The 65,684-nt window shown below is 64.0% G+C and overlaps 5 protein-coding genes and 1 non-coding gene across 6 annotated transcripts in view; 4 read left to right on the forward strand and 2 right to left on the reverse strand.

The window, feature by feature from the left end:
- Window positions 1-987: 987 nt before the first annotated feature.
- Window positions 988-2,463, reverse strand: INSL3 (insulin like 3). The gene is made up of 2 exons (XM_076001236.1): window positions 2,274-2,463; window positions 988-1,329 (listed from the first exon to the last, which is right to left on the reverse strand). The coding sequence occupies exons 1-2, from the start codon at window positions 2,461-2,463 to the stop codon at window positions 1,124-1,126; spliced, it is 396 nt and encodes a 131-aa protein (XP_075857351.1). The 3' UTR covers window positions 988-1,123.
- A 1,712-nt stretch (window positions 2,464-4,175) lies between these two features.
- Window positions 4,176-22,825, reverse strand: JAK3 (Janus kinase 3). The gene is made up of 23 exons (XM_076001523.1): window positions 22,096-22,825; window positions 21,201-21,324; window positions 20,824-20,935; window positions 20,533-20,678; window positions 19,895-20,189; window positions 18,667-18,789; window positions 18,439-18,596; window positions 17,657-17,768; window positions 16,626-16,812; window positions 15,584-15,711; window positions 15,241-15,372; window positions 14,336-14,420; window positions 13,521-13,648; window positions 12,718-12,850; window positions 12,484-12,635; window positions 11,768-11,918; window positions 10,328-10,467; window positions 9,505-9,694; window positions 8,606-8,730; window positions 8,286-8,458; window positions 7,410-7,527; window positions 7,071-7,181; window positions 4,176-5,450 (listed from the first exon to the last, which is right to left on the reverse strand). Exons 1-23 carry the CDS (start codon window positions 22,277-22,279, stop codon window positions 5,343-5,345), a joined length of 3,315 nt encoding a protein of 1,104 aa, XP_075857638.1. The 5' UTR covers window positions 22,280-22,825; the 3' UTR covers window positions 4,176-5,342.
- Window positions 22,826-34,139: 11,314 nt separating this feature from the next.
- Window positions 34,140-37,559, forward strand: RPL18A (ribosomal protein L18a). The gene is made up of 5 exons (XM_012735692.3): window positions 34,140-34,251; window positions 35,848-36,027; window positions 36,449-36,578; window positions 37,187-37,296; window positions 37,425-37,559. Exons 1-5 carry the CDS (start codon window positions 34,234-34,236, stop codon window positions 37,515-37,517), a joined length of 531 nt encoding a protein of 176 aa, XP_012591146.1. The 5' UTR covers window positions 34,140-34,233; the 3' UTR covers window positions 37,518-37,559.
- On the forward strand, window positions 36,954-37,086 carry LOC142870806 (small nucleolar RNA SNORA68). The gene has a single exon (XR_012919138.1). It is a non-coding gene; the product is annotated as a small nucleolar RNA SNORA68 (small nucleolar RNA).
- A 4,675-nt stretch (window positions 37,560-42,234) lies between the features above and the next one.
- Window positions 42,235-54,733, forward strand: SLC5A5 (solute carrier family 5 member 5). Its single transcript, XM_076001237.1, has 16 exons — window positions 42,235-42,879; window positions 43,665-43,730; window positions 44,479-44,530; window positions 44,617-44,684; window positions 45,379-45,533; window positions 46,037-46,177; window positions 46,259-46,388; window positions 48,488-48,576; window positions 49,144-49,256; window positions 49,372-49,442; window positions 49,643-49,729; window positions 49,811-50,001; window positions 50,832-50,843; window positions 51,861-51,985; window positions 52,622-52,737; window positions 54,103-54,733. Exons 1-16 carry the CDS (start codon window positions 42,523-42,525, stop codon window positions 54,262-54,264), a joined length of 1,935 nt encoding a protein of 644 aa, XP_075857352.1. The 5' UTR covers window positions 42,235-42,522; the 3' UTR covers window positions 54,265-54,733.
- Window positions 54,734-62,917: 8,184 nt separating this feature from the next.
- The window catches only part of CCDC124 (coiled-coil domain containing 124), an 8,756-nt gene continuing 5,989 nt past the window's right edge, over window positions 62,918-65,684 (forward strand). Inside the window, exon 1 of the mRNA XM_012735691.2 lies at window positions 62,918-62,967. The gene's annotated coding sequence lies outside the window, so the exon portion shown is untranslated. The remainder of the gene's footprint in view (window positions 62,968-65,684) is intronic.

Here is a 65,684-nt window from a genome sequence, read left to right on the forward strand (position 1 = left end):
GCCCGGGGGCGGGGGCAGTCCCGGCTCCCCTGCTGCGCGGACCGGGAGGTGCCCCCGCGGGGCCTCGCGTCCACCTGGACGTGAGCCGGAAGTAGTGTCTTTCCGGACGGGGCCGAGGTAGAGACCGAGGTTTTATCCCGGATCGGGGTGAGACCTAAACCCGGCCATGCCCGTCCCTGCAAGACACGGGAAGGGAGGCGCGATCACGGAACAGGCCACGAGGCCCACCGCAGGCAGAGACGGGAGTGAAGCGGCCACAGGCCGACGGTGGCCAGGAGAGAAGCCGGCACGGACCCTCCCTCCCACCTTGCCGACACCTCGGTCCGGACTCCCGGCCTCCAGAACCGCGGCAGGACTCACTCCCGTTGTCTCAAGCCGCCCAGCCTTTGGTCATCTGTGACAGCAGCCCTGGAAACCGCGGGGCTGGCTCACACACACGCACAGCCGGGTTCGCGGTACCAGGGGTCACATCCTACAATCCCCGAGTCGGGGTGAAGGGAGGGTGCGGTGAGGAACAGCCGGGGCCGGATGGACAAACGTCTGCTGCGACGGTCACTCGGACACACGTGTGTGTGTGTGTGTGTGTGTGCATCGTTCTAGGCCCTTGGTGGAGACCCAGGTTCAGGTCCTGCCGGTAGCCACGCCCTCTCCCCGGGCCTCAGTTTCCCCACTTTGTGCTAGGTTGGCATCAAGCTCCCGGAAGTGTTGGTGCGTTCGTGTTTGGGGGGGGGACAGGCTCACTCAAGGGCTGACCGAGGCTTGTCCCTTTTGCTAGAGAAAATGCAAGAAGCTGCTTTGGATTATTTATTTCCTGGGGGGTGGGGAGAAGCGAGGGGGGGCGTGACACGCGGGGTGGGGGGGAGTCTGGAGCGTTTCCTCTGCGCAGGGCAGCTGGGCGGGAGCCGGAAGCCTCCGGGCTGCGGTCGGGGCGCGTTTCATTCCCCAGTTGGCGCCACAGAGGGCTGGCGGGGCGCTGGCCTGGGGTAGGTGGTGAGCACCCCGCCCCAGGGGGTAATTAACAACGTCCCCCGCAGAGGTGGGACTTCCTGGCGCTGTGTGGCCTGGGGAGCTCAGGAGACCCGACCAGACCCCTCTGGGCCCCCCCAGGCTGCCTCAAGCGGGGTCAGTGGGGGCAGAGGGTCAGCAGGTCCTGCGGGCTGCAGCCACTGAGGCAGCAGCGACGAGCCGGGTTGGCGCTGGCCGCGCGGTGGCGGCGGTGCCGCGGGGAGGCCTGGGGCCGCGGTGGCAGGCCGGGTGCCGGCGCAGGGTCGCTGTGGGCCACCAGCCCCAGGAGCAGATGCCGCCTCTCCAGCCACTGCAGCAGGTCGCCTGCGGACAGAGCGGGACTCAGCGGGGACGGGGACCCCAGAGGACGCCCGTGCCGTGCGCGCGCACGCACGTCTGCGCGCTCACATCCCGCCGGGCCACCCACCAAACGCTCGCGGCTCGCTGCCCTGCCGCGCAAGTGTTTTTTTTTTTTAAATTAGCCGGGCGTGGTGGCGCGTGCCTGTAGTCCCAGCTACTCGGGAGGCCGAGGCGGGAGGATCGCTGGAACCCAGGAGTTCGAGACCAGCCTGAGCGAGAGCGAGACCCCGTCTCTACTATAAATAGACAGAAATTAATTGGCCAACTAAAAATAGATAGAAAAAATGAGCCGGGCGTGGTGGCGCATGCCTGTAGTCCCAGCTACTCGGGAGGCTGAGGCAGGAGGATTGCTCGAACCCAGAGATTCAAGGCTGCACTGAGGGACGATGGGGCCACGGCTCCTGAGCCTGGGTGACACAGCCAGTTCCCCTCTCAAAGACCCACAGCAATCAAGACGTGTATTTTAATGCAATACTTTTAAAGATCAAAATTAATACAAAAATTCTTGGAGATAAAAATATTGACCTTTTTTTTTTTTTGAGACAAGATCTTGCTCTGTCACCCAGGCTGGAGTGCCGTGGCGTCACCACAGCTCACTGCAGCCTCCAACTCCTGGGCTCAAGCGATCCTCCTGCCTCAGCCTCCCACAGTGCCCAGCCAAAATACTGGCATTTTCAATAACGACAGGATCCCGCCGTTCGCTTACGACGCGCTGCCTCCTCGCCTGCCTCGCCCTGTTTCTGGCGGGACAGGGGACCAGGACTCCGAGGACCGAGGACCGTCACGCGCTCTGTGCGCCCACAAGGGAGCCCGCCCGCCCGCCGGGGACGCGCACCCGCACGTGCGCGCGCACCTGCCCGCCCCGGCTCCCAGGGCGCGGCCCCCGCCCGCCCGCCGCCCCGACTCACGGTCGCCGCCGGCCACCGGCCTCCCGGCCTCGGGGGACCAGCGCGGGCCGCCGCACAGGCGCACGAGCGCGCGCACGAAGTGGTGGCCGCACAGCTTCTCCCGCGCGTCGGGGGCGCGCGTCGGGCCCAGCGCGCACGCCAGGCCGGCGCCCAGCAGCGCCAGCGCGCACGCGCACTCGCGGGGCCCCATGGCGCGGCAGTGCCCGGCCGGCGCGCGACCCCCTCTTATAAGCGCCGGGGCCCCCGCAGCTGGGGACCTTGGAATGGGACAGAGCGTTCCGCAGCCCTGCCCGGGGGGAGGGCCAAGGCTGGGGTCAGTGCTAGGGCCCCGCTCCCAGGGCCGGGGCCTTGGGCTTAGCTCCCCCCGCCCCGGAGGAGCACTGGGAGGGGAGTCTGAATTTATTTTTTTGTTTATTTCTTTTTTTAACTGCTTTAAAGAGGTGACATAGAGCCCGGCGTGTAGTCCCAGCACTCTGGGAGGCCGAGGTGGGAGGATCGTTTCAGCCCAGGAGTTTGAGACCAGCCTGGGCAAGAGAGAGACCCCATCTCTATAAAAAATAAAAATAAAAAAATTAGCCGGGTGTGGTGGCACCGGCCTGTAGCCCCAGCCGCTCGGGAGGCTGAGGCAGGAGGATCGCTTGAGCCCGGGAGTTGGAGGCTGCAGTGAGCTGTGATCGTGCCACTTGTACTGGGCAACAGAGAGAAACTGAGAAAGAAAAGAAAAAAGGGAGGGAGGGAGGAACAAAAAGGAAGAAAGAGAGAAAGAAAGAAAGAGACAGACAAGGGGAAGGAAGGGAGGGAGGGAGAGAGGGAAAGAAAAAGAAAGAAAGAAAAGAAAAGAAAAAAGAAAAGAGGGAGGGAGGGAAAGAAAGAGAAAGAAAGAAAAAAAGAAAAGGAAAGAAAGAAAGATGGGGAAGGAAGGAGGGAGGGAGGGAGAGAGGGAAAGAAAAAGAAAGAAAGAAAGAGAGAGAGAGAGAGAGAGAGAGAGGGAGGGAGGGAGGGAGGGAGGGAAAGAAAAAGGAAAGAAAAGGGTGAAATAGGTCAACTGAGAAACTGCAGCATCTGGTGGGGGCAGGAGTGGCCATCTTGGAGACCGGCGACACTTGGAGCCTCCTGTCCCCGTCTCTGCTCAAATCAGGGAACAGGCACCGCGAGGTCCCGAGGCCGAGGCAGCCACGCCAGGGCTGGGGTCCCCGGGAGGGCGGGCGCGGCCCCGGCTCAGCGGGCTTTGTTGCCTGACCGCCTGCCGGGCGACAGCTCAGTCATCCAGGGGAGACTTACAGCTCCGTTTTACCAAGGAGGGAAACTGAGGCTGAGAGAGGGGAGGACACTGGGCCCGAGGCAGGGAAGGCCTGGGACGGACCCCAGAGCAGCCCCTTCCCGCTTCCCACCATCGGGGGCCGTCCGGGGGGCTCCAAGGACAGGGCAGAGATCTCTGTCTCTCTGTGTCTCTGAGTTTCTCTCCCCCTTCGTCTCTCTCCGCTGCCCTCTGTCTCTGTCTGTCTGTCTGTCTGTCCCGGGCTGGCTCTCCACATCTTCCCAGCAGTCCTGGGGCGCGCGGGGCTGGGGCAGGGGCCGGCCTGGCCCCCGGTGATGTGGGTCCCCTCCCCCGGCCTGGCCTTGCCCTCTGACCCCCGAACAGCCTGTTCCTCCCACCCACCGAGAGCTGATCGTCATGGGTGCCCTGGGCTGGAGCCAAGGCCAGCAGCTGGGGCTGGGGGAGGTGGCCTGTCCTCCAGGGCCCGGCCGGGGCCCCGCCCAGCTGCCCTTCCCCCCCTACCCGGCCTGCCCCGGGACCCCCATGGGGCCCCCCAAGAGGTCTCAGCCTCCAGCCCTGACCCATCCCGCCCGGCTCGCAGACCCCAGGGTGCCAGCCGTCGCCCCAAGTCCAGCAAAGAACCGTCTTGTCCACTGAGTTTTTTTATTCAGCCAACAAACGCTCCCAGGGCCCCGTCTGTGCCCGCCCCCACCAAGCCCCCAGGTCAAGGCGGACGGAGCTGGACACACTCGCCCCCTCCGCCCAGGGTCAGAGTGGAGCCAGAGGGAAGGGCGGGGCTGGGATAGTGGTGGGAGGGCGGCAGGGATGTGACAGCTGGGGTTTTGAGAGATGAATAGGAGTTTCCCAGGGAGGCAAAAGGGGCAGAAAAGCTTGGCGGGCGGGGCGAGGAGGAGCAGGGGCGCTCTGCACAGCCAAGGGGCGCACTCTGCCCATCTCATGGGGGTGGTGGGGGGCCTTAGGGCCCAGAGAGGGAAAGCCAGGAGCCCAGCGGCTCGCGTGCAAGTGGCAAAGAAAGACTGGGCTCCAATGTCTAGGCTGTCAGCCTCCTTCCTCTGGGCCTCCTCCCCTGGAGATGCTATTCCCTCCGCCTGCAGCGCCTGCCATTCCGCCACTGTCTGCAGCGCCCCCGCCAGGCTCTGTGCCACCCCTCTGTGGCTCTCGGGGGAGGGGGTGGGGCGCAGGACAAAAAGGGCCCCATGGCCCAGGGTCCCCAGCAGGCACCTGGGCTCCCCCAGACAGCCAAGCCCCAAGCCCGCCTCTGCTCCCGTCCTTGGCTTCCTCCGGGGACAGGGAGAGAGAGAGAGAGAGGGCAAACGTCTGATGGCAGCTACTTAAAGCCACATTAATGTCCCTCTTGGCAATAAGACAGGAGACTCCAAGCCAGCTGCCTGTTGCCCCAGCTGCGTGGGAGGCTGAGGTGGGAGGACTGCCTGAGCCCGGGAGTTGGAGGCCAGACTGGGCAACAGAGTGAGACCCTGTCTCTTTTTTTAAAAAAAAAAAAGGAAAAGAAAAGAACTCAGGGCGTGGGACGACGGGAGGGGCTCGGCCAGGCCCTGGGTCTGGCATCTGCACAAACTGCAAAGGCCACCGGCTGCTCCTCGGGCCGGGGGAGCCCCCAAACGCGATGTCATCGGCCACACGGGGGTGTCCTTCGCGCAGGGGCCCCTCGGGGGGCCTGAGGCCAGAGAGGGGCTCTTCCCTGCCCGAGGCCACGCACGCACGCAGCCGGGTGGTCAGGCCCGGGTGCAGAGGTTGGCCCGCGGGACAGACCCGGGTCTCCCGCACGGCTGCTACCCGCGGCCCCCGCCCCACAGCGCCTCCAGCTGGGGGCCCAGGGCGCAGAATGGCGGCCGGTCCTGGGGGCCCGAGGCCCAGCACAGCTTCATGAGCTCGTGAACCTGCGGGGGGGGCAAACGGGGTCGTGCCCTGAGCCTTTGGAAGGATGTGACTCCCATCCCCAGGTTTTGAAACATAAGTGAGATTCCCCCCCACACACACACACACACCTCTGCTCCACAACCTCCCATGGCTCCCTGTGCGTCTTAGAACAAAATCCACACGATCGCAACCCTCCCCTCCATCGCTTCCCTCTGGCCACACCAGCCCAGCCCCGCCTCCCCTGGCACTGTGAGTTAAAGGCACCAAGTTCGTTCCCACCCCAGGGCTTTTATTTTTCTATTTATTTTATTTTATTTTTGAGACAGAGTCTCGCTCTGTTGCCCAGGCTAGAGTGAGTGCCGTGGTGTCAGCCTAGCTCACAGCAACCTCAGACTCCTGGGCTCAAGCGATCCTCCTGCCTCAGCCTCCCGAGTAGCTGGGACTACAGGCATGCGCCACCACGCCCGGCTAATTTATATATATATATATATCAGTTGGCCAATTAATTTCTTTCTATTTATAGTAGAGACAGGGTCTCGCTCTTGCTCAGGCTGGTTTTGAACTCCGTGACCTTGAGCAATCTGCCCGCCTCGGCCTCCCAGAGTGCTAGGATTACAGGCGTGAGCCACCGCGCCCGGCCTCCACCCCAGGGCCTTTGCACCTGCCACATCCTCCGCTGGGAGTGCCTCCTTCCGGCTTTATTCATGGGTGGGCTCCTCCTCCTCCTCCTCCAGGCACCCCCGCCCCCCGCCAGGCCCTGTTCGCCACCCCCTCCCCCTGCTCCTCTCATTCAAGGCACCTGCCGCTCCCAGAGTGTTCTCAGTAGCCACCGCTGCTTACGGGAGGAGGGGCTAGCAGCTCTTCTCTCCCCGGCTAGGCCGGGTCCCCAGCGCCCACCACGGGGCCCAGCGTCCGGCAACTGTCCGGGCACTGTGTGGGTTCAGTACGAATGACCGGCCGCGTGACAGACACTTCCACAAAAGTCACGGCGATCAGCCCCAAGCGTCACCACCACTTAAGGAGCGCCAGCTGTGTGCGGGGCTCCGAGCCGAGCCGCCATGGCATCGGCTGCTCTGATCTTCCCCCCCCTGTAAGGCAGTACGGTTCCCACTGTGGAAATGGGTAGACCGAGGCTGCCAGAGCGTCGCTGGCAAGCCACAGGAGGCAAGAGCGGCCAGGTCGGCCGGGCGCGGCGGCTCACGCCTGTCACCCCAGAACTCTGGGAGGCCGAGGCGGGAGGATCGCTCGAGGTCAGGAGTTCGAGACCAGCCTGAGCAAGAGCGAGACCCCGTCTCTACTAGAAATAGAAAGAAATTAATTGGCCAACTAATATATATAGAAAAAATTAGCCGGGCATGGTGGCGCATGCCTGTAGTCCCAGCTACTCGGGAGGCTGAGGCAGGAGGATCGCGTGAGCCCAGGAGTCTGAGGTTGCTGTGAGCGAGGCTGACGCCACGGCACTCACTCTAGCCCGGGCGACAGAGCGAGACTCTGCCTCAAAAAAACAAAAACAGCGGCCAGGTGGAGGCCAGCATCCCGTTCCGCCTCACACTGGCAGGCAAGAGGCCCAGAGGGTCCGGCTGGCTTGCCTGAGACCCGCGGATTGGGAAACTGAGGCTGCCCCTCCCCCCAGCGCTCACCTCCGCAGGGCAGGCGGGCGGCGCCGGCAGCCTCTGGCCCTCCTCCAGCAGTTCCAGGAGGCGACACAGGGCAGGGGCGTCGCGCTCACACCCCATCATCCGCAGGAACTCCTGGGGACCAAGGGACATGTCGCGCGGGGTGGGGGAGGGTCGGGGGCGCGGGCGGCGCGCCGTGGGGGGGGTCGGCATGGCGAAGGAGGGTCGCCCCACTGAAGCCCGCGCCGCCGGGACCGGGGACGCCAAGCTCAAGCGGGGCGCAGGCGCGGGCAGGTGGCGCGTGGCGCGAGGGGCCGGGCTGGGAGGGAGGCCCGCAGGGAGGCCGGTGGGGCCGGGACTCACGGCCGAGGGGCTGCAGCCCTTGTCGCTGTAGGTGAACAGCTCGTACAGGACGACGCCGAAGCTCCACACGTCGGACTGGCGCGAGAACACGTTGTCCGAGAGCGACTCGGGGGCGTACCTGGCGCGGGGCGGGCGGGCCTTGAGGCCGGGGCGGGGCAGGAGGGGCGGCCTCGGAACGGGCACCGGCGGCTGCGGGACGGTGGGTCCCGGCCCGGGGACTCGCTGCCCCAGCTGTGGGATGCGTGGGTTCTCCGACCCACCCTGTGACACGCCAGGAGGGGGCGGGGCCAGCGCTGGGGGCGGGGCCAGGGCAGGTGGATGGGGCGGGGCCAGGCCACTGGGTGGGGCTAGGCAGGGGGAGAGGCTGGAGCTCAGAAAGGGTGGGGCTAAGGATGAGGGCGGAGCTGGGGTGGAGCCAGGACAGGTGGAGGGGCGTGGCCAGACCTCTGGGCGGGGCTAGGCAGGGGAGAGGCTGGAGCTGAGAAAGGGCGGGGCTGATGAGGGTGGAGTGAGGACAGGTGGAGGGGCGTGGCCAGACTGCTGGGTGGGGCTAGGCAGGGGGAGAGGCTGGAGCTGAGAAGGGGTGGGGCTAAGGATGAGGGCGGAGCTGGGGCGGAGCCAGGACAGGTGGAGGGGCGTGGCCAGACTGCTGGGCGGGGCTTTGCAGGGGGAGAGGCTGGAGCTGAGAAGGGGTAGGGTTAAGGATGAGGGCAGAGCCGGGGTGGAGCCAGGACAGGTGGAGGGGCGAGGCCAGAATGCTGGGCGGGACTAGGCAAGATGGAGGGGAGGGGCGGGAGCAGGGATTGGGCGGGGCCATGGCTGGGGGCGGGGCCGATACGTGGGGGGGAGGGGCAGGGTCCCCGCGTGGGTCCCCACCAGAAGATGGGGCTCTGGCCGGGCTCGCGGACCACGTAGTAGTCTTTGTCGAGCGGCAGCAGCTTGGCCAGGCCGAAGTCGGCGATCTTGACGTGCACCTCGCTCTCCACCAGGATGTTGCGGGCGGCCAGGTCGCGGTGCACGCAGCGGCGGGAGCCCAGGTACTCCATGCCCTGCGTGCCGCGCGGGGTGAACATGCAGAGGGAGCCCGGGCATGGTCCGGCGGGGACCCCAAGCCTGACTTGGCATCTGAGCCCAGGCCCCCCCATCCCCAGCCCGGACCCGCCCTCCACCACTCCGCCCGCCACCGAGCCCCGCACCTTGCAGATCTGCGAGGCGTAGAGGAGCAGCCGGCCGGCGTCCAGGCGCGCGCGGTGCCGCTGCAGGAAGTCGCGCAGGCAGCCGCTGGGCAGGTACTCCATGACCAGCCGCAGGCTCTGGCGGCCTGCAGGGGCGGGAGGGGTCACCGCAGGGCCCAGCCCCGACTGCTCCCCTCCTTCTCACCCCCATTCGCCGCGGCACCTTGTGTGCCTGCAGACCTCAGCGTTGCTGTCTGTGAAATGGGAACCGGGACAATGACACTTCTTGCTGATAGCTTCTAAGCATCTTGCACAACATACACTGCCTCGTTTAAATACCACATGAACCCACTTCTCAGCTGGGGAAACCGAGGCTCAGAGAGGTTTAAACTGCCTGCTCAAGGCTGCCCAGCCGGTAAGAAGTGGAGTCAGAGGCCAGGGCGCGGCGGCTCACGCCTGTCACCCTAGCACTCTGGGAGGCCGAGGCAAGAGGATCGCTCAAGGTCGGGAGTTCGAAACCAGCCTGAGCAAGAGCGAGACCCCCGCCTCTACTATAAATAGGAAGAAATTAATTGGCCAACTAATATATATAGAAAAAAATCAGCCGGGCATGGTGGCGCATGCCTGTAGTCCCAGCTACTCAGGAGGCTGAGGCAGGAGGATCGCTGGAGCCCAGGAGTGTGAGGTTGCTGTGAGCGAGGCTGACGCCACGGCACTCACTCTAGCCCGGGCAACAGAGCGAGACTCTTGTCTCACAAATAAATAAATAAATAAAAGAAATGGAGTCAGGATTTGAACCCATGTCCCATGTGAATGTAGATAAACAGGTATGTGAACAGCCTCCCTGGTGGGCTCGGCCCACCCAAAACGGCACCGCGGGGGCGCGGAGGGGACGGGCCGGGCATCCGGGAGGCGCTCACCGGGGCCGTAGCTGACGCCGCGGTACTTGACGATGAAGTCGCTGTGCATGGCCCTGAGGATCTGGATCTCCCGCTGGAAGTCCCTCTGCTGGTCCGGCCCGCTGTGCTGCAGCTGCTTCACGGCCACCAGCGCGCCCGTGTTGTCCCCCAGCGGGTCGTAGCGGCACAGCTCCACGCTGCCGAAGTTGCCCTGGGCGGGGGCGGGGCCGGTGTCTGCGTGCCTGGGCGCCGCCCCGCCCACCCTGCCCCGGCCCAGGCCCGCCCCCACCCCGGCCCCGCCCCCGGCCCCGCCCCCACACAGGACCCGCCCCTGCCTGCCCCGGCCCCGCCCCACGGCCCCGCCCTGCCCCCACCCCGGCCCCGCCCCCGGCCCCGCCCCACGGCCCCGCCCTGCCCCCACCCCGGCCCCGCCCCCGGCCCCGCCCTGCCCCCACCCCGGCCCCGCCCTGTCCCCGGCCCGCCCCCGGCCCAGCCCCCACCCCGGCCCCGCCACCGGCCCCGCCACTGGCCCCGCCCCCGCCCCCGCCCCCGGCCCAGCCCCCACCCCGGCCCCGCCACTGGCCCCGCCCCCGCCCCCACCCCGGGCCCCGGCCCGCCCCGCCCCGGCCCCGCCCCGGCCCTGCCCCTGGCCCAGCCCCGCCCCCGGCCCCGCCCCCAGCCCAGGCCACGCCCCACCCCAGCCCCAGCCCCGGCCCTGCCCCGGCCTCGCCACTGGCCCCGCCCCCGGCCCCGCCCCCAGCCCAGGCCACGCCCCACCCCAGCCCCAGCCCCGGCCCTGCCCCGGCCTCGCCACTGGCCCCGCCCCCGGCCCCGCCCCCCTCACCTTGCCCAGCTGCGAGATGTACTTCAGGTGTCTCTCCTCGAAGATGGTGGGGTCCTGGCAGGCGTAGAGCTGGGCGCCACTCCACAGCCCGTCGCGGGGGCCCAGGGCACCAGGCGTGGGGTCTGAGAGGAGCTCGTAATCTGGGGGGGCGGGGGGAGGGGGAGGGGGTGAGCGGCCCGTCTCGTCCTGGGCCGGGCTCCTGAGCCCTGCTGTGCCGCCCGGATCGGCGCGCTCACCCTCTCTGTGCATTATGGCAGGGCCACTGCAAGTCAAAGGGCACCTCGTGGGGACGGGGAAGAGGTGCCCCGCTGGGCAAAGGCGGCCTGCTTGTGCAGTGCACACCCTGCGCAACTGCACATGGCCACGCCGTTTGAAGGACTTGGGGGACCCCATCTCCTGCGTCCCGCTGCTAGGGGGTGTGGTCCCATCACTGAGCTCAGGCCCGCGGTGGGACACGCCGGACGCCCCTACATCCCTGACGCGGGGAAACCTAGCTCGGGGCCCTCCACACTCTCTTATCTGCAGAGGACCCGACAGGGACCCAAGGCCCTGGGGTGGGCGGAGCCACAAAGTGAGAGGTTCCTGCGGGCGTGCACACCCTCGCGGAATAAGAACTAAACCCCAGGCTGGCCTCGGTGGCTCACACCTGCGATCCCAGCACTCTCGGAGGCCGAGGCAGGAGGATCGCTTGAGGCCAGGAGTACAAGGCCAGCCTGGGCAACAGAGCAAGACCCTTTCTTCTAGAAAAAAATGTGTAAATAAGCCGATGTGGTGACGCACGCCGGTAGTCGCAACTACTTGGGAGGCTGAGGCAGGAGGATCGCTTGAGCCCTGGAGTTTGAGGCTGCAGTGAGCTCTGATCATGCCACTGCGCTCTAGCCCGGGCGACAGAGCAAGACCCCGTCTCAGAAAATAAATAAATAAATAACAACAAGAGGCCGGGCGCGGCGGCTCACGCCTGTAATCCCAGCACTCTGGGAGGCCGAGGCGGGAGGATCGCTCGAGGTCAGGAGTTGGAGACCAGCCTGAGCAAGAGCGAGACCCCGTCTCTACTATAAATAGAAAGAAATTAATTGGCCAACTAAAATATATACAGAAAAATATTAGCCGGGCATGGTGGCGCATGCCTGTGGTCCCAGCTACTCGGGAGGCTGAGGCAGGAGGATCGCTTGAGCCCAGGAGTTGGAGGTTGCTGTGAGCGAGGCTGACGCCACGGCGCTCACTCTAGCCCGGGCAACAAACAACAAGTAGACACCATCCCGTTGGACCTCGAGCCGAGGGGCCTGTTTGCCACGCGTCTGTCGCAGCTCACGCGGGCTGCCACAGTCACCAGCCGCCCCCGTCCGCCCTGCCCGGCACTCGGGGTGGGTTCTGGGTGCAAAACACGCCGCTCCCGCCGGGCCGACATGCCCCGCCCGCCCGCCCGCCCGGCCCGGGCACCTGAAGTGCTGAGGCTGTTGAGGTCGCGGATGACGGCGCGGAAGGAGGGCCGGCGGCCCGGCTCGTAGGCCATGCACTGCGCGATCAGCAGCGCCAGCTCCGTCCACTTGGGCGCCGGCAGCTGCCGCCGCTGCTCGTAAAACTGCAGCTTCTGAGGGCGGGGGAGGGGCGGGTCACCTCCGCCCGCGCCCGGGGACCCCGCCAGACCGCCCGGCCTCCCCCGCGCCCCCGCCCGCGCCGGGGAGGCCCTAGCCAGACCGTCTGGCCAACCCCGCACCCCCGCCCGCACCCCCGCCTGCGCCCGGGGGACCCCACCAGACTGCCTGGCCTCCCCCGCACCCCCGCCCGCGCCCCCGCCCGCGCCCGCACCCCCGCCCGCGCCGGGGAGGCCCTCGCCAGACCGTCTGGCCTCCCCCGCACCCCCGCCCGCACCCCCGCCTGCGCCCGGGGGGACCCCACCAGACCGCCCGGCCTCCCCCGCACCCCGGCCCGCGCCCCCGCCCGCGCCGGGGGGGCCCTCGCCAGACCGTCTGGCCTCCCCCGCACCCCCGCCCGCACCCCCGCCCGCGCCCGGGGCCCCCGCCAGACCGCCCGGCCTCCCCCGCCCGCCCCCAGGGCCCCCGCCAGACCGCCCGGCCTCCCCCCGCACGCGCGCGCGCACGCGGCTCTGGCCACCCTTCCGCCCAGACCGAGGCCCCCGAGCCCCGAGCTCCGACCTGGGCGGGGTCCAGGGCGCAGACGGGCACCGGGGCCGCGCTGAACACCTCCCAGGCCGTGGCGCCGAAGCCCCACTTGTCGGCCTCCAGGCCCAGCGTCTGCGCGCCCTGCAGGCACTCGGGGGCCACCCAGGGGATCCTGTCGGCCAGCACTGCGGGCGCGGGCGCGGGGCCGTCAGAGATCCGCCCTGCGCCCCGTCGGCCCCTCCTCCGCCCTCGCCTCTGGGCACTGACTCTCCGGGCTGAGCACCGTGGGGCTGACCCCGGGGTCGCTCAGCTTGATGAAGGGGGGGCTCCCGTCCGCCCCCTCGCGAGCCAGGAGCACCTTGCGCGCCGAGACGTTGCCGTGGGGAAGGCCCTTGTCCTCCTAGGCGGGCCGGGCACAGGGAAAGGCCAAGGGGGGTTTGACGGATGAATAGTCTGCTTGGAAAACTCCTATGCATCCCTCAAAGCCCACCTGGCGCTGCTCAAACAACCTCCAGCACCCTCCCCAGACTCCTAGCACCCTGTCCCACCTCACGCCGACCTGCGTCCCTTCCCCGTCTCCCGCATCACCCCCACCCTTTGGACCCCCACTGCCAGTTGGGGCAAAGTCGGATCTCCGGGGCCTGGCATGCAAGGCCCTCCCTCGCTCTTTCCTGAAGCTTCTCTTCGACACCCCGGCCTTGGCCTCCACACACTGCCCAGCCCGCGGGCCTTCTTCCTCGGCCTGACACGCCCGCCTTCCTTTCTCTTCCTGATGAACTCCTATTCAACCATCAACGCCCCGGCTCCAGTGCTCCCTCTTTCAGGAAACCTTTCCGCTGTCCAGCTCGATCACCTGCTACTCCCTTGACGTGCACGAATGCCTGGCTGCCCCTTCTAGTGCTCTCACGCCCCTCGGCCTCCACACCTGCCCCTCCCTCCAGCCTAAAATGCCCTCCCCTCCTGCTCTTACCAAACTCCTAACCGTGCTACAGAGCCCACTCCTAATGACCCCTCGGCCCAGAGGACACCTTCCCTGCAAGCGGAGGGTGGAGGGGCGGAGGAGCACTCACCAGGTAGTTGAGGGCGTAGGCCAGCTGCTTGGTCACCTGCAGCTTCCAGCTGGCTGGCACCAGGTGGCCGCGCTTGCGCAGGTAGGTGTCTATGGCTCCCAGGTGCACGAACTCCTGCACCATGGTGCCTGGGCAGGGAGCGGCAGGGAGCGGCAGGGTTGGTCAGCGGCTCTGCCCCCTCCACCCTCCTCCTCCTCCTCCCCACCCCACCTGTCAGTTATCAGCCTGCAGCGCCTGCAAGGTGGGAGTCCCGCCTGCACCTCAGTCCCAGGCTCCTCCGCCTTCTCCTCTCCCCTGCGTCCTCTGCCCCAAATGTGCCTCTTCCTTCCCCCCCTGGTTCACACTTTTTTTTTTTTTGATACAAGAGTCTCTGTCGCCCCGGCTAGAGTGAGTGCCGTGGCGTCAGCCTCGCTCACAGCAACCTCAGACTCCTGGCCTCAAGCGATCCTCCTGCCTCAGCCTCCCAAGTAGCTGGGACTGCAGGCATGCGCCACCATGCCCGGCTAAATTTTTTCTTTATATGTTAGTTGGCCAATTAATGTCTTTCTATTTTTAGTAGAGACGGGGTCTCGCTCTTGCTCAGGCTGGTTTCGAACTCTTGACTGGCCGGGCAAGCGCTAGCGAGCCTCAGAGCAGCTGGGGCGGGCGCGGGCGGGGACCTGGAGTTGCCGCCGCCCGGGGAGTGATGAGTGAGGGACGTGAGGACAGGATGACGGACCGGGACACGCGCCCCATGGGGCTGGGCCGGGCACTGTGGGCGCCCCGGCGGGGAGGCTGAGAGCACAGGCGGGCGGGGCGGGGGGGGGGCGGCTCACTGTCTCCGGCCATGCACACGCCGTGGAGCAGCACGAGGTGCGGGTAGGACACTTGGCTCATCAAGCTCGCGGCCTCCAGGAACGACTGGGCAGGGCGGGAGGGAAGGAGGACACAGCGCCGTCAGCGCACCACGCCGCATCGCGGTTTTGTTTTTTTATAATTTTTTTTTTTTTTGAGACGGAGTCTCGCTTTGTTGCCCAGGCTAGAGTGAGTGCCGTGGCGTCAGCCTCGCTCACAGCAACCTCAGACTCCTGGGCTCAAGCGATCCTCCTGCCTCAGCCTCCCGAGTAGCTGGGACTACAGGCATGCGCCACCACGCCCGGCTAATTTTTAAAATTTTTTAGAGACGGGGTCTTGCTCAGGCTGCTCTCGAACTCCTGACCTGGAGCGATCCTCCCGCCTCGGCCTCCCAGAGTGCTGGGATGACAGGCGTGAGCCGCCGCGCCCGGCCCTTCACCATTTTCTCATGCGGAATGGAAGCCGCTCTCTGGCCCACCTCTGGTCTCTCACATATACGTGGGAGATTTGGGCGTGGACAAGGGCTGAGCCTTCCCGTGAGCGGTCCGACCCCTCCCGCGGTCTTCAGCCACAGTGCTGGCCTCTTCCCTGCCCCTCCCCCCCAGCCAGCCCGCCCGCCGGCCTCCCCCACTGGCCTCCCCCACGCTCCTCGCACCTGCCAGGCTCAGCCCTGCCCCAGGGCCTTTGCACTGGCCGGCCCGCTCACTGGCGTATTTCCTGTTGGCATCAAACCCCCCACCCCATCCTTTCACACTTCCGGCTCAGCCTGGTGGCGGCTGCGCGTCTGTTGCTTCCAGACTCTTGTATGTCTTTCAACTTTCTCTGCGTCCACGGCCCGCCTCCAGCCGGTCCTGCCCGGAAAGTTCCGGCCGCGGCGGCCGCTCACCTCCATGCAGTTCTTGTGCTTGGCGTCCAGTACCTTCAGCACTACCTCCGTGTCCCGGGCCTCGCCGTCCACGGCCTCCCGGCGACAGCCCCGGTAAATCTTGGTGAAGGACCCGTGGCCCAGGTTCTCATGCTGGTGGCCAAGGTGACATCAAGAGAGGCCGCTGTGGTGGCAGGGTGGGGGCGGGGGCGGCTCCCACAGCTTCCCAGGCCCCGGCCCAAGGGAGACGCAGGGAGGCGCTTGGGCCCATTTTACAGACGGGAAGACAGAGGCAAAGGAGGGCGGCCTGGAGACACACACACACGGACCCCGTCTCTGCGCCCGCACTGAGGGCCCCCCGTACCCACTGCAGGCTGTCCGCGGGGATCTTGTGGAACGTCATCTGGCTCAGCTGGCGCTGGGACTGCGGCTGAGTGGGGGCCGAGGTGGACGGGCTGCAGCCGCTCCGGACCACGATCAGGTTGGACTTTTCTGGCGCCAGAGCAAGACGGAGGTCAGAGGCCACAGGTCCCCAGGGGCCGGCCCACCCCTTGCCGTCGTTTGGGTGTCCCCACCCCTAGAAGCTGACGCCGAGGTGGGGACCCCAGGCCACGCGGTTCATTTGAAAGGAGACCCCAGGACGCCCCAACGGGCGTTAGGGACACGAGACCGGGAGGGAAGGGTCCCTGCAGGAGGCGCCAAGAAGCGGGTGGAACTGTGGCGCCACCGGGGCTCAGCGCGGGCGGGCCAGGGACGGTGGGACATTCCGGAGAACCCACATGTCGGAATCGTCTCAGGGGAGGGGTTTGTCTGAGAGTGAAATCCACCCGGATGAACGGGGCGAGATGCAGGCGGGAGCGCTGGTGACATGACTGAGACCCAGCCGCTCCTGGATCCAGCCATGCCTGCAGCCCACACTCCACCCCGTGAGCCAACACATCACCTTTCTTTTCTTTTCTTTTCTTTTTTTTTGAGACAGAGTCTCACTTTGCTGCCCAGGCTAGAGTGAGTGCCGTGGCGTCAGCCTCGCTCACAGCAACCTCCAACTCCTGGGTTCAAGCGATCCTCCTGCCTCAGCCTCCCGAGTAGCTGGGACCACAGGCATGTGCCACCATGCCCGGCTCATTTTATATATATATTAGTTGGCCAGTTAATTTCTTTCTATTTATGGTAGAGGCGGGGGTCTCGCTCTTGTTCAGGCTGGTCTCGAACTCCTGACCTTGAGCGATCCTCCCGCCTGGGCCTCCCAGAGTGCTAGGATGACAGGCGTGAGCCTCCGCACCAGCCAACCTTTCCTTTCCTAAGCCACCTTGACCTGCAGTTCCCGCCACTCGCCACCACGAGGGAGCTGTCGCCGCCATAGCGCGTCAGGGCCCCACACCCACTGCCTGCTGGGGGGGGCTCACCTTTGGGTCTGGGGGCGCAGCAGGCAGTGAGGGTCAGCGCCACCCCGTCGACGCGCAGCCCGCCCTCCCAGCAGGCGGCCAGGAGCTCCCGGAGGCTGCCGTGGGGCCGGCCAAGGTCGACCAGGGAGAAGGTCCCCGGGGGGTCTCGGCGGATGAGGCAGCCCTTGTAGTCAGGGCCCAGCGGGGTCTGCAGAGCCGAGCGGGCGTCCCTGAGCCCTGAGCGGCGCGGACGGCCCCCTCCCCTTCGCTCCCTTTTTTTCTTTCTTGAGACAGAGTCTCGCTCTGTTGCCCAGGCTAGAGTGAGTGCCGTGGTGTCAGCCTCGCTCACAGCAACCTCAGACTCCTGGGCTCAAGCGATCCTCCTGCCTCAGCCTCCCGAGTAGCTGGGACTACAGGCATGCGCCACCATGCCCGGCTCATTTTTTCCATATATTTTCAGTTGGCCAATTAATTTCTTTCTATTTATAGTAGAGATGGGATCTAGCTCTTGCTCAGGCTGGTCTCAAACTCCTGACCTTGAGCAATCCTCCCGCTTCAGCCTCCCAGGGTGCTGGGATGACAGGTGTGAGCCACCGCGCCCGGCCTTCACTCCCTTTCTAAAGCACCGAAAGTTCTTTCCAACCTCTGGGCCTTTGCACATGCCGTGCCCTTCCCAGGGAATATCTTTCCCCTCCCCTTCCTCCGGGAGCAAATGCTGACACAGCTTTCAGGCCTCAACTCCAATGTCACCTCCTCCAGGGAGCCCTCCCCCTCCGCCTTGGCGACGGCCTCCCCTCCGCCCTGACCACGCCCCCTCCACCCTGGCCACGCCCTACCCTCCACCCTGGCCACACCCTCCCACTCCGCCCTGGCCACGCCCTCCCGCTCCGCCCTGGCCACGCCCTCCCGCTCCGCCCCGGCCACGCCCTCCCGCTCCGCCCTGGCCACGCCCTCCCGCTCCGCCCCGGCCACGCCCTCCCGCTCCGCCCTGGCCACGCCCTCCCGCTCCGCCCTGGCCACGCCCTCCCGCTCCGCCCCGGCCTCGCACCCACCTGGACGCAGACGGTGAGGAGGAAGCTGTCGAAGTCCTGCGGGCTGCGGCGGAGCACGTAGGAGCCCGGCCAAGAGCCTGCGGCCTTGAGCTTGTGCACGGCGAAATCCAGACTTCGGGGAAAGGCGGAGGGAACAGAGGGGCCAGCGAAAGACGGAGAGCGACAGAGAGACCGGGGTTCAAGTCCTGGTCCCTCTGGGGTCCTCGCCAGGCAACGCCCGCCCCTCCGCCGTCTATAGAACCAACCCAGAGTCTCGGCCTCTCCCTGGGAGGCTAGATAAGAGGCCATGGGTGGCCGGGCGCGGAGGCTCACGCCTGTCTTCCCTGCACTCTGGGAGGCCGAGGCGGGAGGATTGTTTGAGCTCAGGAGTTTGAGACCAGCCTGAGCAAGAGCGAGATGCCCTTGCATCTCTACTAAAAATAGAAAGACATTAGCTGGACAACTAAAAATATACAGAAAAAATGAGCCGGGCGTGTTGGCGCATGCCTGTAGTCCCAGCTACTCGGGAGGCTGAGGCAGGAGGATCGCTTGAGCCCAGGAGGTGGAGATTGCTGTGAGCGAGGCTGACGCCACGGCACTCTAGCCCTGGCGACAGAGCGAGACTCTGTCTCAATCAATCAATCAATAAAAAAGAAAAAAAAAAGAGGCCGAGGTGACGCCGGGCGGCTCGTGCACGTGCAGGAGGGGCCCTGGGGCGGCAGGGCAAGGGAGGAGAGCGGCGCCCTGGGCAGCGGGACAGCGACCCCCGGGTGGCCGCGGAGGACGGGCACGGGGGTCCTTACGTGATGGGGCCGTGGCACTGCTCGGCCACCTCTTCCAGCAGCCGCGGCGGGGCCACCTCCTTGCAGAAGAAGTGCCGCGAGTCCGCGGTCAGCCGGAAGTAGCCGTCCACGAGCGCCACGAAGGACAGCGCCTCGGGCAGCCCCGGGAACTCGGCCTCCTGCAAGGGCTCGGCCTCAGCGCCCCGCGCGCCCCGCCCGGCCGCCCCGCCCTGGGGGTCCCGCACCCACCAGGATCTGGTTGTCTGTCCTGGTGACGGTGACCAGGCGGTGCTCCCCGGCCGGCCCGACGCGCGGGGCCTGCTTGATGCTGATGTCCACGATCTCGGGAAAGTCGCAGAAAGGTTGGAAGGCCTGGGAAAGAGCCGGGGGGTTGGGGCAGGGGGGCCAGCGCCGCCCCACGCGCCCAGGCCCGGGAGCCCCGCGCCTCCCAGCCCCACCCCTCCCTCAACCCTGCCAACCCCCTCCCTGAGCCCCGCCCACCCGCCCAGGCCCCTCCTTCTAAGCCCCGCCCACCCCTCACCAGCCCCAGCCTCACTCAATTGGCTCCGCCCACTCCCTGCCCCTCCCCTCCCTCAACCCTGCCAAACCCCTCCCTGAGCCCCGCCCACCCGCCCAAGTCCCTCCTTCTAAGCCCCGCCCACCTCTGGCCCAGCCCCACTCAATTGGCCTCGCCCCTCCCAGCGCCCCTCTCAACCCTGCCAACCCTCTCCCCGAGCCCCACCCACCCACCCATGCCTCTCCTTGTAAGCCCCGCCCACCCCTCCCCAGCCCCACCTGCAATCGATTGGCACCGCCCTTCCGAGCCCCACCCCTACTTCAACCCTGCCAACCCCCTCCCCGAGCCCCGCCCACCCACCCAGACCCCTACTTGTAAGCCCCGCCCACCTCTCACCCAGCCCCACCCCGAATCATTGGCCCCGCCCATCCGAGCCCCACCCCTCCCTCAACCCTTCCAACCCTCTCCCCGAGCCCCGCCCACCCGCCCAGAGCCCTCCTTGTAAGCCCTGCCCACCTCTCGCCCAGCCCCACTCGATTGGCCCTGCCCCTCCCAGCCCCCTCCTTCAACCCTGCCAACCCCCTCCTTGTAAGCCCCGCCCACCCGCCCAGAGCCCTCCTTGTAAGCCCCGCCCATCCCTCGTCCAGCCCCACCCCACTCGATTGGCCCCGCCCCTCCCTCAACCCTGCCAACCCCCTCCTTGTAAGCCCCGCCCACCCCTCGCCCAGCCCCACCCCACTCGATTGGCCCCGCCCCTCCCTCAACCCTGCCAACCCCCTCCTTGTAAGCCCCGCCCATCCCTCACCCAGCCCCACCCCACTCGATTGGCCCCGCCCCTCCCTCAACCCTGCCAACCCCCTCCTTGTAAGCCCCGCCCACCCCTCGCCCAGCCCCACCCCACTCGGTTGGCCCCGCCCACTCCCTGCCCGTCCCTGCAGACCCCGCCCCCACGGCCCCCACCTGGTCTCCTCCGGGGCTCCAGGCGACGCCGCTGCCGCCGGCCACGCGGAGCAGCCCCAGCCCGTCCCGGCCCCCGGAGGCCCCCGGGAGCCCCACGCGGAAGGTCTCGGCGGCGCCCGCGGGACCCAGCCGCTCCAGGTCCAGGATGTACTTGGCCATGAGCGAGTGCCGGTCGGCCTGGCAGGCGGCCACGCGGCGCAGCGCGCGGCGCACGGTCCCGCGGATGCGCCTCCGCGTGACGAAGCTCAGGCCCTGGATGGCGTCGCGCAGGCGGGGCGGCAGGCAGGCCTTGTAGCTGCGGGGGGCCGGGGCTCAGCCGCGCGCTGCGGAGCGCTCTCCGCGGGGACCCGAGGCCCCCACGGACCCATTCGCGGACACGCGTGGGGACAGGACCGCAGGCGCGGAGGCCGTGAGCGCCCCTGGGGGGGACGGGCACACGGCGGGCCTTCCCGCCGCAGGAGTGGGCCTCGGTCCTGGGGGCGCCTCCGTGGGGGCGGGGTGCGCGGGAGGCCCCGGGGCACAGCAGGGACCCGCGGAGGGCTGGTGGGGGGTCGCGAAGGGGCGGGCGGCTGGGACCGCGTGGAGCCCCCCTTTGCGCGTTCCCGGGCGGAGGCCGGACCGGCAGCCCGGGGCCTCACCTGACGGTCTTCAGCAGCGCCCCCGGCCGCCGGGCCTGCTCGCGGGCCAGCCGGGCCAGGTCCAGCACGGCCAGGCTGAGACACTCGCCCTGCTCCTTGAGGCTGAGGCCGACGGGGAGGTGCCCGCTCAGCAGGTCACTGCGGTGCTGGGGGCAGCCACAGGGAGTCAGCCAAGGCCACCCAAGCCTGGGCCGCCCCCGGGAGGGAGGAGTGTCCCCCGAGGCCCCCACCCTCCCGGCGGATCGATCGCCGCCAGCCCCATCCCTGCGCGGAGCCCGGCGTGGACCCCACCTGGGCAAACAGGTGCTCCAGGACTGGCAGGTCAAGCACGGCGCTGGCCAGATCCTTGCGCAGCCCAAAGCGGCGGCATTTCTCCAACCCGAACCAGTTGGGGAAGTAAAAGCTACGGGAGCAGAGAACCCCCGTCAGCAGGGGCCAGGGCAGGTGGCAGGTGGCAGGTGGCAGACTCGGCTTAGGACTTGCAAAGCAGGGGTGGGGGTGCCACTAATTTGCTGTGTGACCTTGGGCAGGCGACACACCCTCTCTGGTCTCAGCCTCTTCCGTGACATGGGCAAGGATCAGACCCGCTCTGGGTGGGGGCAGGGGCCCCCTGGGGTGCGGGGAGATGATACAATGGCGGGTCCCCAGGGGCGGGCAGCACTGCCTACCGGAGTCTGTAGAGCAGGACCTGGGTGCCCGAGTCCTCCACGGAGAAGATGTGGCTCGGGGGGAACCAGCAGGACAGGTCCTCCGTGGCCAGGGCAAAGAGGGAGTGGTACACGGGCAGGATGCCTGAGGGACGGTTCCGTCAGCCCCTCCTGAGTCGCCCCTCTACCCCCCACAGGCCTGCCGGGGTCGCCTGCTGAGCAGCCTCAGCTTGGGCTGTGACGCTGCGTGTCAGCCCTGCCCCCCCACACTCTGCCCCGCGCCCTGTCCCTCTCCGGAGAGAAGTCACTGCACCTCCATCCCAAGAGGGGACCAGGCCGGGCTTGGCAGCTCACGCCTGCCATCCCAGCACTCTGGGAGGCCGAGGCGGGCGGATCGCTCGAGGTCAGGAGTTCGAGACCAGCCTGAGCAAGAGCGAGACCCCGTGTCTACTATAAATAGAAAGAAATTAATTGGCCAACTAATACAAAGAGAAAAAATTAGCCGGGCATGGTGGCGCGTGCCTGTAGTCCCAGCTACTCGGGAGGCTGAGGCAGGAGGATCACTTGAGCCCAGGAGTTGGAGGCTGCTGTGAGCGAGGCTGACGCCACGGCACTCACTCTAGCCTGGGCAACAGAGCGAGACTTTGTCTCCAAAAACAAACAAACAAACAAACAAAAAAAACAGGGGACCAGCCATTCTGCTTAAATGCCACCACACCTCTGAGTCTCTGCACAGGCTGCCCCGTCTGCCTCAGGTGCCCACCCTGTGCGCCCTTCTCCACCGGCGAACTCCTACTCATCCCCCAAAGCCCCGGCCCCAGTGCTGACTCCTGCAGGCCAGGGCTTCAGCTCCCGATCTGGGTGCCCCACGGCCCTCTACTTCCCTCGGGCCGAGTCCCCGTGGGGCCACACTCACCGCTGGCCTTGGCGGCCTGCACGCACAGCTCCTCAGCCGAGTGGTCCCCGAAGGAGAAGGACAGGCGCCGGGGTGGCCCCGGGCCCCGGGCGGGCAGCAGCACGTGCAGCGCACCAGCCTCGGAGGACGAGAGGCTGCAGGAGCGCTGGGGAATCAGCGGCGTCTCCTCGCTGGGGGGCGCCATGAGTGCAACCTGCCTGGGGCGCGCAGAGAGGCAGCGCCTGAGCCCCGGCCGGCCGGGGGACGAGGCTTGTGGCCGGGGCAGGGGACTGCTGGAGGAGGAGGAGGGGACGGTGGGAACAGAGACGCCCAGAGAGAGTCAGACATGAAGAGAAATAGAGCCTGGGCACGGTGGCTCGCACCTGTCATCCCAGCGCTCTGGGAGGCCGGGGCGGGAGGATTGCTCGAGGTCAGGAGTTGGAGACCAGCCTGAGCAAGAGCGAGACCCCGTCTCTACTAAAAATAGAAAGAAATTAACTGGACAACTGAAAATATGTAGAAAAAATGAGCCGGGCACGGTGGCGCATGCCTGTAGTCCCAGCTACTCGGGAGGCTGAGGCAGGAGGATCGCTTGAGCCCAGGAGTCGGAGGTTGCTGTGAGCTAGGCTGACGCCACTGCACTCTAGCCCGGGCAACAGAGTGAGACTCTGTCAAAGAAAGAAAGAAAGAAAGAGAGAGAGAGAGAAAGAGAGAGAGAGAGAGAGAGAGAGAGAGAGAGAGAGAGAGGGAGAGAGGGAGGGAGGGAGGGAAAAAAAGAAAGAAAAGAAAGAAAGAAAGGAAAGAAGGAAGAAAGAAAGAGAGAAAGAAGGAAGGAAAGAAAGAGAGAGAAAGAAAAGAAAGAAAGAGAGAGAAAAAGGAAAGAAGAAAGAAAAAAGAAAGAAGGAAGGAAAGAAAGAAAAGAAAGAAAGAGAGAAAGAAAGAAAAAGAAAGAAAGAAAAAGAAAGAAAAAAGAAAGAAAAGAAAAGAAAGAGGCCGGGCGCTGTGGCTCACGCCTGTAATCCTAGCTCTTGGGAGGCCGAGGCGGGCGGATTGCTCAAGGTCAGGAGTTCAAAACCAGCCTGAGCAAGAGCGAGACCCCGTCTCTACTATAAATAGAAAGAAATTAATTGGCCAACTGATATATATATAAAAAAAAAATTAGCCGGGCATGGTGGCGCATGCCTGTAGTCCCAGCTACCCGGGAGGCTGAGGCAGAAGGATCACTCGAGCCCAGGAGTTTGAGGTTGCTGTGAGCTAGGCTGACGCCATGGCACTCACTCTAGCCTGGGCAACAAAGCGAGACTCTGTCTCAAAAAAAAAAAAAAAAAAAAAAAAAAAGAAAAGAAAAGAAAGAAAAGAGAGAGAGAAAGAAAGAAAGGATATGGAGGGCGTGAGCGTGCAAGGCGGGTGGGCCGTGGCTGGCAGGCGGGCTGGAGGCCACCGGCTCCTGGACTGGCGTGAGCCGAAACCCACTGTACTTGTCCTGCCCCGGGCAGACATCTCCAATCAACCTGCAGCCTCTACGCCTCCCCGCAGCTGGCCCAGCGTGTGCCCCCAGCAGGCATGAGCGATCGATCACAGATGTACGGATTTGCCCGAATGGGTGCTGGCTGTCCCCACAGGGCTTTGCCATTCTCTGTGGGTCTTGGGGGCTCAAGCCCACCTGAGGCCGGGGCTGGAAATTCTGCACCTGATGGGACGCATGCCCCGGGGGCGGGTCCAGTCTGATGACTACGCCAACAGGGGTCTCTCTCTGTCTCTCTCTGTCTCTGTCTCTGTCTCTCTGTCTCTCTGTCTGTCTCTGTCTCTGTCTCTGTCTCTCTGTCTCTCTCTCTCAGTCTCCCTCCAACTGCGCCACTCAGCCCCAACCCCAACCCCCCAGCCTCTTCCTTAGGCCCCTCTAGGCCCCCACGGCAGGAAACCTCCCCCCTGCCTCCCAGCCCCCCACACCCCTCCCAACCTCCAGCTCTGTCTCCCTGGGGCCCGCAGAGCTCCGGACCCCCAGCTGGGTGTGGCAGCCGGGTAGGACCCTGAGCCCGGGGAGGGGAAGCAGGGCGCTCCAGTGGCCCCGCGTGAAGAAGGCCCAGAGGCAATGCTGGGCACGGAAGACCCTGTTCTCAGTGGGCGGCAACCTCACGCCCACAGTCCCAGCACTTCGGGAGGCCTAGACAGGAGGCTCGCTTGAGGCCAGGACTTCCAGAACAGCCTGGGCAAGAGCGAGACCCCGTCTCTACAAAAATTACAAAAAAAATGAGCCGGGCATGGTGGCGCATGCCTGTAGTCCCAGCTACTCTGGAGGCTGAGGCAGGAGGATCGCTTGAGCCCAGGAGTCTGAGGTTGCTGTGAGCGAGGCTGACGCCACGGCACTCACTCCAGCCTGGGCAGCAGAGCGAGACTCTGTCTCAAAAAAATAAATAAATACTGAAAGTGAAAATCCCCTCGGAGTAGCGGGCAGGAAAGCAGACTAGAAAGGGAAAACGGGGAAAAGTCCGAGGTGGCGTTTGCGCCCAGGAAACGCCTCCTTTTTAAAAAAAAAAAAATTTTTTTTTTAATTTTTCTCTAAGCCTTAGTTTGTCTGTAAGACACCCCTGCGTTCAACACCCGGGGTCCGGCATCCTGGGGGGGCTGGGCTCCCCGTCCTTCGCCCCACCAGTCCATGCCTGGACTTGGTCGGTGGGAACAGGGATCTTGGTCCCCAAGGGTCGCCCTCCGCCGCCGTCGCGCATGCGCGGGGCCCCGTTTGGGCAGGAGGGACTGGGGGGGTGCGAGGGGAGGGGCGGGATTCGGGGTCCCCTTCCGCACCGCGGGACCCCAGGCCCGGAGAGGGTCCCGGCTGCCCTGGCAGGCGACCTCGGCCTCTGCCCTTGCAGGGCCCGCCGCCAGCAGGTGCCACCCCCCCCCCACCGCGCCTGGCCAGGGCGCTCCTACCTGGCAGGTGACCCCGCCGCCGGCTCCTACCTGGCAGGTGACCTCGGCCCCCAGCAGGACGGCGGAGCGAGAGCCAGGCGGCGCGAGAGGAAAGTCCCGCCGCGCTCCTTCCTGTGTGGGCCCCCGGGTTTCCTGAGCCGCTGTCACTTACCGAAAGTCAGGGCCCTGTGGGGGGCGGGGTGGGGGATGGAAAGGCCCGGCCTGGGAGGGGCAGAACGTTCCGGAAGCCCCTGCAGCGGCGGCGGGCGGCGGCCCTGCACAGACAGGCCGCTGGGGAGCCCGGGCCCAAGGCGAGGAAGGCGAGGACGCGGGCACAGGGAAGGACCCAGGTCACACGGAGGTCTCCTCGGCAGCTCCTGTTGCCTCAGTTTACCCCTGCGTAGCGCGTGCGGGTTGGGCACCCGGGGGGCGGCACTAATGCCACAGGCAGGGAAGGTGCCCAGACCAAAGCCACCCTCCCTTGGGGACGTTTCTCCCGTGAGAGTTCAGCAGAGATGATGGCACGGTTTTTCTGTGCCCTCCTGGCTAACCCGGCGGCCCAGCCGGCCCTGGACACAGAGGAGGACCGGGAGATCCAAATGCTCCTGGGTGACAAAGGAAGCCAGCCCGGGGGGACCGAGCAGGCAGGGGGAAGCTGAGGCCAGAGACAGGACGGAGATCTGGCCGGGAGGGGCGGAGGTCTCAGCAGCCCGGAGCTCCGCAGTTAGGACAGGGGCTGGAGGAGGAAGGGGACAGCAGGGCCAGGTCTCAGGGCCTGCTCAGGCTCCTTGGGAGGAGGGTGGGCTTTGTCGTCCTAAGAGTGACCTCGCCGGGGGCGCGGTGGCTCACACCCATCATCCTAGCGCTCTGGGAGGCCGAGGCGGGAGGATCGCTCAAGGTCAGGAGTTCAAGACCAGCCTGAGCGAGAGCGAGACCTCGTGTCTACTACAAATAGAAAGAAATTCCCAAGAATGGAAAAACAAGCACCACATATACTCACCAGCAAATTGGTATTAACTGAACAGCACCTAAGTGGTCACATAGGTACTGCAGTAATAGGGCATTGGGCAGGTGGGCGGGGGGGGGGGGGGAGGGGGGCGGGTATAGACATACATAATGAGTGAGATGTGCACCATCTGGGGGATGGTCATGATGAAGACTCAGACTTGTGGGGGGAGGGGGGAAATGGGCACTTATTGAAACCTTAAAATCTGTACCCCCATAATATGCCAAAATTAAAAAAAAATTAAAAAAAAAGAAAGAAATTAATTGGCCAACTAATATATATACAGAAAAAATGAGCCGGGCATGGTGGCACATGCCTGCAGTCCCAGCTACTCGGGAGGCTGAGGCAGGAGGATCGCTTGAGCCCAGGAGTCTGAGGTTGCTGTGAGCGAGGCTGACGCCACGGCACTCACTCTAGCCTGGGCAACAGAGCGAGACTCTGTCTCAAAAAAAAAAAACAAAAAGAGTGGGCTCGAGCGGCGGGAGGGTTGGAAGCAGGGCCGCTGGGATCAGACCGGGCCGTTAGGGACAGCGCGGGCGGCGTCTGGACCACACCCAGGGAGGCAACATGTGGGTGACAGAGTGGGAGCCTGCCTCACAAACAGAAAAGGCCGTCTTCGTGTCCGTGACCCTGTCACAGGCCTGGCCGCCACGGTGGCCTTGGCACGCGTGTTGTTGACTTCAACCCCCTCCCACTGGGTGGGCGCCGATTGGGGCTGCCACTGTGCAGGGCACCGGGACAAGGCAGACCCGGTCCCCCCCCCCCGGGGGGAGCTGACGGTCCAGAGGGGAGGGGGCGATAAGCAAACTGCCACCCAAACAACTGTGTCAGCCGCCGTTGGGGCCGGGGGTTGTGGCCGGGTCTAGGAGGGCTTCCTGGAGGAGGTGACTGTGGTACTGACATCCAAGGACCAGGGGACGAGGCGCAGAGGGCCCTCGGGACTCGGGGGCATGCGGAGTTGGGGCAGAGGGAAGAGCCCAGGCCGAGGGTGGACGGGCTCAGGCTGTTCCCGAGACAGGTGGGTGGGTGGGGGGTTTGGGGGCGCAGGGGAGGGGCTCCCCGGTGGAGAGGAAGGGGTGAGGACGGCGGCGCGGCATCTGCTCAGCCGGGCGACAGACGGCAGACTGGTGGCAGGAAGTGGCGAGCAGAGCTGGGTGGCAGCGTTTCTCTCTGGCTTCCTGGGCGGCCACAGCAGGGAGCCCACAGATGGCGTCGGGTTCCTGGCCCCCAGGAGGCCGAGGCCGCCCAGAAGCGCGGTGAGTTTCTGGGTCTCCGGCAACCCCAGTGCCACAGCCTCTGGGACACTCGGAAGAATGAGCAGGACAGGAGGGGGGTGAGGGCAAAGGTGGCCCCAGGGAGGGGCATGTGAAGGCGTCCGGAGGAAGGTCTGGGGCAGAGCCCGGAACCCGCCCAGGAGAAAATCGGCAGCAGCGGCCCCAAACAGCCAGGGTTTTTGTTTTTGTTTTTGTTTTTGTTTCTGCTGACAAAAAGCCAATAAAAGGCGGGGCGCGGTGGCTCACGCCTGTCATGCTAGCACTCTGAGAGGCCCAGGTGGGAGGATAGCGCTCGAGGTCAGGAGTTCAGGACGAGCAAGAGCGAGACCCCGTCTCTACTATAAATAGAAAGAAATTAATTGGCCAACTAAAAATATGCAGAAAAAATTAGCCGGGCGTGGTGGCACGAGTCTGTGGTCCCAGCTACTCGGGAGGCTGAGGCAGCAGGATCGCTTGAGCCCAGGAGTCTGAGGTTGCTGTGAGCGAGGCTGACGCCACAGCACTCACTCTAGCCTGGGCAACAGAGTGAGACTGTGTCTCAAAAAAAAAAAAAAGAAAAGAAACTGAAAATAGAGTTGAATTCATGGATTAAAAAAAAAACTCGTCATTATACAAGCAGCAGCTGGAAAACAGTAAGAAAATGCCAACAACTTAGCAGGATGTGGATCCAGGAATCACAGAAAACGAAGTACAAAATGGCTCATAAACCCAGAAGAGAGGTGCCCTGCCTTACTTACGAAATAAAAATTTAAACTGCAGTGAAACCGGCCGGGCGCGGTGGCTCACGCCTGTCATCCCAGCACTCTGGGAGGCTGGAGCAGGAGGATCGCTTGAGCTGAGGAGTTCGACGCCAGCCTGAACAAGAGCGAGACCCCGTCTCTACCAAAAATAGAAGCTAATTGGACAGCTAAAAATATATAGAAAAAATGAGCCGGGCGTGGTGGCGCATGCCTGTAGTCCCAGCTACTCGGGAGGCTGAGGCAGCAGGATCGCTTGAGCCCAGGAGTCTGAGGTTGCTGTGAGCGAGGCTGACGCCACGGCACTCTAGCCCGGGCAGCACAGTGAGACTGTCTCAAATAAATAAATAAACTACAGTGAAACCATACGATCATTTCAATGGCTGAGGGAAAGATTTGCCAACATTTAAAACCCATTCATGATAAAAAAAAAAATTAAATAAAAAAATTTAAAAACACCTCTCAGCAACATAAGTGGAAATGGGAATTTCCCGATAAGGAATATCTGGAAAAAAAAAAAAAAAACCTACGGGTAATATTATACTAAATGGTGAAAGACTGAATTGTTTCCTCTTGAGATTGGGAACAAAAGACAAGGATGTCCCTTTTCACCGCTTCTATTCAGCACTGTCTGGCAGTCCCCACCTTTGTAATATGACAAGAAAAATCAATGAGCTGCGCAAGGCTCGGCGTGCTGCACACCGCGGCAGTCCCGGCCCCTGGGGAAGCTGAGGCGGGAGGGTCAATCGAGACCTGCAGTTCAAGTCCAGCCTAGGTAACATAGTGAGCCCCTGCTTGAAACAAAACAAAACCAAACAAAAAATAGTTAAAACTGACATTACTTGCAGATGCTGTGATTATTTATGCCAAAAACCCAAGGGAATTTATAAGACAACTGCCGGAACTAATAAATAAATGGCCAAGGTCACAGGTTACAAAGTTAATTGAGTTCAATACAAAATTCAGTTGGATTCTTATATACCAGCAGCAAACAATAGGAAAATCAAATTTTGCTTTTTATTTTTATTTTTTATTTCTTGAGACAGAGTCTCGCTCTGTTGCCCAGGCTAGAGTGAGTGCCGTGGCGTCAGCCTCGCTCACAGCAACCTCAGACTCCTGGGCTCAAGCAATCCTCCTGCCTCAGCCTCCCAAGTGGCTGGGACTACAGGCATGCGCCACCAAGCCCGGCTCATTTTTTCTTTGTATATATATTTTTAGTTAGCCAATTAATTTCTTTCTATTTTTATAGAGACTGGGGGGGGGGCTCGCTCTTGCTCAGGCTGGTCTGGAACTCCTGACCTTGAGCGATCCTCCCGCCTCGGCCTCCCAGAGTGCCAGGATGACAGGCGTGAGCCACCACGCCTGGCCTATTTTTCTCATTCATCTCGTTTTTGTCCATTTTCCTCCATCATTTTCCCTGTCAAGCCGCCCAGGGCTCGGGTTTCTGTTTGTCCCGGTCACAGCTGTGCTCCCACTGCCCGCGCAGGGCCGGCACGCAGCAGGAGCTCCATGAAGGGATGAAGGAATGCAATGAATTCGGAGGAGGAAGCTTAGGGGCGCTGGGAGCAGGGGCAGTTGGAGGCAGGAGAGGCAGGGGCGGGAGGCCAGCACCTGGCACCTGGGGTGCATGGGGCGGCCGGCTTGGCGGTGTTTAGGGGGCCAGGGCCAGGATCTTGGCATTCTCCCCGGTCCCGGGCCGGGCCTGGAAGGGGGCAGGTGCGGGCGGCTGAGACCCGGAAGGGAGGGGACAGAGCAGCATTGTGGGCCTGCAGTGACCCGTGCCGGGGCTTGGCTCGGGATCCCGGATTCACACGCGGCACCTTCAAGGTCCCTGGGAAGAAGAAAGACAGGGAGGACAGGGGCGCCCTGGGGCTGCCTCAGCGACCAGGAACTCGCGCTGGCCTGACCGGGTGGGGGTGACGGAGGTAGAAGGATGTACGGCTTGCAGCCGGCTGCCCACGACCAGGCTGCCCGGCCCGGCTGGGCTCCGATTCCTGTGTGGCCCCGTGCTGGGCGGAGGCGCCCGGGAGGGGCTGCTTCGGGGCAGGTGCGTCACCCGGAAAGGGAGGGAGGGAGGGGGCCGTGGCACCTCTCAGGTGCAGCCAGAATGTCAAATAAATACATAAACCAGCCGGGCGCGGTGGCTCACGCCTGTCATCCCAGCACTCTGGGAGGCCGGGGCGGGAGGATCGCTCGAGGTCAGGAGTTCAAGACCAGCCTGAGCAAGAGCGAGAAATTAGAAAGAAATTAGTCGGGCGTGGTGGCAGTGCCTGCCTGTGGTCCCAGCGACTCGGGAGGCTGAGGCAGGAGGATCGCTCGAGCCCAGGAGTCTGAGGCTGCTGCTGTGAGCTAGGCTGACGCCGAGGCAGTCCAGCCAGGTCATTCTGGAAAGCAAGATTCTGTCTGGAAAAATAAATAAGTAAATAATGAAGCTTTGAAACAAACACCGTGAAGAACATCCCTGCGAGCCCCGCCTTCCTCTCCGGCTGCCCCGGTCACCCCCGTCCAGGCCTTGGAGCTAGAAGGGCCAGGCCCCAAGGCAGAGGTGGGGGCCCAGCCCTCCCTCTCCCCCGCTTCCTCCTCCCCTGTCCCCCCACCCCCCGGGATCGGGTTCGCCCGACAGACTCTGCTCTCTGCTTCCAGGATCTCTTCCCACCCGCTTGTCCGCTCCCCGCAGCTTGGGGAAACTGAGGCCCGGAACAGTGAGTTCAGGCACCAGGGCAGGGGCAGGGCCGGTCCTCTGCAGTCCACACAGTCCTGTGCCATTTCCATCTCTCCTACCAGCTCTAGAGGTTGGGGACCGCTGACCCCGAGGCCCGGAGTGGCCACCCACCGGGGATCAGCCGGTGTCATTTGAACCGGGTTGCAATCCACACCTGTGCCTCCCTCCCGCCTCTTGGCCTGAGCCGGGCGGGGGCAGACGGTGCCTCTGCTGCCACCTGGTGGCGTCTCGCGGCAGCGCCGTTCAGACAGAGTCCCCCCCAACCCCTCTCGGTGGATCCCAGACAGAGAAGGGCTGGCCTGGTCCCCTGAGCTCGCCACAACCCGCCTCCCCCAAATTTTCCGAACTGTCACAACTGCAAGTGCCTGCCAAGTGTCCACACTGGGTAATTAACCCCTCCCACGCGGGTCGTGGCGTGTCGCGCTGAAGACTTTGGTGCAAAAAGTCGACTGGCCCACTTTACAAGAAATTCTAAAGGATATTCTTTTTTTCCACCCATTTTTATTTTTTTTTTATTTATTTTTTTTTTTTCAGCGTATCGTGGGGGTGCACATGGTAAGGTTACGTCTGTTGCCCTTGCCTGCCCTCCCCCGTGGAGTCAGAGCTTCAAGCGTGTCCATGCCCCAGTTGGTGCATTGCGGTCGTTATGTGTGTGCACGCCCATCCCCGCCCCCCGCCCGCCCCACACCCGATGAGGGTTGCTCCTCTGTGTCCACGTAGGTGCTGATCCCTTCCTGCCAATTTGCTGGTGAGCGCAGCTGGTGCTCATTTGTCCCTTCTTGGGAGACTTCGCTTAGTAGAAGGGGTCCCAGCTCTAGCCAGGGAAACACAAGAGGTGCTCGATCCCCATTGTTTCTTTCTTCTTTTTTTGTTTTTTGGGACAGAGTCTCACTCTGTTGCCCAGGCTACAGTGAGTGCCGTGGCGTCAGCCTCGCTCACAGCAGCCTCAAACTCCTGGGCTCAAGCCATCCTCCTGCATCAGCCTCCCGAGTAGCTGGGACAACAGGCATGCACCACCATGCCCGGCTAATTTTTTCTATATATATTAGTTGGCCAATTAATTTCTTTCTATTTATAGTAGAGACGGGGGTCTCACTCTCGCTCAGGCTGGTTTCGAACTCAATCCTCCCGCCTCGGCCTCCCAGAGTGCTGGGATGACAGGCGTGAGCCACGGCGCCCGACCAGTTTCTTGAAAGGTTAAACACAGAGGTAGCCTGTGAGCTAGGAGTTCTACTTCTAACTATATGGCCAAGAAAAGTGAAAACATACGTTGACACAAAGATTTGGACCCAAATGTTCTTAGCAGCGTTATTCACAGCAGCCAAAAGGTGGGAAAAAACCCAAATGCCCCTCATGCCTGTAATCCCAGCACTCTGGGAGGCTGAGGCGGGAGGATCGCTTGAGGTCAGGAGTTCGAGACCAGCTTGAGCAAGAACGAGACCTGTCTCTATTAAAAATAGAAAAAAATGAGCCGGGCATGGTGGCGCATGCCTGTGGTCCCAGCTACTTGGGAGGCTGAGGCAGGAGGATCGCTTGAGCCCAGGAGTTTGAGGTTGCTGTGAGCTAGGCTAATGCCACAGCACTCCAGCCCAGGTGACAGAGCGAGACTCAGTCTTAAAATAAAATAAAATAAAATAAAATAAAATAAAATAAAATAAAATTATGGTGATGGTAACACTGTTACCGAAAACTCGACACTTGTCCATGAGGCTGGAGAAGAACGAGGACAAGAGGTTCGAGGAGGAAGGAAGGAGAGTTTACTCTGCCGGCAAAGGAGGAAAAATGGCAGACCTTCTTGTCTCAAAATTCCAAATTTCCCCCAAACATTCACAGACATAGAGAGCTTTTATTTATTTATTTATTTATTTTCTTTCTTTCTTTTTTTTTTTTTTTTGAGACAGAGTCTCGCTTTGTTGCCCAGGCTAGAGTGAGTGCCGTGGCGTCAGCCTAGCTCACAGCAACCTCAGACTCCTGGGCTCAAGCGATCCTCCTGCCTCAGCCTCCCGAGTAGCTGGGACTACAGGCATGCGCCACCACGCCCGGCTAATTTTTTTCTATATATATATTAGTTGGCCAATTAATTTCTTTCTATTTATAGTAGAGACGGGGTCTCACTCTTGCTCAGGCTGGTTTCGAACTCCTGACCTTGAGCAATCCGCCCACCTCGGCCTCTCAGAGTGCTAGGATGACAGGCGTGAGCCACGGCGCCCGGCCCATGGAGAGCTTTTAAAGGATGGGTTCTCAGGTTCGGGCAACTACAGGCGATAGGTCTGATCACCCCATCTCTGCTGAAGACACAACCCCATGAGCTCGGGGCCCAGGATCTCCGTTTACCAGGTCGGGCTGGGCCAGCTCCTGTTGCACAAATAACCAAAAGACTCACCCTGCACCCCCCTCCCCCAGCCACTGAGACAGGGATGCAGGCTTTAGACACAGAAAATATTTCCACCATTATTTCAGGCCATTCCCTGTCTTACAACACAACTGTGCCTATACTAAATATATATGCACGTATACAAAATGTACTAAAAATCCATGAATTGTGCAGTATGTGAATCATATGTCAATTAAGCTTTGTCAATATTTTAATAAAAAAAAAAAAAAAGAAAAATGCCAATCGGGCTCAGCTGTCACCTCCTCCAAGAGTCCCCCCACCCCAAAATAAATTCCCTATTTATTCTGTCTCCTCTTTGTTTCACTTCGTGGCCTGTTAGCAGCGAGCCGTTTGCGGTTGTTTCCTCTTCTACCTTTGGTCTCACCCCCAGCCCCCGCCCCGCCACTCCCAGGAAAACCTGTTTCTGCCAGGGCAAACTGCGGAGCCTGCACAGGTGGGGGCTGAATCTTGCTCAGCCCCAGCGCCTCCTGCCCGCTGTCCCTCCCACGCCCGTCGCCCCAGGACCTGCATAACCCAAATCGGACCCCCGATAACAACCCCCACCGGCGTCCCAGTGCCTAATCTATAGTCGTGCTGCAGCATCTCTAGGAGAAAAAATATATATTTTTTTTTTAAATTCCCATTTTGCAGACGACAACTGTCAGGTACGTGGCTCGAGACCTCGGTACCGCAGCTCCCGGGCAGAAGAGGCCCGGAGCACGACGAAGCGCGCCGGGATACCATCTAAAACCCCGCCGCAGCCTTCCCAGGTAGGGTTCAGGGCTTAGGCATCCCGCGGAAGAGCAGCGCTCCAACCTGTCACCTCGACCAGCGCGGTGCCTACAATTCCCGGCGTGCCACGCGCGCCCACGCTCCATCGCGGCCGCGGTGGAACAGGCTGGGGCCAGCCTCTCCGCCTTCTGGGAAATGTAGTCTCGCCGTCAAGAGCGCCAGGGCTGTGCGTGTCAGGCGGATGCCGAGCCAATCAAGAAGCTGGTCTCCTTGAGTGCAACCCCGGGAAGCCAATGGGCGCGTGGATCGGGGGAGGGCGGGACTTCCGGCAGTTGAGTCGTGGTGAGCGGCTGCGCGCAGACAGGAACTTCCTTTTTGTGGGTGGCGGCGAGCTTGGAGAAGGCGCCATGAAGGCCTCCGGCACGGTGAGGCGCGGGCGGCGGGGCTGGGGGCCGCGGGCCGGGGCGCGGGCCGCGTCGGGGGCCTGAGGGAGGCGGTGCGGGTCGGGCCGGTGCCGCGCGCCCCGGTGGGAGTCCCCGTTTGGCCGCGCGCCGCCGTCCCCGAGGGCAGCCAACATGGCGGGCGCCGCGTGGTCCCCACGCCTGTGCGCGGCTCGGCCCGGCTCGCGGCTCGCGGGGGCCGAGGCTGCCGGGTCTCCTTTCCCGTGGAGGGAACAAGCCGCGCGGCATGGAGGCCCGTGCCACGGCAACCCGCGGGGTCGCCGCCCCTCGGTTTCCCCGCCTGCAAAGCGCACACGCGTGGGGAGCAGTGAGCGGATGAGCGGTGTCACAGACAGCGGGCTCAGGCCGGGCGCGGCGGCTCGCGCCTGTCGTCCCAGCACTCGGGGAGGCCGAGGCGGGAGGATCGCTCGAGGTCAGGAGTTCGAGACCAGCCTGAGCAAGAGCGAGACCCCCCCCCCCCCCCCCGTCTCTACTATAAATAGAAAGAAACTAATTGGCCAACTAACATATATAGAAGAAAAAAAAATGAGCCGTGCACGGTGGCGCATGCCTGTAGTCCCAGCTACTCGGGAGGCTGAGGCAGGAGGATCGCTTGAGCCCAGGACACTGAGGTTGCTGTGAGCGAGGCTGACGCCATGGCACTCACTCTAGCCTGGGCAACAGAGCGAGACTCTTGTCTAAAAAGAAAAACGAGGACGAGCTGAAGCTGGGGGGACCTCGGGCTTATCCCCGAGACATACACGCTAGGCAAAGGTGCTGTGTGATGCAGAGAAAAACTAGACGCCTGAGCCTGCGGTACAGACCTCACTGGGAAAGCGGCGGGCTCCCTCGTTCCTTTCCCGAACGTGCGGGCGGGTCAGGTTCAGAGCAGGAGGCAGGCAGGAGCCCGGTCTGTGATGGTTGGGGCTAATTTTCATTGACATCTGTAAAAGCTGGCGAGTTGTTTATGGAGGACGCTTTTCTTGCCATAAGACAGGGCTGGGGTTTGGCAGCTTCCTCCCTTTTTACAGTGAATCTTCTCTGGTCCGGAGTTTTGCACTGCAGCTGGGAAAATAGGCGGCTGAGGGTGGCGGGGAGCCCAGGGCTAGGGAGGGGAGGGAGGGGCCTGGAGTCTTCTCCTGGTTCCACCTGGAGTGGGCTGTGAGCTCCCAGCCTGCTCTCTGTCTCTGGGCCCCGAGCAAAAGGATGATGGCTCGCCGTTGAGCTGCGGAGTGGCTAAAAGGGACTGCAGAGCAGTTGGGGATTGCAGCAGGGAGAGAGGCTGTGGTCTAGGCCTTAGCTTTCCCGCCCTGAAGCTCTCAGCCGGGGCAAAGGACAGGCAAGCATCTCAGTTAATACTCCCTGAAGCCCCTCCCTGTCCTCACTTCATTTTTTTGGATAAAGCTCAGGTCAGTGCTGTGACCCACAGTCACCAGAATTCCACTCGGAGGCCCTGCAACTTTCCTGCCTCCTCGATTTCTTGAATCCTGTTGTTACCGGGCTTGGGAAAGGGAGCGGGGATCTCGCCTTTGCCACTGTGGGTTCTGGGTGCTGACCCTCCTCACCCCTGTTTCCTTTCAGCTGCGAGAGTACAAGGTGGTGGGGCGCTGCTTGCCCACCCCCAAATGCCACACGCCACCCCTCTACCGCATGCGGATCTTTGCACCTAACCATGTTGTCGCCAAGTCACGCTTTTGGTACTTTGTGTCTCAGCTAAAGAAGATGAAGAAATCCTCAGGAGAAATCGTCTACTGTGGGCAGGTACGGCGCGGGTTCGCACCACCGCCTTGCGGGGCATGGTGCCCCACAGAGCCCTGGGCCATGCTCCTGTTTAAGCCACGGGACTGGACCCGAGCCTCTGTGTCCCAGTCCTGATTAGAAAGCCTGGGACCCAGGGAGGGGGCTGGCTCGCGTCCTCCGGGCTGCGTCCGTGACTGGGGGAGAGGTGCTGTGACCTGGGCCCGTGGTGGCAGCGCCTCTCGGAAGAGCTGTCTGGAGCAGCTGGGGCCCCGCCCGCACTGTTCCCGGGGGTTCCCTCTCGAGGCAGGTCCCCTGAGGCAGCTGAAGGTGTGGGCACTGGGGAAGGAAGGCTCGAGAGTCTGGTCCCCAAGGAGGCCCGGGGGTGGGGCTGGGGTGAGACCTGTCTGCCGCTGTTGTCTCATCCCGCGTCCTGTCCTGGCAGGTGTTCGAGAAGTCCCCCCTGCGGGTGAAGAACTTCGGCATCTGGCTTCGCTACGACTCGCGCAGCGGGACCCACAACATGTACCGGGAGTACCGGGACCTGACCACGGCCGGTGCTGTCACCCAGTGCTGTAAGCTGCCAGGCCCTGCCTCCGCCGTTAGGCTCCCCCGGCCCCCAGACTGAAGCAGGGCAAATGCCAGAGGCTCCCGGGTGGCGGGGGTATTCGCTTGGATGGAGGGGCAGGTAGAGGATGCCCCACGCACCACATGTGCTTTGTGCTGGAGCTGGGGCAGCAGGGTACTCTGGGGGGACCTGACCAGCTGGGTCACACAGCATGTCCGTCACGCGTTCACTCTTCCGGGTCTGCCCCTTGTGTACCCTGGGTGCCTGTCACAGCTGCTTTGGGGAACCCACTTGAAACCTAGTTCAAGCCTGCCGGTGTTGGGAGCTGGCACCGAGTGTCCCGGCCCTGGTAGGAGGCCCCCGCGGCCCCCACACCTCCCCGCTCGCACCCAAACCCAAGAATCGCTGCTGCTCGTAGCAGCGGTTTAAACAGAGGTGCGGACAGCAAGTGGATCTCGTCGCCTTTGGGGAGCTGTGGCTGTGCCCCTCAGAGTGAATTTGGAGGTTCTACATTCCTCGTGGCGGGTGCCTGCTGGGCCCCACGCAGTTGCTGTGTTTGACCCGGCGTGCCAGTCACGGGCAACTCCGTGTCCCTGCCCTCCTCCTTCCCCGCAGACCGGGACATGGGCGCCAGGCACCGCGCGCGCGCCCACTCCATCCAGATCATGAAGGTGGAGGAGATCGCGGCCAGCAAGTGCCGGCGGCCGGCGGTCAAGCAGTTCCACGTGAGTGCCCGGGCGGGCGGGGGCTGGGAAGAGGCGCCTGCTCTGACGCGGGAACCCTGGCGCAGCCGCGCCTCAGTGAGCCCTGAGAACGGGTGGGAGTCCTCCAAGCCCTCTCCCTCTGCCCGCAGGACTCCAAGATCAAGTTCCCGCTGCCCCACCGCGTCCTGCGCCGCCAGCACAAGCCGCGCTTCACCACCAAGAGGCCCAACACCTTCTTCTAGGCGCCGCCTCCCCGCGCCCCAATAAACCCAGATCGGAGGCTGCCCGGCCGGTTTCTTTGCTCGCTCCGCGGAGCTCGAGGGCCCCTGAGAGGCCAGCCCCGGGTCACCCCCGTGTTCCCTGGGTCCTCCGGGAGAGGTTGAGCCCCCCCCCCCTCCCCCCCGTGTGCTCGCTCCCCCAGGCCTGGTGGGGCTGGCGGGCCAGCCTGGGCCTTGGGGTGGGCTCTAGGCCTTAGGGCCCTGAGTCTGTGCAGCGGTCTGGTCTGGGCAGTCGCTGGCCTCTGGTGGCTCCCTTCTACCCTGGGCCCTGGGGAGGATCCTCGCGGAGGGGGTTGAGATCCGCTCCCCACATGTGCCGCCCGGAGCAGACACCAGGGGGCACCCTGGAGGGGCCGGGCCTGCCGCACTGGGCTCTGGCCCTTTTGCCTGTCGGGGCCTCTTTGATGCTGCCCTGATCCCGTACAAAGAGGTCAGCGTCTCAGCCGGGGAGTTGCGTCTCCAGGAAACTGCCTCAGGCCTGGAAAATTCCGGGCATGGAGCTAATCCCCCCTGCAGGTGGCTGCCCTGGCTGCGAAAGGTTGGAGGGGAGCCCCGGGCCGGGAGACAGGCCCTCACAGGCGCCCCACACAGCTGGCTCCCTCCCAGCCCGGCCGGGCACTTCTCGAGTGCTTTGCCGGAACACTCCACAGATTGTCGCAGGCTGGGGCTCACACCTAGTCACATGGCTGGCTCCCACAGTCAGGGCGGGGGCCACATGCGTCCCAGGACAGACTCTGCGCCTTTGTTGGGTAAATGCCCAGGGTTCAGGACCTGGGGCGGGCGCTGATGGGTGACGCACGCCCTCGGCTGCACCCGGTGGGGTGACTGGCAAGCTGCCGGCCTGAGCCCTGTTGTGGTCACTGAGGGCCGGTCGAGTGGAGGGGAACGGAGGGGTCTGGCTGGTTGTGATCGGTTGGTCCTAAGTGCCACTACTCGGCCAGCCCTGGCCTGAGTGTGCGCCGCAGATGGGCCGCGTGGGGACGGAGCCGAGCACCAGGGCTGGGGCCGTTCGCAGTGACCGTGTCTTCAGCCGTGCCCAGGCCCGTGCTCTACCGGCCTTTTGTAAGAGCTCTTCACGTGTGCGGGCCAAAAGCAAGGGGAAGTCTAAGTCTTCCAGGACATCTTTTGGGGTTCCGTAGAGTCTACTTGGGTGGAGGGGTGCAGCTAAAACTTTTCTTTTTTCTAGTCTCAATCTTGCGTGGCTTCTGGCACAAACCGTCCTGCCAGTTACAGGACCGCCATGTTTAGATGCCACCTAGAAAAGACGTTCCCAGCCTCCCTTTCAGTTGGGGTTGGCTGAAGGTTGTTAGCAGTGGCGACATGCCATTTCTAAGAAATGCCCACCTGGCTGGGATGTGGGCACGATGGCCAGTGCTCCAGCAGCTGCTTGGGGCTGTGAGGGAGGTGCTGCAGCGGTAAGGAGCCAGGGTGCCTGGCCCTGTGCGGTGGCTCCCCCAGCCGGGCCTGAGCCTCCCGCACCGCATGGCCTTGTTGGACTGTGGCCTGGGGCTGCCCCGGGCCTGAGCCTCCCGCACCGCATGGCCTTGTTGGGCTGTGGCCTGGGGCTGCCCCGGGCCTGTGGAAACTGAGGGAGGCAGATGAGTTAGAGGACCAGAAAGGCCGGCAGGGTGGGGAGGGGCGGGCCGGGGCCCCACCAGCTGTGTCCATCCTACCCGGCAGATTTCCACTGCCCGTCTTATCATCCATCCCCGTCAGCTCCGCAGCCGTCTGTCCATCTAGTCCTGCCTGGTCACCATCCGTCCTGGTGGCATCCGGCTCCGCCTGCCCGCCACCCCTCATTCCGGCCTCAGCCATCCTGGAGCGCTTGTGGGGCCTGTGTTAATCCCAGCCGGGGAGCCTGAGGGGACAAACACCCTGGTGTTTGGGGGGAGGGACCAGCCAGGGCGAAGGCCCGGAGGGAAATGGGCTCTTCCTTGTGGCACTGGGTAGGAGCCATCCTGCACGTGCCGGTGCTCACCCGGGTACCCAAGTGTGAGTGAGGGCGGCCACCCAGGAACCCCGCCACCTCTTCAGGTGTGAGACCCTCCAGGTCCTGTTCCTGGACCGGGCTGGGAGCTTTGGGGTGGGGAGACACCCGCCCTGCACCCCCAGTGCTGAGTCAGGACTGCTGGTGCCATGGTGAGCAGGACAAGTGGGGGCCCCAGGAGCCAGCAGAGCCAGACCCCAAACCAAGGGAGACTGGGAATCATGGAATCTGAGACCCACGGTTGGGACCCTGGGTCCCTAGTTTGATGGGATCTCACAGGCAAGGAGGACGAGTTTGCGTTTATAGAGTGTGGAGTCCAAGTTCAAAGACAAACTGCATGTCCTTGAAGACTCCCAGTGAACCGGGTCCAAATCCCGCTGTGGCGGTGGTTGTCATTCCCTAGTTCACAGGAGATTTGGTGTCCAGAGCCGGACAGGCCACCCAGCCAGTCATGCTGGAGCAGAGCAGCTCACAGCCTGTCACCCCTGCCCCGCCCGGTCTCTGGGAGGCCCTGGCAGCCGCGGGTGGGGCAGCGCCCCTCCTGTGCCTTCTCCCGCCTGCCCTTCTCAGCTGTCGCCTGGGCCCTGCCTGCCCCTCCAACAACAGGGATCACAGAGTCCTGCAAGGTGTGACTTGCTTCTCCCCACCTGCCCCTCCCCCCAGCAGGAGGCGGGGCCCCCACCCCGATAGGGCTCCCCGCTCACTGGCCTCTGGGTTCCAGAACCCGTTCCAAATCCACCGCTTCTCTCCACCCGCCACGTGGCCGGTCTGTTAGAACCTGGAAATCTTACCGGGCTCTTCACCTGCTCGGCTCTGCTGTGGCTGCCCAGTGTCCTCAGAATGAAGCCCACACCCCCAGGAGATAGCCTCTGACCTCAGCCCTCCACTCTCCAGCCTTCCAGGCTTCTCGGCTGGTCCTCAGAACACGCCTTCCCACCTCAGGGCCTTTGCACTGGTGGCCCCTTGCCTAGAGCGCCCTCCCGCCAGCTCTGCCCCTGCCCAGCTCACTGTCCGCAGGTCTCCACTCACCCAGGGGCCCCACAGAGAGCCGCACCCCGCAATCTCCATGACTTACCGTCCTGTCCCGGCCTCAGCAGCTGGGGCCACAGGCCCGCACCACCACACCTGGCTAATTTTTAAAGTTTTTTGTAGAGGTAGGGGGTCTCACTATGTTGCCCAGGCTGGATTTGAAGTCCTGGCCTCAAGTGATCCTCCCCACTCAGCCTCCCACTGCCTTCTGAAATGAGTATTTGCCTCCTGGCTCCATCGAGTTCCATGCTGGTCGCACCCTGTCGCTGTGTCCCAGCACCTAGCAGAGGTTCCTGCGCACAGTAGGTGCTTGACGGCAGGCACGGCAGCCCAGGCCTCTGCCTGCAGCCCGGGCCCTCCACGGTGGGGGATCGTCTGCCGGAACCTCGCTGCGGAGGCGGTCCGTTTTGGCGCGTTGCATCAACGCGGGCATCTGGGCGGGCATCTGGACGGTCCCCACAGCTCTGCTAACGGGGGCCCTGCGGGGATCGTCCCTCCCCACGCGACGGGGGGGGGCAAGGAAGAGCTGCCGGCGCAGCAGAGGGTCTGTGCCAGCGGCCTCAGCCCCGGAGTGGGCCGCAGGACAGCCCTGCAGGGCAGGAACACGGAAGGCTGCCCTGTGGGTTGTCTGGGGACACGTGGGAGGACGCTGGGCCCAACCGGGGTGGCCGGTGCAGACCGGTGGAGGCCAGCCCCAGGACTCAGGCTCCGCCCCGCTGGAGGTGGGGACCACCCGGGTTGGAGGCCTGGAACCTCCGGATGCCAGAGGCTCCCCCGGGGCCAACAGAGAAGGCCCCAAGAGGAGAGCTGCGGGGGTCCCTTGGTCGCATCCCCGCGCCCCTGACCTTGGTGTCCTCATCGTGCCACGGCCACTCGCCAGCCCCTGCCTCTCTGGCCAGCACCAGTCTCCGTCTGTTCGGTTCGTAGCCATGGACGCCCCGGAACCTCCGTTTTCCACTCCGCCGGCCACAGGCAACTCTCGAATGAATGAGGTGCCCGCTGTGTGCCCCGCTCGTGTTGCCCCGTCCCATCTGCCCTCTGAGGTGGGGGCCGGTTTATCCCCATTTACAGGTGGGGAAACTGAGGCCTGGAGAGAAGCAAAGCCTTCCCCAAGTATGCACCCGCTGGGGACTGGACCCCTGGTCTCCCACCTGGCGTAGCCCAAGGGCCGGGCTTGGCGGCGCCCACCCTCTGAGGCTTCGGGGCCCGGGGCCAGTTGTGGGAGGGGCTAAAGTTGAGCCAGTTTTCCTACAGGACTCCCCAAACCCTGAAAGTGAACCCCAGTCCTGTGGGAGAGTGAGCTCCCCAAAACTCGGGGTATTCAAGCACAGCAGAGCTTTCAATGCTGAAGGAGGCTGTGCGGCCTTGGGCAAGTAGCATGCCCGTCCTCCCTGAGCCTCAGTTTCCCCGCCTGTCAACCAGTTGATAGCGACAGCCTTGCTCAAGGGAAAGTGCCACGCGAAGCACACAGGTGTGGGGGTGAGGGGCATTTGGGAGGCCTCCTCACCCCCACCCCCACCCCCTGCAGCCACCCTGGTGGCCTGCCGGGTCTATCCCAGTCCGGGGCGGAAAGGGTGTGACTCCTCCCCCACCTCAGGTCTGGGGGCGGGGCCGCCGTGGCTCCGAGCCCTATAAATCTGCAGCCCACAACCGCAAGCTGCCCCTTTAAGCCCCGCGGCGACCTCCGGCTGTCAGCGCTTAGCTTCGGACCCTGGACCCTGAGTGCGGGCGCGGCGGACGCATAGACGGAGACGAGGGACGGGGAGGCGGACGGCGACAGCAAGGACCCACAGACCCCTCGCCCAGGGAGCCCCTCGCGGCCTCCCATCCCGGGGCGGGGCGGGCGCGTGTCCCCGCGCGGCGGCGGAGCGTCCGGCCACTGCCCTCGCCGTCCCGCATCCCTGCCTCCGCCAGCTGCCCCCGCCTGGGCGCGCGGGCCCCGCACCCACCCGCATGGAGGCCGTCGAGGCAGGGGCGCGGACCACCTTCGGAGCCTGGGACTACGCGGTCTTCGCGCTCATGCTGCTGGCGTCCGCCGGCATCGGGCTGTGGGTCGGGCTGGCGGGCGGCGGGCAGCGCAGCGCCGAGGACTTCTTCACCGGGGGCCGGCGGCTGGCGGCCCTGCCCGTGGGGCTGTCGCTGGCCGCCAGCTTCATGTCCGCCGTGCAGGTGCTGGGCGTGCCGGCCGAGGCCTACCGCTACGGCCTCAAGTTCCTCTGGATGTGCCTGGGCCAGCTGCTCAACTCGCTGCTCACCGCCGCGCTCTTCCTGCCCGTCTTCTACCGCCTGGGCCTCACCAGCACCTACGAGGTACCGCAGCGCCGGGGCCGGACCCCCGTGACCCGCGGGGACCCTGGGGGGAGGGGAGCCCCCGGGGCTCTGAGCCGCTGCGCAGGGGCACGCAGACCGCTCCGCGGTGCCTCAGCTGGGGAGCCCGGGCGGACGGGTGGGAGCGTTCCGGGAACAGGCCCCGGGCGTGGGGAAGGGGCAGGAAGGAGGAAGAGTGGAGCCGGCGACCTGGCTCCGGGTGGAAGCGCGGGGGCGGGGCGGCCCGACCAGGTGTGTACTTAGGAGTGGACAGTCACACACTGGCCCCCACAAGCTCGGGCCTGCGCACCCTCTGGCCCAGGTTGCTGCCCTGGCTTCTCCGTTTCCTCCCACCTGGGGCAAGGGGCGTGCTTCTCTGTTCGGGTTTCCCAACGGTCCGAGTGGGCTCATCACAGGACCTCCCTCCAGCCAGAGGGTAGAGCGGTTAAAAGGTATTGAGTAGGCGGCCGCTGCCACTAGCCTTGGGCTCTCTCTACATTGCGCGCCTGCGGGCACGTCGGTGTACGCGCAGCAGTGGCTGTTCCAGGAGCTTGGCCCCATTAGACGTGAGTGAAGGACGCGTGCACACGCACGGGTCGGTCGTCTAGGGCGCGCGCCGCGTGCACAGGCATCGGGATCGCACCTGTGCGCAGGTGTGTGCGCGCGGGCGGCGGGGTCCCCAAGGGCAAGAGTCCGGCGCAAGTGCAGCGGACAAGAGAGCAGTTGAGGGGCCGCGCCCAGGGTAGGGCCTGCCTCGGTGACCTCTAGCCCCCGGCTCCTCGTTGCAGTACCTGGAGCTGCGCTTCAGCCGCGCCGTGAGGCTCTGCGGGACGCTACAGTACCTGGTGGCCACCGTGAGTGGCCTCTGCCTGCCGTCGCCCTGTCCAGAGTCCCGCCCCTTGCCTCAGGGCCCCGCCCACATGTCCGCCCCTTCTTCTCCTCAGGGCCCCGCCCATATGTTCGCCCCTTCCCCTCCTCAGGGCCACGCCCACGTGCCCATCCCTTACCCTTCAATGCCCTGCCCACATGCCCATCCCTTACCCTTCAATGCCCCGCCCACATGCCCATCCCTTACCCATCAATGCCCCGCCCACATGCCCATCCCTTACCCTTCAGGGCCCCGCCCACATGCCCATCCCTTACCCTTCAGGGCCCCGCCCACATGCCCATCCCTTACCCTTCAATGCCCTGCCCACATGCCCATCCCTTACCCTTCAATGCCCCGCCCACATGCCCATCCCTTACCCATCAATGCCCCGCCCACATGCCCATCCCTTACCCTTCAATGCCCCGCCCACGTGCCCATCCCTTACCCTTCAGGGCCCCGCCTGCGTGTCCGCCCCTTCCCCTCAGGGCCCCGCCCAATGCCCGCCCCATCCTTATGGCCCCGCCCACATCTGAAGTGCACCTGCCTGGGTCCCCCCACACACGTGTTCTGGCCCCGCCCTCCCACACACCCCAGCTGACCTGACCCCGCCGACTGCACGACCCGGCCCGTGCGCCCCGCCCACCTGCCAGGACCACCCTCTAGCCCCTCTGGGACCCCCACTCGCCGGGGCGCCCACACCCCGTCCAGCCTCACGCGCCCGCCCGCCCCCGCAGACGCTGTACACCGGCATCGTCATCTACGCGCCGGCGCTCATCCTGAACCAAGGTCCCCCTGCGGTCCGGGGAGGGTCCCGGGAGGGGGAGGAGGCCTCAGACGGGGGGACTAAGTCTGCTCCCCGCCCTTCTGCACAGTGACCGGGCTGGACATCTGGGCGTCGCTCCTGTCCACTGGGACCATCTGCACCGTCTACACGGCCGTGGTGAGGGCCGGGAGCCCACTCGCCTCGCAGGGGCTGCGGCCCTGGTGGGGAGACTCTTACTCCCCGTCTCCCCAGAGACTCAGTTTCCCCGTCTTTATGATGAAAGGTGATCCGAAAGGCTTATTGCCCAGAGTCTGGAGGTCAGCCAGCTCCAGGCATGGCTGGATCCAGGGGCTCCAACAGGGCCTCCCTCCTGCCTGAGCCCCACCGGCCCCAGGCTTCCGCCTCTTTCGCTTCCTGCCCAGCGGAGCGCGCGCTCCCGTTTCGGACGGGGAGGGGGTGTCCACTTGGTCCTCCTGGCTGGCCGTCCGTGTCCAGGCCACGGCAGCTGGCGGGGCTGGGACTGTCTGTGGGCCGTGTGTGGCGTGGCTACGCGTGGGGTAGCCTCACCTGAATGAGAGGGGAAAGGGCTTCCCCAGAGAAAGTTCCGGGCCGCCCCAGGAAGGCACGGAGGGGTGGGCAGGTGGGCGGAGACGACTGTCGGTCACAGTGGCCACAGTGGTGACAACAGTGAGGGCAGTCCTGATCCAGAATACTTTTCGCTTGTTCACATATTTAATTCTCTGACCCCATTTCACAGAGGGGGAAACTGAGGCAGAGAGGGTCGCCAGCCCCGGCTGCAGCTGGAGGCTAGGCCGGGCGAGCCGCAGCCAGGTGGCTCCCCTGACCGCACCCCCTCCGCCCCGTCCCCCAGGGCGGCATGAGGGCCGTGGTTTGGACGGACGTGTTCCAGGTCGTGGTGATGCTGGCCGGCTTCTGGGCGGTCCTGGCCCGCGGGGCGGTGCTCGCGGGCGGCCCGGGGCGCGCGCTGCGGCTGGCGCAGAACCACTCCCGCGTCAACCTGCTGGAGTGAGTGGTGACGCGGAGGGGCCGCACAAGCATGCAGCAGGACCCCCCGTGCCCCGGGGGAGCCCGCCGTGGCCTCCTGCTCCAGGAAGCCCTCCCTGCTCCTCTCCCCAGCCTCTCCCGGCTTCCCCTCCCTGCACCTGCTTAGACTTCCCTAGCCCTCATCCCTCCATTGGGCCCAGGCCTGAGCCTGGTGTCAGAGTGCAGGATTTGTGTCCGCCTTGGCCTACCCCCCCCCCCCGCCCCCCACCCAAACCCAGACCGGGGCCCTCAAGCTTCTCTGAGGCCCCAGATGGGAAAAAGAAAGAACCGTATTTGGACACATACAGAGACGAACAAACAAGTGAATGTTCGGTCCGGCAAGCTCCTACACATACTTCAAAACCCCACTCCAAATATCCCCTTAAGGCCCACAGGGGACAGAATAGCCGGCTGGCTGGGGCCCTTGGAAGAGTAACGTCAAGGTGACGTGGCCACATGGCTTGACTCGCCCTGTCCCCACCCAGCTTTGACCCTGACCCAAGGAGCCGCTACACATTCTGGACATTGGCGGTGGGCGGCACGTTGCTGTGGCTGTCCATGTACGGCGTGAACCAGGCTCAGGTGCAGCGCTACGTGGCCTGCCGCTCGGAGAGGCAGGCCAAGCTGTGAGTGTTGGGGGGCAGGGCGGGGGCTCCTGGGACGTGTGCCCCTCCCCCTCCCCCGCCTGAGGCCGCCCCTCCCCCCAGCGCCCTGCTCGTCAACCAGCTGGGCCTCTTCCTGATCGTGTCCAGCGCCGCCGTCTGCGGCGTCGTCATGTTCGCGTTCTACAGCGGCTGCGACCCTCTGCTGGCCGGGCGCATCTCCGCCCCTGACCAGGTGAGCCCCGCCCAGGCTCCTGCCCCCCCCACACACAGGGGACCTGGTGGGAGCGCCTCCTGGAGCCCGGCCTCAGGGACCGGGTGGGAGCGCCTTCCTGGAGCCCGGCCTCAGGGGACCGGGTGGGAGCCCCTCCTGGAGCCCGGCCTCAGGGGACCTGGTGGGAGCGCCTTCCTGGAGCCCTGACTCAGGGGACAGGGTGGGAGAGCCTCCTGGAGCCCGGCCTCAGGGGACCTGGTGGGAGCGCCTTCCTGGAGCCCGGCCTCAGGGACCGGGTGGGAGCGCCTCCTGGAGCCCAGCCTCAGGGGACAGGGTGGGAGGGCCTTCCTGGAACCCGGCCTCAGGGACCAGGTGGGAGGGCCTCCTGGAGCCCGGCCTCAGGGACCGGGTGGGAGCGCCTCCTGGAGCCCAGCCTCAGGGGACAGGGTGGGAGGGCCTCCTGGAGCCCGGCCTCAGGGACCAGGTGGGAGGGCCTCCTGGAGCCCGGCCTCAGGGACCGGGTGGGAGCGCCTCCTGGCAGAGGGAAGGCGAGTGGGAAGGCCCAGAGGCAGGAGAGAGCGCAGAGGGCATCTGGGGAGAGCGAGTCTGGGAGGCAGCCCCGGGCTGGGGGTGGGGTGAGCAGGGGAGGCGCACGCTGGGACCCGGAGTCACAGAGACACCCCCACACACACATCAAGGAGGGGAGGGGACCGTGGTGCAACCAGGAATGACGGAGTCCGTAATGATGATAACGACCAGCTCCCACGTCCGAGCGCCTCCTCTGTGCCTCATGCTGTTCCCCTCAGGAGCACCTGGCTTCCCCATCAAGCCCCAAGGCGCTGCAGCACACGCGCCAGCTCCGTGTTGCAGACCAGGAGGCCGGAGAGGGAGGCTGAGGGAGAAGCGGCCGCCTGAGGCCCGCGGAGGAGGCGGGGCAGGGCGGGGCGGGACCCAGGCCCTGTCCCGGTGGCGTTCTGCCCGTCCCCCCCCCCCGTCCTCCCTGGGGTCAGATCTGGGGCCCGACTGTGCAACCTCAGGTGGAGGCTGGGCCTCCCCGCCTCGCCGTCCTCACCAGCCAAGCGGGGTGACACGCGTCCTGCGTCACTGGGTCTCGGGGCTCAGCACACAGCCCAGTGACAGTCCTGGGTGATGGTCCTGGGGTGACAGTCCTGGGGTGACAGTCCTGGGGTGACTGTCCTGGGGTGACAGTCCTGGGTGACAGTCCGGGGTGACAGTCCTGGGGTGACAGTCCGGGGTGACTGTCCTGGGATGACAGTCCGGGGTGACAGTCCTGGGATGACAGTCCTGGGGTGACAGTCCTGGGTGACAGTCCTGGGATGACAGTCCTGGGGTGACAGTCCTGGGATGACAGTCCTGGGGTGACTGTCCTGGGGTGACAGTCCTGGGGTGACTCTCCTGGGGTGACAGTCCTGGGGTGACTGTCCTGGGGTGACAGTCCTGGGGTGACAGTCCTGGGTGACAGTCCTGGATGACAGTCCTGGGATGACAGTCCTGGGGTGACTGTCCTGGGGTGACAGTCCTGGGGTGACAGTCCTGGGGTGACTGTCCTGGGGTGACAGTCCTGGGGTGACAGTCCTGGGTGACAGTCCTGGATGACAGTCCTGGGGTGACAGTCCTGGGGTGACAGTCCTGGGGTGACAGTCTGGGGGTGACTGTCCTGGGTGACAGTCCTGGGATGACAGTCCTAGGGTGACAGTCCTGGGTGACAGTCCTGGGATGACAGTCCTGGGGTGACAGTCCTGGGGTGACAGTCTGGGGGTGACTGTCCTGGGTGACAGTCCTGGGATGACAGTCCTAGGGTGACAGTCCTGGGGTGACAGTCCTGGGATGACAGTCCTGGGATGACAGTCCTGGGGTGACAGTCCTGGGTGACAGTCCTGGGGTGACAGTCTGGGGGTGACAGTCTGGGGGTGACTGTCCTGGGTGACAGTCCTGGGATGACAGTCCTAGGGTGACAGTCCTGGGTGACAGTCCTGGCATGACAGTCCTGGGGTGACAGTCCAGGGTGACAGTCCTGGGGTCCATGCGGGGGACCGGCCGGGTGCTGGGGATGGGCCGGGCAGCACTGCTGTCCTGGCTGACCTCGCCCACCCCCCCAGTACATGCCACTGCTGGTGCTGGACATCTTCGGCGGCCTGCCGGGTGTCCCCGGGCTCTTCCTGGCCTGCGCCTACAGCGGGACCCTCAGGTGAGCAGCCCGCCACGCCGGCCTCGCCCGACCCCCCCCCCCACCGCACCCCGCCGGCCATGCCCCGGGACTGGCTTGTCCCGGACGCGTGCCCATCCTCGGTCCCCAGTGGGCAGCGCGGGCGGGCTGGCGGAAGGCACGCTCTGGGCGCGGGGACGCCAGCGCAGGTGTCCCCTTGCTGCCTGGCAGGGCCCACCTGCTCCCCCCTCCCCGAAACAAAACCCGCGTTCACTGAGCGCCCGGCGCGGCCGCCGCTGCCCTCCGGGGGTTCAAGCCTTCTGGGACTTCCGGCCACATGCCCCCCCCCACCGTCCCCCTGTCCCCCTCCTGCTGTGATGGGGTCCCCGGCGCGCCTCCCTCCATAACCAGAGCCCGCCCGTCTGTCCGGCTGTCCTGGGTCACAGGCGTCCCTAGTGGGGGCGTCTGAGGTCCGCGGGGCAGGGAGCAGGCGGACACCTCCTCTGTCCTGGGGCCTCGGTGACCGTCTCCTCTGTCCTGGGGCCCTGGGAGGGGCGTGGCCAGTGTCTCTGGGTCCTGAGGCCCCGCGCCGTGTTGCCCCACCCCCAGCACGGCGTCCACCAGCATCAACGCCATGGCTGCTGTCACCATGGAAGACCTCGTCAAGCCACGGCTGCCAAACCTGGCACCCAGGACCCTCGTGATTGTCTCCAAGGGGCTCTGTGAGCCGAGGGGAGGCCGGGGCGGGAGGCCGGGGCAGGAGGCTGGGGCGGGGGGCCGGGGCGGGAGGCCGGGGCGGCGGGTCCCGGCTGACTGTGCTGTCTCCATCCGCCCCAGCGATCATCTACGGCTCGGCCTGTCTCACCGTGGCGGCCCTGTCCTCGCTGCTGGGGGGCGGCGTCCTCCAGGTGAGCCCCGCCCCTCCCGCGCTGGGGTCTCCCCAAGAGGTGGGGTCTGGCTCCCACGGAGGAGCCGAGGCTGGATTCTCTGCGACCCCTGAGGCCGGGGTTTCCCGCAGCCACCCGGCGCGGGACCGGGAGGTGGGGGTGCGGGTGGCCGCCCCTGGCGTGGGGGCCGGGCCACCACTGTCGCCCCCCGGCTCTCCCAGGGCTCCTTCACGGTCATGGGTGTCATCAGCGGCCCGCTGCTGGGAGCCTTCGTGCTGGGCATGTTCCTGCCCGCGAGCAACACGCCGGTGAGCGGGGGCGGGGCGGGCCGGGGGCGGGGCGAGGGCGGGGCCGGGACGCCCCTCCCCTGACGCCGGCTCCGCCCCCAGGGCGTCCTCGCCGGGCTGGGCGCGGGCCTGGCGCTGTCCCTGTGGGTGGCCGTGGGGGCCACGCTGTACCCGCCCAGCGCACAGACCATGGGGGTCCTGCCGTCCTCCGCCGCCCGCTGCCCGGCTCCCTCGGCCAACGCCTCGGGCCTCCCGGGCCCGCTGCTCCTCGCTGCCCAGGCCCTCAACAGCAGGTGACAAAAAGCAGGGGGATGGCAGGGTGTGGTCCGGCCGGGCTCCTGGCCCTGAGCTCCCAACGGGACCCAGCCTGGCCGGGAAAGCGCGTCCGGTTCCCGGCTGCGGGAAGGGCGAGTGCAAAGGCCCTGGGGCCAGCCTGAGTTTGGAATGGTCCAGCCACTCTGAGGTTGGGGCGGGGTTAATGGAGCAAGGGAGGGGTAGGCGACACGGTCAAGCGAGAGGAATTTAATTGGATCCCGTTTTTTCTTGAGATACAATTCACCTGCCACAACATTAACAAATGAAAAAGTGACTTTTAGGCTGGGCCAGGCGGCTCACGCCTGTAATGCCAGCACTTTGGGAGGCTGAGGTGGGGGGATCGCTTGAGGCCAGGAGATCAAGACCACCAGGCTAGGCAATAATCGAGAGGCGGCAGTCTCTACAAAAAAATTACAAAACTTAGCCGGGCGTGGTGGCGCACACCTGTAGTCCCGGATACTCGAGAGGCTGAGGCAGGAGGATCCCTTGAGGCCAGGAGTTGGAGGCTACAGTGAGCCAGGCCGACGCCACTGCACTCCAGCCTGGGCCATAGAGTGAGACTCTGTCTCAAAAAATAAAATGAACTGGCTTTTGGGATAGTCACAAGATTTGTGCAACCATCACCACCAAAACTCCACGTTGTCACCCGGAAAACAAGCCCCGCCCCCATCAGCAGTCACTCCCACTGCCCCTCCCCCAGCCCCGGCCGCCACTGCTCCGCGGGTTTGCCTGTCCTGGACATTTCGTGTGACTGGAGTCCTATAACAAAACATGTGGCCGTTTCTGTCTCAGCGTGGTGTCTTGAAAGCCCGTCACCCACGTGGTAGCAGAGCTTCAGCCCTTTTCACGGCTGAGAAATATTCCGTGGCAGGGACCGGCCACGTAGTGTCCAGCCGCGCACCGGGTGGCAGACGTCTGCGCTGTTTCCACTCTTCGGCGATCCATCGTCAGCAGTGCCGGACACGTGTGTGTGTCCGAGTTCTGTGCCAGTGTGGACACGCTTTAATTCCTGCGGGCCACACACCTACGAGTGGGGTCGCCGGGCCGCGTGGGCATCCCAAGCTCGACTTTTCGGGGAACGCCAGACCGGGTTGCGCGCCCCCTGCACCGTCCTACCCTCCCCGCCGGCCGCGCACGAGGCCACGCCCCCGGCCACGCCCCCGCCGCCCACACTCGCGAGCCTCATGCCTGTGGCCGGGAAGTGGGGTCGCACTGTCATCTGGGTTTGCATTTCCCAGATGGCCGATGGTGGCGTGGACCCTATCCTGTGCTCCTTGGCCATCTGCGTATCGTTTTCGGAGAAATGTCTATTCAAACCCTTGGCCCGTTTTTTTATGTGGGTCATTTGTCCTATTTTTCTTTCTTTTTTTTTTTAACTTTTTTCTCCTTTCTGCACAACGGGTGTAGAAGAGAGTGGGTCGCTTGCCTGTTTGTGGTTCAGCTCTAATTTACATAGTGTTCTGCCTTTGTATAGTCGCCTTTGGTGTCACATCTGGGAAAGTATTGCCTGGCGCGCGCCCGTGAATTTGGCAATAATCCACTCACACCCATGTTTTCTTCTGAGAGTTTAATCCGGTTGGATTCCGAGGGCAATAGGGAGCCACAGAGGGTGACAGGCAGAGGCCGGAGGTTGTCCGGGTTACACTGTAGCGAAGGCCCCTCTGCCCGTGTGTGGGGACTGCCCGGGGCCGCCGCTGGCGTCCGGGTGTGCGGTTATGGGGCGCTGCGCTGGGCCGTGACCGAGGGGACGGAAGGCAGTGGGTGGCTCTCGGACACAGACGCGGGGCGAAGGAGAAAGCCCCTCTCACGCCCACCTCGCCCCCTCCCCCCCCACCAGCTCAGGAACGGACCTCGGCCGCCCCGCCTTGGCTGACAGCTTCTACGCCATCTCTTACCTGTACTACGGCGCGCTGGGCACGCTGGCCACCGTGCTGTGCGGGGCCCTGGTCAGCTGCCTGACAGGTAAGCGGGGCACGTGCCCGCTCGCGGGCCACCCCTCCACCCCGCCGCCTCGGTCTGCGGTGCGCCGCCAGGCGCGGAGGGAGCGCGCGCCCGTCCCCGGGATGGCCGCGGCACGCGGGCCCCATGCGCGCCCCGTGAGCAGCGTCCCTTCCCTTCGCGGCTGGCTCTGCTCGAAGAGGCAGAGACTGAGCGCCCCGCCCCGCCTCCCCCTCCCTGGGGAGAGAGCCCCCCCAGCGGACTCGGGCGGGCGCGCGGCGCTGTCCCTGGTGCTGAAACGCCCTCCCGCGGAGCGGGCGCACGGCCGCCTGCGCCCCTGGGGGGCTCCCAGTCGCACGGAGAAAGGGAAGGACACCAGGAGGGATCGGTAGTGACAGCAGCCCCTGTCCCCACTTCCTGTGGGGACGCCGCTCAGCCAGGCCTTGACCTTGACCGCGCCCCGCTCCGGGCCGGCGCAGCGCCCGGGAGCCCAAGCACCTCTCCAACCGCTGCTGTCCCCAGCGCGCTGCTGGGGGAGGTGGCACTGGACCCCACCAAACCCCGTCGCCGCGCAGGGCTCTCCTTTCTCCTCCCTAGGGCCGGGCCTCCAGCCCCCGCGGCCCCTTCGCTAACCCCCTCCCCCCTTGTCCCGCCTCTCAGGCCCCACCAAGCGCAGCGCCCTGCGCCCCGGCTTGCTGTGGTGGGACCTGGCGCGGCAGACGGCCTCAGTGGCCCCCAAGGAGGAAGTCGCCGCCCTGGACGACAGCTTGGTGAAGGTCAGTCTCAGGCGGGGTCCCCAGAGCCAGAGAGGCAAGGGGGCGGCTTTGGGGCGTGGCCATAGCTCGGGAAGGACAGTGAGGGATCCCTGTGGGTCCCAGCCTCCCTGGGGGGCTGATTCATCCTGGATCTGGTCCTGCCGTCGCCTTTTGCAAGGAGTGAGCTGCCCGTTCCCACGGTGGCTGTTTTTACAGTCACTTCCCAACTTCGGCAGGCGAGGCTGGCCTGCCCTTAGAATACTGATGGGCGTCAAGTCCCTTCTCACGGCAAAATGACTTGACTCCGAAGGGACTCGGCTTAGAGAGCATCCCACGCAAGCAGCAGCAGAGGGTAGGCGGGTTTCGGCCACAGCTGCGCGGTTGCTCCGTGAATTCCCGGAGTCCGGGAAACGCCGTCCCTGGGGGAAGCTGACCCCAGGCCTGTCCCTGCCTTGGATTCACCCCCTCATTCACTGAGCACCTGCTGCGCACCCCGCTCTGCTCTGAGCTGGGGTCTGGGCCCACCCTGTGGCAGGGGCGGGTGAAAGCTAAAGAGAGAAACAAGGAAGATGATCAAGCGGGAGGCTTGGCCGGGAGCGGCTGCAGCCAGGACGGTCGGGGGCGGCCGCGGGGAGATTCACCCCGAGTGAGAGGGAGGCAGCCGGGGGACCGGGGGGGGGGGGGGGGTGGCGGAGCCGGCAGAAAAGCAGGAGCAGGCTTGATGTTGGGGGGGGGGAGGATTTTGGCTGAAGGGTTTTTGTTTTTTTTTTTAGACAGAGTATCGCTCTGTTGCCCAGGCTAGAGTGAGTGCCGTGGCGTCAGCCTCGCTCACAGCAACCTCAGACTCCTGGGCTAAGCAATCCTCCTGCCTCAGCCTCCCGAGTAGCTGGCACTACAGGCATGCTCCACCATGCCCGGCTAATTTTTTCTATATATATTGGTTGGCCAATTAATTTCTTTCTATTTATAGTAGAGACAGGGTCTCGCTCTTGCTCAGGCTGGTTTCAAACTAATGACCTCGAGCAATCCGCCCGCCTCCGCCTCCCAGAGTGCTGGGATGACAGGCGGGAGCCGCGGCGCCCGGCCACTGGCGGAAGGATTTTAAGGCTCCCTCCAGCAGCCCCGGGGGACATGCTTCCTGTTTAGAAGGGGAACAGGCAGAGACTGGAGGGGGCAGCTAGAGCAGGCGCCGGAGCAGGCGCTGACGGCCTGGGCTTCGGGTGCCACGGGGGTGGAGGTTTTGGAGGCAGAGGGACAGGACTGGCCGAGGCACTGGGCACGGGGTTACCTTGTGCGTCCCAGCAGACCCCGCCCTGTCTGGGACATGAGCTGACACAGAGTGGGGACAGAGTCTCTGATGGGGCCTGTCTGTTCCCTCCCCCCCAGGGTGTTGAAGAACTGTCCCTTGGAACCAAGAAGCCCCCTGGCTTACTGGTCGCCGAAGAGGACCGCGTGGTCTTCCTGGGGCAGAAGGAGCTGGAGGGGACTAGTTCCTGGCCCCCCCGCAGTGGACGTGATGGTGACAATCTACGAGAGACAAACCTTTGACTGCAGGGTCAGCCCTGGACAGGACGGACCCTCTGGGATGGAACCTCACAGGAGGCCAGCCAATCCCAGGCCATCGGCTAATGGTCTTGGGCTCTGATTAGCTGGACTACCTTGTATGCAAAGGAGCTCAGGCCTGCTCATTTGCATAGGACTAGTCATTTCATCCCACCACCTGCTTCTAGCCCCCCCAGCCACAGGTGCTGCACCCCTGCCGCCCCCGACAAGGCTGGGTTTTTCTCTATCTACAATGAAATGTTCGGCCGGGCGCGGCGGCTCACGCCTGTAATCCCAGCACTCTGGGAGGCCGAGGTGGGAGGATCGCTCGAGGTCAGGAGTTCGAGACCAGCCTGAGCAAGAGCGAGACCCCGTCTCTACTGTAAATAGAAACAAATTAATTTGCCAACTAATATATATATATATATATAGAAAAAAATTAGCCAGGCATGGTGGCGTGTGCCTGTAGTCCCAGCTACTCGGGAGGCCAAGGCAGGAGGATCGCTTGAGTCCAGGAGTCGGAGGTTGCTGTGAGCGAGGCTGATGCCACGGCACTCACTGTAGCCTGGGCAACAAAAGCGAGACTCTGTCTCAAAATAAAATAAAATAAAATAAAATCAACGACTGAGTAACATGAGGAAAGAGTGGCCCTCTATTTGCGGTCCGCACGCGGAACAGAGCCCAGATCTGGGGGGCAGAGGCGTGAGGCGCGGGCACGGGCTCAGGCCCCCCTGAGCGGGCAGAGCAAGCCCGTCTCACCGCTCCTCCCAGCCCCTCCGTGGGGTTCCCTGTACCGACCTCGCACTCCCTGGTTTTGCCCAGTAGGGTTCCGCAGGACCCGAAACTGTCACCCTTAACAACGGTGGAGGGGCATCCGGGTTGTTTCCAGCTTTGGGGCTCACAGATAAAGTTGCTGGGAATACCGACATGCAAGGCTTGGCGCCAACATACGCAAGACGTTCCTCCACTTGCGACAGGGTCACCCCCCGCCCCCGACAAACTCATTGTAGGATGAAAATATTGTAAGTCAAAAATGCATTTAATAGGCGGGGCGAGGTGGCTCACGCCTGTCATCCCAGCACTCTGGGAGGCCGAGGCGGTGGATCGCTCGAGGTCAGGAGTTGGAGACCAGCCTGAGCAAGAGTGAGACCCCGTCTCTACTATAAATAGAAAGAAATTAATTGGCCAACTAAAAATACATAGAAAAAATCAGCCGGGCATGGTGGCGCATGCCTGTAGTCCCAGCTACTGGGGAGGCTGAGGCAGGAGGATCGCCTGAGCCCAGGAGTCTGAGGTTGCTGTGAGCGAGGCTGACGCCACGGCACTCTAGCCTGGGTGACAGAGTGAGACTGTCTCAAAAAAAAAAAAATTGCATTAATACATCTAACCTAACAAACCTCAAAGCTTAGCCTGGCCTACCTGAACTGTGCCCAGAGGGCCGGGCGTAGTGGCTCACGCCCGGCATGCCAGCACTTTGGCAGGTTGAGGTTTGAGACCAGCATGGACAACACAGCGAGACCTCATCTCTATCAATAATATAGGAAAAACTAGCTGGATGTGGTGGTCAGTGCTTGTAGTCCCAGCTATTTGGGAGGCTGAGGCAGGAGGATCGTTTGAGCTCAGGAGTTGGAGGCTGCAGTGACCTGTGATTGTGCCTCTGCACTCCAGCCTGGGTGACAGAGCAAGACCCTGTCTCTGAAAACAAAACAAAAAAGCGTGCCCAGATCGTTAAACTACAGGCTGGGCAAAATTCTCTAAGACAAAGGTCATTTTATAATAAAGTGTTGAATAGTCTCATATAACTTGATTTTTTTTTTTTTTTTTGAGACAGAGTCTCGCTCTGTCGCCCAGGCTAATGTGAGTGCCGTGGCGTCAGCCTCGCTCACAGCAACCTCAAACTCCTGGACTCCAGCGATCCTCCTGCCTCAGCCTCCCGAGTAGCTGGGACTGCAGGCACGCGCCACCACGCCCGGCTAATTTTTTTGTATATATATTTTTAGTTGGTCAATTAATTTCTTTCTATTTTTGGTAGAGACGGGGTCTCGCTCTCGCTCAAGCTGGTTTCGAACTCCTGACCTTGAGCAATCTGCCCGCCTCGGCCTCCCAAAGTGCTAGGATTACAGGCGTGAGCCACCGCGCCCGGCCTTCATATAACTTGTTGAATGCCGCCCCAAAGTATGGTTTCTGTGGAATTTGTATGGCTTTCCCACCGTCATAAGGTTGAAAACTCGGTATTGAACCAGCGCAAGTCGGGGCCCTCCGCCCCTCCTCCGCTCCTCTCCCTAGGGCAGGGAGGCAGCCAGCCGGGCCGCCGAGGCCCTTGCTCACGCACCTACCAGGGCTCCCCTTTCCCTGGGGAGGGCCATGCCCTGCCCGCCTGGCAGCAGAGCTCCCTGTACTGGGCTGAACCCCAAATCCGCGTCCACCCGGAACCACAGAGGGTGCGCTCAGCTCATTTCTCTCGGGGTAAGTATCCAGGCGCGAAATGGCTGGGCTTGTTCCTGGGCTTTCTACATTTGTGTATTTTTCCTTCGTTCATTCTTTTTTCCTTTGAGACCAGGTCTTGCTCTGTCGCCCAGGCTGGAGTGCACTGGCGTCATCACAGCTCACTGCAGCCTCCACCTCCTTTTTTTTTGAGACAGTGTCTCGCTCTGTCGCCTGGGCTAGAGTGCCCTGGCCTCAGCCTCCCGAGTAGCTGGGACCACAGGCATGCGCCACCACGCCCGGCTCATTTTTTACATATATTTTTAGTTGGCCAATTAATTTCTTTCTATTGTTAGTAGAGACGGGGTCTCGCTCTTGCTCAGGCTGGTCTTGAACTCCTGACCTTGAGCGATCCACCCGCCTCGGCCTCCCAGAGTGCCAGGATCACAGGCGTGAGCTGCCGCGCCCGGCCTAATAAGAACTTTTTAAAAAAGCTTAGGAAGTGTGGCCGGGCGCGGTGGCTCACGCCTGTGATCCCGGCACTCTGGGAGGCCGAGGCGGGCGGACTGCTCGAGGTCAGGAGTTCGAAACCATCCTGAGCGAGAGACCCCGTCTCTACTAAAAATAGAAGTTAATTGACCAACTAAAAATATATGTACAAAAAATTAGCCGGGCATGGTGGCGCATGCCTGTAGTCCCAGCTACTCGGGAGGCTGAGGCAGGAGGATCGCTTGAGCCCAGGAGTTTGAGGTTGCTGTGAGCTAGGCTGACGCCACGGCACTCACTCTAGCCTGGGCAACAAAGTGAGACTCTGTCTCAAAAAAAAAAAAAAAAGCTTAGGAAGTGTTTGCTGAATCTTATCCGATGTTTTTGCGGCCCGGCGACCTGACCATGCGGTGTTTTCCTCCTTTCATCTCCCCGTGGACTTCACGAAGCCGCTTTCCGAGGCTGGCCTTTCCCTGCCTCTTTGGAATGAGCCCTGCGTGCTGCCGGCAGGGCGTCTTTCAGAGCGCAGCTGTGCCCGACTTGCTAATATTTTAGTCGGCATTTTTGCAGGCACCAGGGCTCCTGACCCCTTCCCGGCATCTCGGCCCGCAGCTGAGCCGCCGGAGTCCTGGGGCCTTGGGGGAAACTCAGCGCTGGGGACCCTCGGCCAGCAGCTCCCAGCCCACCCGAACCCCGTCCTCGGAGGGGCAGCTGCCCGCCTCAGCAGCCTGGGCGGCACCACCCCCCGCCCCCCGCACCTCCTCACCCTCCGGGCCTCAGTCCTGGGACCGACCACTCCACGGGGCCACAGGCTTGCCTCCGTCTCCCCCGCTGACCTTGGCATCTGCAGCCCAGGCCCAGGGCCAGGCCCTGAATTCCTGCTGGCTCTGGTGCAGCAGGGGAGCTGTCAAGAAGCCAGGCCCTTGTAATCCCAGCACTCTGGCAGGCCGAGGCGGGCAGATCGCTCGAGGTCAGGAGTTTGAGACCAGCCTGAGCAAGATCGAGACCCTGTCTCTACTATAAATAGGAAGAAATTAATTGGCCAACTAATATATATAGAAAAAATGAGCCGGGCATGGTGGCGCATGCTTGTAGTCCCAGCTACTCGGGAGGCTGAGGCAGGAGGATCGCTTGAGCCCAGGAGTCTGAGGTTGCTGTGAGCGAGGCTGACGCCACGGCACTCACTCTAGCCTGGGCAACAAAGCGAGACTCTGTCTCAAAAAAAAAGGAGACACAGGGTCTCACTATGTTGTCCAGGCTGGCCTCAAGCGATCCTCCTGCCTCGGCCTCCCAGTGTGCTGCAATGACAGGTGTCAGCCACCAAGCCCGGCCAGGGTTCCAGTCTCGGCTTTGCTGCTTAGGTGCTGGGCGGGCCCCTCACGCCAAGCCTCCCCTCCCTGACCTGCAACAACGGGTGCGCGGGAGGAGGAAGCGGACGGTTCCGAGCCGGGAGAGGCCCCGCAGCGGGCGAGGCCCGTATCTGATGTGGGGGAAGCGGTGCCCGCCTGCGGCTGTCGGTCGAAGGGGAGACACGCCCAAGGCCAACGGGGGCCCCGAGGAGAGGGGCCGGCCCTGGGAAGCAGACAGAGGCTGTGTGACCTCGACCGGTTTGGTCACCACCTCACGCCCAGTCCCTGCCCCTGCCACCCTGGCCCCGTCACCTCCCACGACAGCTCAGGGTGTTTGTTGAATTCGGTCATTGCTCAAACATTTGCTTTGGGGACCAGACGCCTGCAGATGCCCCCTGGCCTCTAAGGAGGCCGGAGCTGGGGGCCGGGGCGGAGGAGGACAGAGGGGAGAGGCTGGACCTGGCGGCTCGCCTCCGCGCCCGAGACTCCGGGCAGGGGCGCGGGGGTGGGGAAGGTGGCCTGTCCCGCGGTGTGTGGGGTCACACACACCGGAGAACCTCCAGCCTTTCCCGTGGAAACAAGTGAAGTGAGGCCGGGCCCGGAGGCTCACGCCTGTCATCCCAGCACTCAGGGAGGCCGAGACGGGAGGATCGGTCTAGGTCAGGAGTTCGAATCCAGCCTGAGCAAGAGCGAGACCCCGTCTCTACTAAAAATAGAAAGAAATTAATTGGCCAACTAATATATATAGAAAAAATGAGCCGGGCGTGGTGGCGCATGCCTGTAGTCCCAGCTACTCGGGAGGCTGAGGCAGGAGGATCGCTTGAGCCCAGGAGTCTGAGGTTGCTGTGAGCGAGGCTGACGCCACGGCACTCACTCTAGCCGGGCGACAGAGTGAGACTCTGTCTCAAGAAAAAAAGGAAAAAAAAAGAAAAGTGGCACGAGGCTTTGGATCGGATGCAAGTAGCAAGTAGGGACACTTCCTGTAAGCGTTTAAGATTTTCCCCCCGCTAGGAGGCAGGGAAGTGAACGGCAGCCACGCGGGGTCAGTGAGATCAAGGAGTTGCTCCCGCCAGCCGGAAGGTGGAGAGGTCTGGCCATTCTTGTGCTTTGGACAGTGCCCTGTTTGCACCTGTGGTCAGGACATGAGTGCGGAGGGCTGTCGCTTTCGCCTCGCCCCCTCCTGGTCGAGAGGCCTCTGTGATGCTGCCGGCCGGGAAACCCTCTGTGCTCAGCCGGAGAACTCCCAGGCTTCGCTGTGAGCGCCAGGCCAACTCCCAGCTCGCAGAGATCGGTTGCTTTTTGTTGTTGTTGTTGTTCTTTGAGACTGGCAGGGTCTCACTCTCGCCCAAGCTGGAGTGCCGTGGCCCGACCATGGCTCACCGTAGCCTCGAATTCCTGGGCTCAAGCCAGCCTCCTGCCTCAGCCTCCCAGGTAGCTGGGACTACGGGCTGGCACGTGCCACCACACCCAGCTGATCCATTTCTTGTAGAGATGGGGTCTTGCTATGTTGCCCAGGCTGGTCTCAAACTCCTGACCTCAAGGGATCCTCAGCCTCCCAAAGTGCTGCTAGGAATACGGGCGGGAACCACCGCGAGTCAGGCCTGCTTTTTTCTCACTTTACACTCACACCCACACATACGCCCTTCCCCCTGCCCAGCACAGCCTTGCCTGCCTCTCTTTACCCAGCTGTCTCCAAGCTTTAGAACGCTGCTTAAATGCCACCTCCTCCGAGAAGCCCTATTCAATCGGCCAGGAGGGTTACTGCGCCTCCGTGACCCGGTTTCCAGCCTGGGCACGTTTCTTTTGGCCGTGGCTACGACCGCAATCTTTCGTCGTGTGCATTTCTGACTCTGGGCCCGGAGACCCGGAGCCTGGACGCAGGGCGGGCTCTGGCCGCTCACCTGAGCACGCGCACCTGCGGGCGAGGGACCCGGCGGAGGCGGCAGCCAGAGCCCCACGTGCGGGGCGGCGGGGGCGCCGGGCAGGCGGCGGCAGTCACCTTGCAGAGGCCTCGGCTCGTTCCAGAACAGCGCGCTTGACTTGCCACCCTAAGTTATGTCAACATGAGGTAAGCGGCTGCCCTGTCACATCTGGGAAGGCGTGAGGAGTCCGGCTCCGCATGGGTGGAAGGCAACAAGGTGTTGTCGCCTTCGCCGAGGCCCCACCCTGGGGCCGCCGGCGACGCCTGCTCACCTCCAGCTCCACAGCCGCGGAGGCCAGACACAAACAGCCGACGCCCACGGGCCCAGCGGATGCGGGGAAGGAAATGGAGAAAAAACCAGGGCTGGAGACGCTGCGGCAATTTCACCTGGGGACGTGGTGCGGGGACGGTGGGGGCTAGGGGTGTCGGGGAGGGTCTCTTTCTTTTTTGAGACAGAGTCTCGCTCTGTCGCCCGGGCTAGAGTGAGTGCCGTGGCGTCAGCCTCGCTCACAGCAACCTCAGACTCCTGGGCTCAAGCGATCCTCCTGCCTCAGCCTCCCGAGTACCTGGGACTACAGGTGTGTGCCACCATGCCCGGCTAATTTTTTCTATATATTTTTATTTTACTTTATGTTTTTTGAGACAGAGTCTCGCTCTGTTGCCTGGGCTAGAGTGAGTGCCGTGGTGTCAGCCTAGCTCACAGCAACCTCAAACTCCTGGGCTCAAGCGATCCTCCTGCCTCAGCCTCCTGAGTAGCTGGGACTACAGGCATGCACCACCATGCCCGGCTGATTTTTTCTATATATGTTAGTTGGCCAATTAATTTCCTTCTATTTATGGTAGAGACGGGGTCTCACTCTTGCTCAGGCTGGTCTCGAACTCCTGACCTCAAGGGATCCTCCTGCCTCGGCGTCCCAGAGTGCTGGGATGACAGGCGTGAGCCTCCGCGCCCGGCTGGGGAGGGTCTCTTTGAGGAAGGCGTATTTGGGGCCGAGGCCTGGAGGCAGGCGGGGATCGGGCCACGGGGAAAGAGGACATTTCCCGGGTGGACTCCCCGAGGCAGGACCGCCGCTAGCCGCTGGCAGGGCCAGGCTCTGCTTGAGGAGCCGACGGGGGAGAGGAAGGAGACCCGCCGGCCAGGGCAGCCTCGGGGCACCGGCTGGCTCAGGTCCCAGCACTGTCGCCTTTCGGAGACCGGCCTCGGTGCTGGCCCCCGAGTCCCGCCTCAACCGCCCCCAGATGGCTTCGCTGATGCTCCCCCCACAGCCAGGCTGGTGCGACCGTCCTCGGGCCTCCGAGACTGTCCTCAGGTCCCCGCTGCTGCCCTTCGTGTAGACCAGGGCGCAGGAAACGTGGGAGAGCCGGAGCTGCAGGCCTCGAAGGCGCCCGGAACCCAACTGCCGAGTAAAATAATAAACAACATTACAAAGGGAAAGACTCCAATGAGACAAGGACAAGAGGCCATCAAGACTGACTCCGGCCGGGCGCGGCGGCTCACACCTGTAACCCTAGCACTCTGGGAGGCCAAGGCGGGAGGATCGCTCGAGGTCAGGAGTTCGAGACCAGCCTGAGCAAGAGCGAGACCCCGTCTCTACTGTAAATAGAAAGAAATTAACTGGCCAACTAATATATATAGAAAAAATTAGCCGGGCATGGTGGCGCATGCCTGTAGTCCCAGCTACTCGGGAGGAGGCCGAGGCAGGAGGATCGCTGGAGCCCAGGAGTCTGAGGTTGCTGTGAGCGAGGCTGACGCCACGGCACTCACTCTAGCCTGGGCAACAGAGCGAGACCCTGTCTCAAAAAAAAAAAAACAAAAACAAAAAACCCAACAAACAACATTGCACGAGGCGGGGAGGGGGCTCAGCCACCCAGGGTGAGGGACTGGCAGGAGCAAGGACATTTGAGCCCACTCGCGGTCACGTGGCGGCCCAGTTCAACTCCCGGTCTCTCTGTGCCTCAGTTTCCCCAGCTGGACAGCGTGAAGTGTCATTTCTCCGCTCCCTCCTCTCCCCTGCCCCGCCCCAGCGTCCCAGGTGGGACGCAGAGGCCCCGCGCTGCGGAGGCGAGTTCAAAGAGTGACGGCGGCGAAGACCTGCAGACACGCCGCCTCCTCCTCCCCGGGGCGCAGCCGGTCCACGTCCGCGCACGGACCACGGGCGCGCCCTGGCGGCCGGCCGGCCGGCGCCCGCCTGACGCCGCGCCGCTCGTGAAGTCGCCGCCGCCATCTTTCATCCGGGCGGCGGCCATCTTTGTAAAGGAGACGTTCCGGACTTCGGCTTCCACCTGCCCCCTCCGGCTTCGTCAATGTATAGAGTGAGCGCAGCGGGTGAGGGTTTACGAAGTACCCGCTCTCTGAAGCCACAAAGAAATGGCTGATGGACTCAGCGCGGGGTGAAGCCCGCCGGCACTTCCTTTACCAACATGGCGACGGCGCTGACACGCCCGGAGCGCGCGCCGCCAGGGGAGTCGGCGCGCAGGCCCCGCGGTGACGTCACGGAGGCGCGACCGGGCCGGCGCTGGGGGAAGGAGGTAGGAGCGGCTGCGGCGCGGGCGGAGCCGGTGTTGGGGGGCGGGCGGCCCGGCGGGGGGTGCCCGGCCGGGGCCCCTGCCGTGGGAGGTGGGGTGCTGGGAAACGGGGGCACTTCCGGCGTCGAGTCCCGGCGGCTCCCGGGGTGGGGGCCGTGCCCCGCTCCCGAGCAGACGGCCGAAGCCCGGAGAGGAGCAGCCTCTTGTCCGAGGCCGCCCGGCCCGGCCCTGCCCCGCGGCGGCTTCCGGCCCCGAGGGTGCCGGGTGGGGTGCGGGCGCCCCGGCCGCTCGCGGGAGAGCCGGGGCTCGGGGAGCCCCGCAGGGACAGCCCGGAGGGCTTCGTGGAGGAGGCGGCGTTGCGCTTCGCCCTCTGTTCCCTCGCGTCCTCACCCGCTCAGTCACGCGCGACTTGATGCCCTTCTCCGCGCACCCCGAGCGCCCCGGGGACCCCGCCTGGGCTCCCAGCTCCTGCCGCCCCTGGCAGACCCCTCGGGGGGTTCTGGTTCCGTGTGACCCGCGGGCTGGGCGTCCCGGCCCGGCGCCCTGCAGCCTGCCCACCGCCCCGGATGCACTTGGCGCCTCGTCCTGGCCTGCCTCCTGCAGGCCTTGCCGTAGGTGTCTCCTCCAGGCACCTGTGTGACCCCGGCCGGGTCACAAGCACCCCCCCACACACACCCCTGGGGCTTCCCCGGCGCCCCGCGTGTCCCCGGCACCGCTCTGGTGGCGATTTGTGACCCTCGCTGCTTGTGTGGCTTCCTGCTAGCCTGGGGGTCCCGGGCAGGCGCCAAGCTCACGGGCCCCCCACCCCCTTCCCCGGCCTCCCACGGCCTCCCACTCCTGCTAGGTGAGATGCAAGCGTGTTGGTTAAGTGACGCCACGTGTGCTCGAGCGTTTGCCACCCGGAGAAGAAAGCGTGTCCCTGTCAGCTAGCCGGGGCTGCCGTGGCTACACACCGCAGACTAGCGGGGTTCACAGCAGGCATTTCTTCTCTGACGGTTCCGGAGGTTGGGAAAGCCAATTCGAGGTGCTGGTTGAGGCCGGGTGCATGGTGGCTCACGCCTGTCATCCCGGCACTCTGGGAGGCCGGGGCAGGAGGATCGCTCCAGGTCAGGAGTTCGAGACCAGCCTGAGCAAGAGCGAGACCCCGTCTCTACTATAAATAGAAAGGAATTAATTGGCCAACTAATATATAGAGAAAAAATGAGCCGGGCATGGTGGCACACGCCTGCAGTCCCAGCTACTCGGGAGGCTGAGGCAGGAGGATCGCTTGAGCCCAGGAGTCTGAGGTTGCTGTGAGCGAGGCTGACGCCACGGCACTCACTCTAGCCTGGGCGACAGAGTGAAAAAAAAAAACAAAACAAAAAAGTGCTGGTTGATTCCGGGGTCTGGTGAGGGCTCTCTTCCTGCCTTGGGGACTGCCACCTTCTCACTCCCAACCTGATGGGGAAGACAAGACTTTTTTTCTTAAATAATCATATAAATGAACATAAAATAACAACCCAGACAAGTGCCTCAAAGAGAAGTGTGTGGCCTGAGACCGTGCGCGTGTGTAGGGGGGCAGGGAGGTGGTCAGGGAAGGCTTCCTGGAGGTGGTGGCTCCTGAGCTGGGCCCTGACGTCCAAGTAGGAGTTCAGGAGGTAAAAAGAGGAGCAGAGAGTATCCAGGTGCAGGAGAGCGTGGCACGAGCAAAGGCCCTGGGGTGGAAACCTGCTGGGCAGGTTTGAAGAATGGCAAGGAGGCAGGTGTGGCTGCCGCTGACTGGGGAAGGAGGGGAGGGCGGGGAGGGCAGCAGGGACGAGTTTCGTCGGGGACAGCCTCGGCCTCCTCGTCTGCTACCCGGACGGACAGTGACCCTCGTTCCTGGGGACGAAAGGAAGCACCTGTCCCGTGTGCGGCCAGGGGGCGACGTGGTCGAGGACGTGGGGTCGCACCGCGCCAGCCAGCGTTCCGGCCACTCTCCCTGCCCGCTGCGCCCTGGCCTTTCTTCCCGTGCCCGGCTCCCACCCCCGGCCCCTTGCCAGCCACGCGACAGTGGCCGGGAGCTCTGGAAGGCGTCGGAGCCGGGTCAGCCCTGCCTGTGTCCCTGCCCCTGGGTCACCGCCCGCCTTGTGCCCAGAACCCCCCTGCCCCCGCTCTCTGCGGCCCCTTCTTCAGGTCTCGGCTCTGCGGCCACCTACGGGGGGCTGTGAGAATGCACTGAGGCGCTGTTTGCCACTCACTTGGCACAACATTTTTATTTTTGAGACAGAGTCTCGCTCTGTCGCCCAGGCTAGAGTGAGTGCCGTGGCGTCAGCCTCGCTCACAGCAACCTCCAACTCCCATGTTTGACCGATCCTCCTGCCTCAGCCTCCCTCCCCAGTAGCTGGGACTATGGGCGTGCGCCACCATGCCCGGCTCATTTTTTCTATGTATGTTAGTCGGCCAATTAATTTCTTTGTATTTATAGTAGAGACGGGGTCTCGCTCTTGCTCAGGCTGGTTTGGAACTCCTGACCTCGATCGATCCTCCCGCCTCGGCCTCCCAGAGTGCTGGGATGACAGGCGTGAGCTGCCGCGCCCAGCCAACTTTGTACAACTTTTTGCAAGCCAGAGCCGATAGGGTTTCCGGCCGCTGGGCCCAGAGATGGGACCCCCCCCCCACAAGTCTCACCGCTGGAAGATCGGGGCGGGGCGGGGGCTTGCCTGGTGGTAAGGAAGGCCCCCACACACATTCCCCTGCAT

The sequence above is a fragment of the Microcebus murinus genome, chromosome 4 (genome assembly GCF_040939455.1).
Source record: "Microcebus murinus isolate Inina chromosome 4, M.murinus_Inina_mat1.0, whole genome shotgun sequence".
In the NCBI taxonomy this organism is placed as follows: domain Eukaryota; kingdom Metazoa; phylum Chordata; class Mammalia; order Primates; family Cheirogaleidae; genus Microcebus; species Microcebus murinus.

Coding starts and splice junctions, on each gene's coding strand:
- INSL3 (XM_076001236.1), bottom strand. CDS start 2,463: ATGGGGCCCCGCGAGTGCGCGTGCGCGCTGGCGCTGCTGGGCGCCGGC. Junction 1,330..2,273: donor GCCGGTGGCCGGCGGCGACC/GTGAGTCGGGGC, acceptor CTCTGTCCGCAG/GCGACCTGCTGCAGTGGCTG.
- JAK3 (XM_076001523.1), bottom strand. CDS start 22,279: ATGGCGCCCCCCAGCGAGGAGACGCCGCTGATTCCCCAGCGCTCCTGC. Junction 21,325..22,095: donor GCAGGCCGCCAAGGCCAGCG/GTGAGTGTGGCC, acceptor ACCGTCCCTCAG/GCATCCTGCCCGTGTACCAC. Junction 7,182..7,409: donor AGGGCTGCAGCCCCTCGGCC/GTGAGTCCCGGC, acceptor CTTGGTCCCCAG/GAGTTCCTGCGGATGATGGG.
- RPL18A (XM_012735692.3), top strand. Junction 36,028..36,448: donor AAATCGTCTACTGTGGGCAG/GTACGGCGCGGG, acceptor CTGTCCTGGCAG/GTGTTCGAGAAGTCCCCCCT. Junction 37,297..37,424: donor CGGCGGTCAAGCAGTTCCAC/GTGAGTGCCCGG, acceptor CTCTGCCCGCAG/GACTCCAAGATCAAGTTCCC.
- SLC5A5 (XM_076001237.1), top strand. CDS start 42,523: ATGGAGGCCGTCGAGGCAGGGGCGCGGACCACCTTCGGAGCCTGGGAC. Junction 46,178..46,258: donor TCGGAGAGGCAGGCCAAGCT/GTGAGTGTTGGG, acceptor CCCTCCCCCCAG/CGCCCTGCTCGTCAACCAGC. Junction 52,738..54,102: donor TGGACGACAGCTTGGTGAAG/GTCAGTCTCAGG, acceptor CCTCCCCCCCAG/GGTGTTGAAGAACTGTCCCT.